Source organism: Piliocolobus tephrosceles, chromosome 2 (assembly GCF_002776525.5).
Source record: "Piliocolobus tephrosceles isolate RC106 chromosome 2, ASM277652v3, whole genome shotgun sequence".
Taxonomy (NCBI): domain Eukaryota; kingdom Metazoa; phylum Chordata; class Mammalia; order Primates; family Cercopithecidae; genus Piliocolobus; species Piliocolobus tephrosceles.
Genome location: NC_045435.1, coordinates 116189164 through 116261252, shown reverse-complemented (window position 1 = coordinate 116261252; position 72089 = coordinate 116189164). Strand labels below are relative to the sequence as shown.

Genomic DNA, 72089 nt, shown 5'->3' with positions numbered 1-72089 from the left:
TATTCCTTATCTGAAATGCTTGAGACCGGAGTGTTTCAGATTTCATATTATTTCATGTTTTGGATTATTTGCATTATACTTACTAGTTGAGTATGTCTAATCTGAAAATCCAAAATGCTGCAATGAGCATTTCTTTTGAGCATCATGTTGATGCTCAAAATGTTTTGGACTTTGGAGCATTTCAGATTTTGGATTTTCAGATTAGGGATACCCAACCTTACCATTTTTAGCTTTGCCAATTTGACAGGGAAAACAATGGCATCTCATTCTTTAGGCATTAAAAATGTCTGCCTTGGAGGTTGCAGTGAGCCAAGATTGTGCCAGCCTGGGCAACAGAGCAAGACTCTGTTCCCCACGCCACCTCTGCCAAAAAAAGAGTATCTTCCTTTTGTTATACATGGTGAATTTTTTTCACTTTGTTATTTATTTTTTATTTTTACAAAACTTACACAAATGTTTCATTCGTAGGTAGGAAAAACTCATTTTTTTTTCCCCTCTTACAGTTGTTTTCTTTTTTGCTTTTATTTAGAAAGATCATTTGCACCCCAAGGTCAGATAAATATTTATCAACATTTTCTTTTGGCTCTTAAAAAAATAAATTTGGCATTTTTCTCCATGTGCCACTAATTGTTTTGGTTAGCATAAGGTAGGCATTTAAGTTTATTTTCCTAACTAGCAAATACATATGCAGCAACATTAACTTATATATACTTTTTCCTTGTTTAAAATACCTACATTATCAAGTATTCATTGCTATTATTATTTATTTTAGAGCCAGGGTCTTATTATGCTGACCAGGCTGGACTCGAACTCTTGGACACAATTGATCCCTCCACCTCAGGCTCCTGAGTCCCTAGCTGGGACTGCAGGCTTGTGCTACCACACTTGGTTAAGTATTAATTACTTTTGTATAGTTGTGCCTGTTTCTGAGTTTTTAGTATTGTGCCTGTGTATTTATATTTTACCATGCCACAGTTTTATAATGAAAACTTTTTGGTGTTACCAGATTTAGCAAATGAAAAAACAGAACACCCAATTACATTTGAATTTCATATATATACCAATTTGTTTTTAGTGTATGTTCCAGATGTTACATGCGGTTCTGAAATTTGGCCAGGCACAGTGACTTACACTTGTAATCCCAACACTTTGGGAGGCTGAGGTGGGAGGATCACTTGAGCTCAGGAGTTCAACACCAACCTGGGCAACATGGTGAAACCCATGTCTACCAAAAATACAAAAAATTAGTCAGGTGTGGTAGTGGCAGGGATTTGTGGTCCCAGCTACTTGGGAGACTGAGGTGGAAGGATCACTTGAGCCCAGGAGGCAGAGGTTGCAGTGAATTGAGATTGTGCTACTGTACTACAGCCTGAATGACAGAGTGAGACCCTGTCTCAAAAGCAAAAAAAGATTCTGAAATTTTATTTATTTTTTATAAATTTTATTTTTAATTGACAAGTAATAATTGTATATATTTATGAAGTACAGTATGATGCTTTGATACATGTATAAATTATAGAATGATCAAATCAGGCTAATTAACATAATCACGTCAAATATCTGTAATTTCTCTGTAATTAGTACATTCAAAATTCACTGCTTTAGCTATTTTTAAATATTACAATACATTAAATACATTATTATTAATTATAGTTATTATGTGCAATAGGTCACCAAAACCGACTCCTCCTGTGTAACTGAAACTTTGTATTCTTTGATCAGTGATTTACTTGAACCCACCCACAGGCTCTGGTGACCACTGTTCTACTCTCTGCTTCTATGAGTTTGACGGTTTTAGGTTCCACATGTAAGTGAGATCATGCAGAATTTTGTCTTTTTGTGCCTGGCTTACTTCAGTTAGCATCATATCTTCTAGGTTCATCCATGTTGTCACAAATGATGGAATGTCATGCTTTCTAAAAACTGAATAGTATTCCATTTTGTATATACACTACATTTTAAACATTCATCTCTTGATGGGTGACATGGTTGTTTTCAAGCCTTGGCTATTGTGCATAATGCTGTGATGAACATGGGAATGCAAACATCTCTTTGACATACTGATTTCAACTCCCTTGGGTATATACACAAGAAGGGGGATTGCTGGATCGTATGGTGATTTTAGTTTTAGTTTTTAAAGGAACCTCCATGTCGTTTTCCAAAATGGTTATATTAATTTACTTTCCCACCAACAGTATACAAGCATTTCTTTTTCTCTACATCCTCACTAACTCTTCTTATCTGTCCTCTTTTTGATAACAACCAGTCTGACAGGTATGGGGTGATATCTTATTGTTATTTTAATTTGCAATTCTTTGACAATTAGGGATACTGAGCATTTTTCATATATCTTTTGGCCATTTATATGCCTTCTTTTGAGAAATTTCTATTTAGGTCCTTTGTCCACTTTTAAATTGAGTTATTTGTTTTCTTGTTATGGAGTAGATTGAGTTCCTTGTATATTTTGTATGTCAGCCTTTTATCCAATGTGTGATTTGCAAATATTTTCTCCCCATCTGTAGGTTGTCCCTTTACTCTGTTAATTTCCTTAGCTGTGTAGAAGCTTTTTAGTTTGATGAAATCCTATGATCAATTTTTGCTTTTGTTGCCTGTGCTTTTGGGGTCATATCCAAGAAATCACTGTCTAGACCAATGTGTTGCAACTTTTCCCCTATGTTTTCTTCCAGTAGTTTTATCGTTTCAGATCTAGTGTTTATATCTTTAATTCACTTTGAGTTGATTCTTGTATAAGGGATGGAATAAGGGTCCAATTTTATTCTTCTGCATGTGGATATCAAGTTTTTCCAACTTCATTCATTCATTCATTCATTCATTCATTGTGTTTTGGTTTCTTTTAGAGACAAGATCTCATTCTGTCACCCAGGCTGGGGTGCAGTGGCATGTTCATAGCTCACTGCAGCTTCAAACTGCAGGGCTGAAGTGATCTTTCTGTCTCAACCTCCCAAGTAGTTGGGACTACATGTGTGTGTCACCATGCCTGGCTAATTATTTTTTATTTTTTGTGGAGACAAGGTCTCACTGTGTTGTCTAGGCTGGTCTTGAACTCAAGCAATCCTTTCACTTTGACTTCTCAAAGTGCTAGAATTACTGACATGAGCCACTGTATATGGCCCCAGCATTTGTTTATTGACAAGACTATCCTTTCACCATTGTATGTTTTTGGTACCTCTGTTGAAAATCAATTGACTATAGATACGTGAGTTTATTTCTGGGTTCTGTATTCTATTTCATTGCCCAGTGTGTCTGGTTTTATGGCAGTACCATGCTGTTTTGATTACTATAGCTTTTTAATATATTTTGAAATCTATTAGTGAATTGATGTCAATTTTGTTCTTTTTGATCAAGATTGCTTTGGCTATTCAGAGTCTTTTATGGTTCCATACTGAGATTCTGAAATTTAAATATAATAGGGTGTCTTGTATTTTATCTGGCAAGCCTAAATTCCAGTATCTGCCATACAAGTTGTCTCCAGTCTTGTTTGTTTTCCAAAATATCTTTTTTTTTTTTTTTTTAAGAGTGCTTTGAAGGCTGAGGGGTATTTTTTTTTTTTTGGAAAGTATTTCAATGTTATTTAATGGCTACAACATCAAAAGAAAACAAAAATGGGTTACATTTTCATTCTTCAAAATAGATTAATATCAAAACATGCTAATTTCTTGAAAGCAGATTGACCCTCTACCCCCAGCCTCCCACAGTGTGTCTTTTCTTTTTCTCTCCTGGAGATAAAAGCTCTTAACCATTTGATATGAATTGAATATTATGTATCTCCCCAAAATTCATATGTTGAAGCTCTGACCTCCAATGTGACTGTATCTGGAGGTACAGCCTATAAGGAGGTTAAATGAGGTCATAAGAATCAGGCTTATCAGTAGGACTGATGCTTTTATAAGAAAAGGAAGGGACACCAGAGCTGTCTTCCTCTCTACATGTGAGTACACCGGGAGAAGCGGGCCACCTAAAAGCCCGAAGGAGAGCCCTTACCAGAAACCAAATAGGCTGGCACTTTCATGTTGGACTTTTCACTCTCTAGAATTGTGAGACATAAATTACTGTTGTTTAAGCCATCCAGCCTATGGTGTTTTGTTATGGCAGCCCAAGCAGACAGATGTACCATTTGAAGACTAAATGTTGCATAGCGCATCTCAATTTTTAAAATTTAACAATTATTTCTCTCTCACAAAATCCTACAAGTCAAGCATGCTACGTTTATTTTCATTTTTTGTGGTAGTAAATGATTGAAATTTTAGAAGATTATTTGATCCACCCAAGATGACTCAGCTGATAACTCCGTAATCAGGCCTCAAGTTTATAGTGCGGCTGGTTTATAGGAGTCCATAACTGCTCAGGGTATGAGCTTATGTAATACTTTGCTGAAAAGAGCTAGTCCACCTAATACAAGCAACCTCAGCTTTCCTACTCTGTCTAAAAATGTCTCTACATCTTTATTGATTCTCCTGTTACATTTCTGTCTCCTTACTAATATAGCTACCGTGATTTTTTTATATCAAAGTTTCTCATGGTCCACTTATTCTCCTCTCACTCACCCTAAAATTATTTCTCAATTTGTTTTATTCCCTCTGTCTACACACACTTTCTCACAGTTTCCCATTGGAAAGGACAGAAATAGATTTGGAGAGGCAAAGGAAAAATTACCAGCACATATACCAGTACATTTGCTGGTATTTCTTGCTTTATTGGTTTGGGTTGTTTTGTGTTGACAAGTTATTATGATAAACAATAATTGAGCTTTCTTTTCCATACCTTCTCATTCTTCTTCTCCTCGTATCTCATAATATAGTCCTACTATAAATTTTATTCCAAAACAAGGATTGTAACAATGTCTTTAATTATGTAAACAATTATGGATAAATATGTAAATAATCATAATTATGTAAATAATCATTCACTGCCAAGCCAAGTAGGGTATTATAATGTTTTCTCTCCTATGCCACTCTCTTCGCAGGACCTAATAATTATGTTATATTTTCATTTGTTTAGCTTTCTATGTATTTGTCACTATTTTTTTCTAAATGCTCCAAATTGTTCTTCATATAGCCACACACATCAGATAATCCTTAAGTTTTGTTTTTCCCTAGAACTTTATTTTCCTTGCTTCAATTTGAATTGGTTGCTTTCTAGGCCCTAATGCTGACTGTCTGTCTATGACTTCTCTCTTGGAACTTCGTACCTCTGCTTGTTCTGAATCCCGTGTCTTCCTTTCCCCCCCACTTTGTTTTGGTAGGATATACCTTCTACAAGTTTCATGAGAAAATGTCTGAAAGAGGTAAAATTTTGAGTCCATGCATGTCTACAGGTATCTTTATTCTACTTTTGCACTCAATTATCAGTATGTCCAGAGGTAGAATTCTAGATTGAAAATGGGTTTTCTTCAGAGTTTCTTCAGAAGGCATTTCTCTTCAGCTTTTTAGCTTCTGTAGTTGCTGATCAGCTATTATATGTTTTTATGATTTTGTTCCTTTGTATGTGATCTGGCTTTCCTTTCTAGATGTGTTTATGTGCTATTATGTTTTCTTAATCTCAGCTGTTTGGAAATTTCATGATGAAATTTTGGGGTTTGTTTGTTTATTGTGTTTGTCATACAATTAACTTTCAATCTCAAGTCTTGTTTCTTCAGTTCAGCAAAATGTCAATATAATGTATCTTTGATAATTTCCTTCCCTGCATTTTGTTTTTCCTCTTTAAAACCCCGTTGTTTGGATGGTGGTTCCTCTGGGCTGATCCTTTGTTATGTTTTTTCCCTACCTTCAATCCCACCTTCAATAGTGTTTAGTTGGTGAATAAGTTATGTAACTACTTTCAAAATTGAAAATGTTATCCCTTGTTGGTGGGCAAAAATGTTTGCTTTCATGCTCAATAATGTGGCAGCAGTTGGGTATTAGGCTAGTTCTTTCCAATACCCCTTTCATAATTATCCTCCCACTTTGCAAAACGAAGTCATAATCCTCATTGGATCCTGACTCTCACCATGGTGCACTCAGAGTATTAAACCTTTAGAGGGCCAAATAAAGAATAACTGGAAATCATTTTACCTATGCTGCCTACCTCAATTAAAGTGCCGTAAGAAATTGTATATTTTGGCCTGGGTTAGGATATTTTGAATTCAGGCATTGTAGAACTGGATAATGTCCACTTTTGTTTAGCAGGCCTTACCTAATTATTTTTATAGTACATTGCTCCTGAGGGAAAGATCAGTAAAGGTAAAGAAAACAAAATAACTGTAAGAAATGCAGGAGACAGGCTTATGGCAAGTATCCATGCCTCATCAATGTTTACCTATGTAAGCGTGGGGATTCAGATAGGAGATAGTTGTTATAGGTAAGTATTAAGGTACTTACTGGAATTGAAAAATGAAGTCAGATAGAAAGAAAGTCTGATGTGGAAAATTAGTTTGACGATGAGGACTGAATTTGCTCATTAGGTTATGACAGACATTTTCCATGAACTGAACAAGCTAACAAGTGAAATCCAAGTTCTAATAATTTAATGGAAATACAGCATGTGATAGAATAGAAGAGTTTTATTTTATATATGTGAAAATACATAAAATTAATAATATTTCAGTTCTCCCAACTCTTTCTGAGTATATCAGGTTAATCAGAGTGCCTCTAAGTAAATGATTCAACAATATAATTAATATTTTGTTAAGTCTTAGTAAAGCCCTTTTGCCCAGAAAATAAGTGAGGGAACGACTGTAACAACAGACTAACAGTTTCTTTGCAATGTATGTTCTTCCAAAAAAACTGAAGAAGAGCCCAACTGAGTTATTAGCTGATATATTATTAAAAGTTATTTTTATGATTAATTTTTATAAGCTTTTTGGCTATAACTTGGAAATGATTTATGCAATTGAATGACATTGGTCCTTCCAGTCCCATCTACTTATTAACAAAAACAAGATTTTCAAAACTTCTATATTAGCAAAAAGTAATAAGAGAATTTATGCTAAATACTGCTTTACCTTAGCAATAAGGTGTATCCATTTACTAATAAATACATTAATTGAAAATAACCCCACATTTCTCATTGAGATGTATTTCTAAAATAAGTACTTTTACAGTTTGGTAAAATAGATTTTATCAAGATTTGTAGAGAGATTAAAAGATGGCTGACTAGATGCAGCTGGATTGTGCCTTCTCTCATGGAGAAGAACCAAAATATTGAGTAATGCTTCACACTTTGAACAGATGTTTTAAGAGAAAAAAACAAAATTTAACAGAAAGGTGACAGAAGACACCATAGTTAAAGAGGAAGGAAGTGGGGCTGGCTGCTCAGCATCACTGGGCATCAGGACCCTGCTCCTGGACCTGGACCAGACCCAAAGAAGGAGTGAGTAAAGGAACCTCAGGGCACCATGTTCCTGCTGTGGACCTCTGAGATACTAGCTACAGGAGTTCCCATTGACACCAACAGACCTTTGGCCTGGTAGAGGGAACTGCCTGAAGAACATACAGAGGCACTGCTTGAATCTGCATGAAGCCCAAAAAGCGTCAGTGTGCTAGGCAACTGAAGCAAAATGTGACTCTGGTCACCTACCCACCCCAAAGTATCTGTGTCTTGATCTAAGTGGCTACAGTTCCTGCTCTTTGCTGACTGGGAGAGAGCAGGGCAAGGGCATGCTCACATGCCCAAGATAGGCCTCATCACCATTACCACAGGATGGGGTTACATTTGAATTATATACCCCTATGCCTGATGGTCCTTTTCAAGACTACTTGCCTGGCCTCCTGCAGGGGGTAGGAGTGGAGGGTCAGAGTATATCCTCCATTGCCCCCCCGAGTGGTTTGTTGGTGGCTTGGGAGCAGTTCATCCTCCTATCACAACCAGTACTTGACCTTCAGGGGCAAGAGGACAAATTCACTGCTCTTGTCCCAGGTCCTCAGGACTTGAACTCACTATGCAGAGGTTTGGAGATTAGATCTGTGTCCTGATTTTGAGCAGGAGCAGAGACCCCACTGTCAAAACACAGAGAAAAGTATGGTGTGGGTTCATGTGGAGGTGTGGGGAGCTGGGCATCGCTCCCTTCGTGAGACTGGATGGCGAAAGGTATGACCTGATAGCTACAGCTTCTACACAGGGAGTCTCATGGTCTGGAACACCTGGAGTACCTTGAAAATCTGGGCACAGAAGACTTGTGACTAGCCCAACCATTTGGACTTGTTGCTGGGTGTGCCCTAGCCTCCTGCTGGGTTGAAAAGCCAGGGCTGCCCCCTTTCCCCTGAGTGGGCTCTGTGGCACAGTAGAGGCACTTCCATTCCTCCCTGAAGGAGTGACCCCATGGCCTGAGAGCTTCCTCAGGCCCCCACCAAGGTTGGTGCTTGGACCAGCCCAGTTTTGCCTGCTGCAGCTACCTTAGCAGCAGAGCTTGGGAAGGGACCCCTGGGAACCCTATACCCTGCCCAGTGCCAGAGACACCCCAGTACTTTCCCCAGTCAACAAAGGTCAAGTAAAAATTTTACTGCCACCACTGCAACTGCCTCTCCCCTCCAAGTACCACCTACTGGCTGGGAGATCAAACTGTACAACTCATCACAATTTCTGCTGACATTATTGTACAGTGCTCAACCTGCTTTTACCCACAAGTGCTATCTGAAAGCAGGTAGGGTGAACTGCACAACTTTATATAATTCCTGCTGACTGGGGAATGAGATAAACCTCCTGAGATGTCCACCTCCCCCTGTCTGTAGTAGACAGTGTGTCTACGCCACCCCCCCCCACCACACACACACACACATCACACTGCTACTACAACTTACAACTAGCATTTGAGGAAACCACTACACTAAGGCTATCTATAACATGAAATTCAGACTGTTGGCCTACTGAAAAAATACAGAAGCAAAGCAAAGGACCCTACCCAATATATGTAATAGTCACACTCTCAAGGAGGGAAGAAAAAATCCACCCAAATGAAAGTAAATTCAGAAATAAGAAGTTACAGCTTCGACAGATGAGAAGGGGCCAGTACAAGAACTTCAGCACTACGAAGAAACAGAATATTATGACATCCCCCAAGGACCACACTAGCTCTCTAGCAATGGATTCTAACCCAAATGAAAACTTTGAAATGACAGATAGAGAATGTAATATTTGGATTGTAAGAAAGTTCAGTGAGATCCAAGAGAAAGATGAAAACCTACACAAAGAAATCAGGAAAACAATTCCTGAGAGAGAAGAAGAAAAAGTAAGACACTTGGAAAAAAATTGGAAAACAAAACAAAACAAACAAACAAACAAACCCCCCAAAGCTAGCAGAAGAAAACAAGTAACAAAGATCAGAGTGGAACTAAATGAGATTGAGAGAAAAGAACACAAAACAAAACTCAACAACAATGACATAAAGGATCAACAAAACAAAAAGTTGGTTTTTTAAAGGGATAAACAAAATTGATAGACTGCTAGCTACTTTAACCAGGAAAAAAGAATATTCAAATAAGCACAGGCTGGGCATGGTGGCTCACACCTGTGATCCAGCACTTTGGGAGGCTGAGGTGGGAAGATAGCTTGAGCCCAGAAGTTCAAGACCAGCCTGGCAATATAGTGGGATCCTGTCTTCCCAAAAGAACTTTTAAAAAATTACTTGGGTGCAGTGGTGCACACCTGTGGTCCTAACTACTTGGGAGAGTAAGGTGGGAGAATTGCTTGTGCCAAGAAGGCTGAGGCTGCAGTGAGCTGTGATCGTGCCATTGCACTCCAGCTGGGCAACAGAGCAAGACCCTGTCTCAAAAAACAAAACCAAATAAGCACACTCATAAATGGTAGAAGTAACACTATGACTGATACCAAAGAAATATAAAAGATCATCAAATGTTACTATAAGTACCTCTATGCACACAAACTAGAAAACCTAGAGGGAATGGATAAATTCCTGGAAACATACAACCTCCCAAGACTGAATGAGAAAGATACAGAAATCTGGATCAGACCAATAACAGTTAAAAAAATTGACACAATAATAAAAATCTTCCAACAATAAAAGCCCAGGATGAGACAGATTCACAGACAAATTTTACCAGGTATACAAAGAAGAGCTGATACTAATCTTACTGAAGCTATTCCAAAAAATTGAGAAAGAGGGATTTCTCCATAACTCATTTTACAAAATCAGTATCCCTGATACCAAAATCAGACAGGGACACAAGAACAACAAAAAACTGCAGACCGGTAGCCCTGATGAACATAAATGCAAAGATCCTTAACAGAATACTAGCAAACCAAATCCAAGAGTACATCAAAAAGATAATTCATCATGATCAAGTAGGTTTTATTTCATGGAATGCAAGGATGATTCAACATATGCAAATCAATAAATATGATTAACCACATAAGCAAAATTAAAAATAAAAATTAAAAAACCCCCAAAATTGAATATGAAGAATGGATGATAAAAACAAAATGAAAACAAAAACATAAACCATATGATCATAACAATAGATGCAGGAAAAGCATTCAGCAAAATCCAACATCCCTTTGTGATAAAAACCCTCAAGACTCTAGGCATTGAAGGAACATACTTCAAAATAATAAGAGCCATATATAACAAACTCACAGTCAACATCATACTGAATGGGAAGAGTTGAAAGCATTTCCCATAAGAACTGGAACAAGACAAGAATGTCCACTCTTACCACTTCTATTCAACATAGTACTGGAAGTCGTAGCCAGAAAAGTCAGGCAAGAGAAAAAATAAAAGGCACCCAAATTGGAAAAGAGGAAGTCAAATTATCTCTGTTTGCTGATGACATAATTTTATACCTAGAAAACCCTGAAGATTCCTTCAAAAGACTGCTAAACCTTATAAACAATTCAGTAAAGTTTCAGGACATAGTATTAATATACAAAAATCAGTTGCATATCTATACACCAACGATGCTCAAGCTGAGAGCCAAATGAAGAACTCCATCCCATTTACAATAATCATGTACACACAGAAAATAACTAGGATTATACATTTAACCAAGGAGGTGAAAGACCTCTACAAGGAGAAATATACAAAACACTGATGAAAAAAATAGTAGATGACACAAACAAATGGAAAAACATCTCTTGCTCATGGATTGGAAAAATCAATATCATTAAAATGATCAAGTTGCCAAAGCAATATATAGATTCAACACAATTCCTATAGAATTAATAACGTCATTCTTCACAGATATAGAAAAAACAATCCTGAAGTTTATATGGAACCAGAAAATAGCCTGAATAGTCAAAGCCATGCTAAGCAAGAAGAACAAAGTCAGAGGCATCACATTATCTGACTTCAAACTATACTGCAAGCTTATAGTAACTAAAGCAGCATGGTACTGGCACAAAAATAGATACATAGATCAGTGGAACAGAATAGAGAATGCAGAAATAAATCCACGTGCCTGCAACCAACTTATCTTCAACAAATATAAACAATGGGAAAAGGATATCCTATTCAATAAATGGTGCTGGGAAAATAGGCTAGCCATATGCAGGAGAATGAAATGGGACCCCTTACATTTACTGTTTATAAAAATTAACTCAAAATGGATTAAAGGCCTAAATGTAATACCTGAAACTATAAAAGCCCTAGAAGAAAACCTAGGAAAAACTCTTCTGGACACTGGGCTAGGCAATGTATTTATGACTAAGACCTCAAAAGCAAATGCAACAAAAACAAAAATAGATAAATGAGGCTTAATTAAACTAAAAAGCTTCTGCACAACAAAATAATAAGCAATAGAGTCAACAGACAACCTGCAGAATGGGAGAAAATGTTTGCAGACTATGGATCTGTCAAAGGACTGATATCCAGAGTCTACAAGGAACACAAACAGCAAGAAAAAACAATCCATTAAAAAGTGGGCAAAGGATATGAACAGACATGTCCTCAAAAGAAGACATACAAGCGGCCAACATACATATGAAAAATTCTCAACATCACTAATCATCAGAGAAATGCAAATTAAAACTACAATGAAATACCATCTTACTTCAGTCAGAATGGCTACTATGAAGTCAAAAAACAACAGATGTTGGCGTGGACACAGAGAAAAGGGAATGCTTATACATTGTTGGTGGGAATGTAAATTAGTACATCTATGTATTAATAAAACAGTATGGAGAGTCTTCAAAGAATTAAAAATAGAACTACCATTCAACCCAGCAATCCCACTACTAGGCATCTACCAAAAGGAAAAAAAATATTATGTCTAAAAGACACATGAGCTTGTATGTTTAATGCAGCCCTATTCACAACAGCAAAATCATGGAATCAAAGTGTCCATCAATAGCTGACTGGATAAAGGAAGTGTGATATATATATACACCATGGAATACTATGCAGCCAAAAAAAAATCATGTCCTTTGTAGCTGGAGGCATATGCGTGTGTGTGTGTGTGTGTGTGTGTGTGTGTGTGTGTGTGTGTGTGTATATGAAAAGCTTATACATAATATCTTTGTTTTTTGATGGCAGATAGTAACAAATTACTATAGTTTTTAAATTCAATTGAATAAATAAACAGCACAGTAATTTTTTTAAATGCCAATATATACTATATTCTGAAAAATTGCATCTTTTGCAGATTTTCAGATATTTGACAAAAAATTTAAGGTGTCAACTTAAAAATTTGAAAACCACTTACGTGTACTTTCTGTACTGTTACAACACTCCTTATAGTACTATAACTAGTTGTTTTCAAATCTTAGATCTTTTATGAGAATGCAAGTGACTGAGGGTAGGGACTATGTTTTCTAAGCTTTGTATGTGTCACAGAACTTTAACAAAGTATCTTGTTCATAAAAGGAACTCAACTAAATATTTGCGGAATTAAATTATTTTCATCAAATGGAGTCATTCATTTCTCTTCTACTGTTTTATTTAATCTTCAGGTTAGTTTTTCTACTACTTATAATTAAAACAACTGCCAGATGGGAATAAAATTTGGCCTTAAAAAGTCGTTCACATTTTATTTCTAAAATGAGAATGGGAAAGTACTGTCAGAAGGAAATGAGTATACATAATAAACCAATATCAGTTTTTGAAGTGTGTTTTTTTCTATATAAATGAAGCAACACTAAGCATTCAGAAATGTATTTATTGATATCAAACTATTGTATATATATACTTTTAACTCAAAGTAGTTTCTTTTCATGATCATGCACCAAATTAGCAGTAAAAATAGCAGCAGATGGATCAGAGTGGTTGTCGATAAACCTTTTCTCCCCAGGTCACTAATACATAATTGCCATGAAAAAAAAAAAAAACATACATATGTATTTACACTTGACTCATCACCTCTGCTTAGGACCCTACAGGGTCAGTTCAGCACAAGATATTGCTTAACTGCTGTATTTACTACATATGGAACAATTAAACTAGCAGTAAGAAGTAGTTTATGCATGTATGCTGGCTTACATGTATATACCTCTTGGGCAATTAATGAGGATTATCATCAAAGTTTGGTCTTGTCTTGTGATTATAATTCTATTACATTACATTTAAATGTGATATACAGAATTTTGTTTTATAGTTAGTATTATTCTAAGAAATAATAGTACATGCAGATCCTGTAAAAATAACATAACTTATGCAAAAGTAAATTCAAAAAATACAATAAAAACTCTTATAATCTAACTTAAGAAATATCAGGTTTGGATTTAGGAATTAGATAGCCTAGTATCTCTTCTGATTCTTTGTTGTTGTTGTTTTTCAGGGGAGAGCATGAACACAGTCCCCCACTACTACAAACTATGCAGTTGGGTTTCCCGTATTTGGGGAAATGGCAGGGGTCAGCACATCCGGAGTGTAATGGATGAGCCTTGCCCTGGGAAAACCACCTTTGTGATTGTGATAGCTCCCCTGCCAGGTAAGCAATCTCTCCTGATTCTTCCCATTCCCTCATTGTTGTGAGATTGTTTCTTTGAAGCAAGAAAATATTATCTTGAACTTATAAAACTCCTTTTAAACAAAAAAAATTTGGAACGATCTCACATGTGATAATTCTTTATCCTAACAGTATTGCTATGAATACTAGTTCTAGGTAGCATTTATTGAGTACTCTCTTTGTAGCAGGCACTGTGCTTAGCACTTCATGTTTAATCCTCACAACTCTCTGAGGTAGGTAATATTACTGTGCCCATTTTACAAGAGAGGGCTCGAAATCCAGGTTCATGGAAGGCAAAAGACACAAATGGAGATATTAATACTCTGGCCTTCCTGATTTCCCCGTTAGACTGTGAACTCGTTGAAGTGTAGGGGGATGGAACAATGCCTTACTACATCTTAGTTGCATTACAGTGCTGACCATGTAGAGGAAAGTAGGGAGGAGGAAGCTAAGATAGGACCTTTTCCTGGGAGTCATGACAGTGGGCAATCCTAGATGTAGCAGGTGAATGCCAGACCAAAAACTCTAATTCTCATACTTCAAACAAGCTAAGAGAAAAATCACATTTGTAAAGACATTAGAATATACAAACACTTCCACAAAAATGAGAGAGTACCTGGAAAGTTAGGTGTTCAAATTCACATCTAATTTCCCTGGGATTAAATCTAATTAAGTAGTGTCAATTTTATTTTTTATTATGATGTATACCATTGAAGACCTATAATTTTTTATTATAGTAAGCTAGTTATTTGGTCCTCCTATAAAGCTTTAGCAGCTTCTTGTTTCCCTTTAATGTTTCTTTTCAACTCATATGTATCTCTGCAAGGAAAAAGTTGTAGAAGGGGGAACAATATAAGATACTTAAATTTCTCTGAGGCAGAAAACTTCAGGGTCTGAATTTCTGATGTTTGTGGGCCAAAACAGTGACTAAGCACTTAAAAGTGGTCTTTGGAATTTTTAATTTAAATGTTTACCACTTTATTCTGTTAGTAAATGAGATCAGGAATAGTGATTTGATTAAATCACATATATCACCTATAAAAGTGTTAAGCTCCTTTATCATTGTTAACACTGGGCTTCCCAAAGGCCATTGGCATCCTGAGGAAGCATACAAGAGCCAACCAGGAGCCATTTTCCTGCTCCTGCCCTATTTAGAGACCCTATATTTTTGTCCAGAGTTCACAGTTTGGCACAAAGATGTCCCAAGTTATTTAAGCTCATTTTGACTGTATCCTGAAATCCCAAGTGAAAATAGTTTATCCCAAATTGGCCCAAAAGAAAAACAAATCACACTGAAAAGAAACAATTTCTTGTTGTTTGGACTGCTAAATTACATATATGTGAACAACTTTAGGAAACAAGGCAAATGTTCAGGGTTTTTAATTATTTCACTCTTAAAAGAGTACTTTTTAAAAAGTGCTTTTCTTCAGTACACATTAAAGCAAACATAAGAAGGATTGATCAGTGCTCCAGTTGGTGGAGAAAACAGCCTAGAGATACGTTAGCTCCCTGCTAAGCTTTTGGGACCCATCAGAACTGTATTTCCGTAATTGTAAAATTGACTGTAAGCTAAAGTCTCTTTAATCATCTGTGTATTTCCAATTTGCCTATGTAGATAAAGGCAGATTGATAGTGTACAATGCATGTTAGTAATGGCCGTAGAATAGTTTGACTAGAATCTATATACACCTAAGACAAAGAAGGAAATGTCAAAGGAGACGATTATTTTATGTTAGGATCATACCATAAAACAATTAGTCTTTCCAGGAAAATTAAACAGGGATTTTTATAAAGTCTGAAGCTGAACATTTATGAAGTTTCAGAAGCCCACACTGAGGAATCCTCCAACCCTACCTTTTCAACTTATTTTGAGACATAATAATTCAGAAAATATTTTTAACAAACCGATCCATCCTTTACTTCAAATTTTCTTACATTAGATTTGATCAAACTTATTAGGAGTTTGAGGTAATATACCAAATGTCTGACTCATGATTGTTTGAGTGCATGTGAAAACCAGGCTGTGCTCAATTAAAAAGCAAAACAAACTATAACTCAAAGGATTGTACCAGAAGGGAATCAACATGGTTTTATAATAGATGTTAATGTTAACTGATGGCCCAGGCTATATGATCAGGTGAAACCCTTTTAGCGTTACATCTTGCAAAAGATTTGTCCATTAAATAAAGGAACTAAAATGGTTTTCTTTTATGAGTGCTGAAATATTTTGATAAGCCTACCAGAAATGAAAGTTTTTTTCTGTAGACATATTTTAATATACTCTGTAATCCATTCTCCATGAAAATACAGAACAAAGGTAAAATTTTAAACAAAATACAAATTCTAGTACTCAAGAAAAAAGCTGAGTGAGATAAATGGAAGAGTTGTCTATTTTAACATGGAACTTATTGCCACTAGCCATATCTCCTTTAATATAAGATCTATGGGTAAGAAAATTCCAATTTAATGATATTCAAATATATAAATATTAGTTGCATCCTCAGGTTTCTAGTTATGTGTTAAAAAAATAACATGATATGTTGAAACCTCTTCAATTTTAGAAGAACCTTGTTATAAAGAACAGAGCTAAAAATGTTAGAACCACCTGCCCTTTAGTGTAACAAAATAAACTAGCCTTTTTGGTTTACTTAATTATAGTCTTACCATCAAAAATATATTCTCTAACTTAAAAAAATACTTTTTTGGTAATATTTGATGACATTTCTGATGACAGCACATAAAAATAAAACAATACTTAAAGACATGTACATAAAATGCTCAAGGAATCATCATTTAAAAACAGACGGTTCCCTTACTGTTTCTTTTCATGTCAAGAAGCAGGGTTTTTTTTTTTTTTTTTTCACACAGTCTCTGTAGCTCCTAGGAATTTCATTTCTACGGCAGCTTTTGGCCTATGGGCTGAGCCACTCTTCTTTTGGAATTCTGCAGCAATTTCCTCAAAAGACTTTCCTTTGGTTTCTGGAACTTTAAAAAATGTAAACAGGGTAAAGGCCAGGAGCACTCCAGCAAAGAGGAAAAACACGTAAGGTCCACAGAAGTCCTGGATAGAAAGCAAACACAGACTTCCAGTTAGTAGTTGTTTGACCCTCTCTTCTGTTCAGTAAATCTGTGAAATATTAGGCTGCTTACCGCAATGTACTGGAAACACAGAGCTACAATGAAATTGCAGGTCCAGTTGCTGAATGCAGCTATTGCTAAAGCAGCAGGACGTGGTCCTTGACTGAAAAACTCAGCCACCATGAACCAGGGGATCGGGCCTGGCCCAATTTCAAAGAAGCTGACAAAGAGGAAGATGGCTATCATGCTCACGTAACTCATCCAAGAGAACTTATTCTGAGGAAAAAAACGAAAACAATAGTGGGACTGAGATCATTAGCTGCTTTTTCCTTTAGCTAAGTAGCCTCTGAGTTCAGAGGCAGGCATACATCTTTTTCTAATGTATTTTGTTCAAGCAAGTCTAAGTTATTCTAGTCTGAGAGAAATTGTTCTAGTCTGAATCATGCTTAACCTTTTAGACTTAGATTTCTTATAAGGAAATCCTCTGGATTAGGATTTCCCTGTGAAAGAGGCAGGGCAAGGATCCAGTGACCTTTGCTCCTACTCATACAAGGTTTCCAGACAAGATGTATAGCTTCCTGTGAAGTAGTAGATGAGAATGCCAGGAGGGCAGAGGTTCAGGTACATGCCCAGAGTCACACAGGAAGCCATGTGCAGAGTCAGCATTAAAACCCAGTTGGTGGTGAATCCAGAGCCTATGCTCTAACCATGGGTACATGGCCTCCCTGGATGTCAACCAGAATTTACATGCTGATATTCAGCCTTAAACCCAAGAAACTAGTTCATCTTTTTTTTATGTATCTCCTTTGATTTTATGCTGTTGCTCTGGCTTTATTTCGTAAGTCAGTCTCAAATATTTTTGAATACAAAGCACTTTTACCTGGACCACAGAGGTGCCAGGTACCATCATATGTTAATGAAAAACCTCAGTGTAGGCACCAAACTTACCAGCAGCACAAGTCCCACTGACATGAAGATGGCACAAACAAACATCCCACTCATTCCAATTAGAAAGAGAGAACGTCGCCCTGCCTTCTCCACAAGGAATACCTAGGACAGTTTTAAGGAAGATTATCTCAGTTTTGTGAGTCACAAAATATTGACTGTTTACTTAAATCATTTTTACTGCCAAAGAGGTCATTTTAATTTATATACCAGATAGGAGGCAATTCCACCCTTCCATTTTACAGGAGTGAGATCAAAGTGGGAAGTGACTGCCCCAGGTGGCAGAGCTAGTCTCAGTGGACAGCGGGTAATGATCAAATATCTGCTTCATTTAGTCACATTGGTTTGAATAGGCCATTATAGAGATAGAAACATAGTGTTACCACTACTCCAGGATTATCACTTTGGGTACAATATTCAGAGACTGTACAGCTGGGGTCTTGCCCAGTAGATGTCCTGTACATTTAAAATGTGAAGGTTCCACATTTAAACATGACATTAACTTGTTGTCTGATAATTATCCTAGGTTATAATTACAAGGGTCTGTCCACTACTGACACCGGTAACAGTACAGCCGTTCAGGTGTCAACTAGTCTCGTCCAGTTTTCTCACTGTTTAATAAAGTCCTATTGTGACCACTCACCTGGAAACATATGGAATTTGATAATTGTACCAAAATAGGCTGCATTTTTCTGTGTATGCTTCATTGTATCTTTTGCCAGGAGTGAACTATTCATCTTAAAAGTTAGGACTTTAAAGCAAAGGGTTAAAATGCCTTCTTATCTTAACTGAGGAGATACGTCATTGATTCCTTTAGTTTTGTGGACCTTTGCATTAATGGTTAAGATTTACAATTAGCCAAGACCAGAGTTTGTTATACTCTTGCCTGATCCTTGGAATATTACCAAGGCTGGTGAGTCACTCTCCCTCTCACCCCCCCACAAAACTTCCTGTCATCATTTCTCACTTTGGCGCCTGGTGAGCAAATTGGCTGGCTCATCAGCCTATCAGTAAATCAATAACAATCCAATGTCTTTAGTATAGTGAGCTCTGGTTCTGAAGCTATCTTAGAAACATTTCACCTACAGTGAAAGCCTGTTTCTCAGAGGCATACTCATATCAGAGTTTTAAATCACTTCAGATAGGATGATAAGCAAAGAGCACATATTTAATTATTGAGACGGAAGTTGGAAAAAAACAGACTTTTCTCAAGTTCATAAAATATCTCTTTATGTTTTAACTCTTTTATTATGATGTTCAAAACTGACTTGGTGCCACCATGTCAAGCTACCAAGAAAATAGAAGCATTTCTTTGTGAATAAGCTCCTTTACTATAAACTCTAAAACTGCACATCTTGAAAATTGAGTTGGCCTCTGTCCCTGAGGCCTGGTGTGCACTCAGGATGAGTGTGACAAGGGGAGACATGGTCAGTGGCTGGAGATATCTGCCCAATCAGAACCCTCATCTTTGCCGCAGTGCCTCACACAAATCCTGGGTGCTTAGTTGCAATTTGGTAGTCACCGCTTCTCTCTCAGTGTCATCCTGCCTTCTAGATCCCTCCATTTTTCTTTCTGCTTTTTTTTCTGTCAGGATTACAGGCCCTCTTCTACCCTCCCGTTAGTGTGGAAGAAAATATAGGATGTGGAACACAATTAGTGTGGAGTTGGGAAAGTCTCTCTTCCCAAAAACAAATTGATGTTCTTCCAGTTTGGTGAAACATTAACATATTCGGTGCATATTTCTATTTGCATATTTTTATTTGAAAGTACACACACAATTTGGTAACATTGGTTAACTTTGGGGAGAGAAACTGGATGACTGAGGGACTATCCTTTTTATACTTTATGAACTTTGGAACATTTCAAAAATTAATATAGTTAAAAATTTTAAATGTGATCTATAGTGCTGGAGGCTTAATTAATGATTAGGAGTGATTTTTAAAGATTATGTCACTACTCTGTTCAAAACCTTTCACAGAATCAAAGGATGAACTCTAAAAAGGTATATTCAAAATAATTAGGACACTGCCTTAAACAACTCCTCCCACATGAGTGGGGTTGGGAGCAGGGTGTAAAAATGAAACTTTACAGAAGTTTCCCCTTTAGATTTTTTCAGAATTTTAGGCTACCCAATCTTGACAATTTGATGCTTTACATAGAAAATCCTATTATACACAAAATGTTTTAATAATAATCTATTATAAAAAATATGTTGAATAATTTGTAAAAAATATTCCAGGAGACAAAAGGGTGAATAGTCCCTTGGATTGCACTTCAGAAACAGGTCTTGATTGATTTACAGTGACCTTTTGGTTTGAACAGGCCTTATCTCTAACGGTATGTCTACAGAACCATTGGCATTTCATTATTATCTGTTTTTCCTGCTCTTTCCAAGGTCCAGCACTGTTTAATGTGGTCTGGACAAACCTGCCTTTTGATCTGGGTAGCCAGGCTGTAATTTATTGATCACCCTAAGGTAATAGTTAAGAGTTCATATGTGGAGAATGAAAAACAAGTGACTAAATTATATTGAGTATAGTATTGTGACCAAAATTGAAAAGAATAAACTTTTTGCTATTTTAATCTTGTTGAACAAAGATAAAAATAAGCTCAGTGACTCTCATTCTACAGTGAATTACATTAGTTGGGGAGTTTTTGTCTTTGTCGTTGCTTGTTTACTTCTTAGATTATTATGTTAGATATTCTTGTCAGGTTCTTACATATTAAGAATATATCTTATATATTCTTACATAAGAATATATATATTTATATTATATATAATATGTATATTATATATAATATAATATATATATTCCACATAATAATGAAATGCCAGGTTCTTATATATTAAGAATATATAAGATATATAATCATATATATCTTATATATAGACATATATATCTTATATATTAATATATAAGAACCATCACTTCCTATGTATTCTTAATATATAAGAACCATCACTTCCTATATATTCTTAATATATAGAAACCATCATTTGCTATATATTCTCAATATGTAAGAACCATCACTTCTTATAGAAAGTTATTTGGTTTTAAGAAGAGTGTATGACCTTTTGTTGTTGTTGGAAGAAAGCAATAACATTTCTAGTTACATTGTCACTTCCCTCATAATATCACACATACTCTCATGCATCACCAGAAGCCACAACTTTGTGAACTACTTGGAAGCTCTCTGCCCAATGACTTAATACCATTTGCTGAGTCTGCTTAACTTTGCTTAAAGGGTTAAATGTCTGTTAGAGAGGGCCTTGTTTGTTTATTTTTATGTGTTTCCCCCAAGACACATGGTAAAAAATGATTTGAACTATGTAAAAAGAGGAACCTAAGTAGACCATCTAATATCAATAGAAATGACAAACTGTCAGCTACTCCCAAGGGGTTTATGTACAGAGAAAAGAAGGAACCTAGGAATCTGCACAAGGAGGAAGTTCTCTGTGCCCCCAAGTGAGTTACAAATTCACAAATGAGTGACTAAATGGCATCCCAGCAGTGCAGAGAACCAGTGATTCACCCTCTCAGTTATGTCTAATCTCACTGCAGTGGTTGGCTTATTCAAACAGGACTCTTCTCATGACTCACTTGGGTTTACACACTTAGAGCATGTGTACAATGTCATTGATTGCTTTTAGAGCCCAAGCTCCCCCCGCCACACACACACAATTTCTGGACTAAGGAACAAGCGGAGTATTTATCTAGGGCATTGACTTACAGAGACAGCAGTGAAAACCATGTTTACAGCACCAACTCCAATGGTTGCATAAACAGGTTTGCTGATACCAGCCGTCTGAAAAATGCTGGTTGAGTAGTAAAAAATCTGCAAAGTAAAAACAGTTTAGCCTTAATCTTAAGAAGTCTGGCACTGATGTCTTTAAAGCAAGAAGTATTTTAGATTGTGTATTTTTAGTTGTTTCTATGGCGCCATGCTCCCTAGAACTTCCTACAGATTTTCTCCTTCCAAGGAAGAGAACCCTCAGTCTTCCTTTAGTGTTTAAAGCTTCTGATTGCTTAAATGTCCTCCTTATATTTAGCTGAGAATTCTGCTACTGCATTTTCTTTATTTTTGTAAATAAATGGAAACATTTTGTTAAAGTATAATATACATAGAAAAGTACACATAAATATGCAGCTTAATTAATTTTCACAAACTGAACACACCTATGTAACTAAAATCCAGATCAAGAGCTAGATAATTCCACTCCTCTGGAAGCATCTTAAATCTCCCTTTATCATTTATCTCAAGGAAACCACTCTTCCAACTCCTGACATTGTAGATAAATTTTGCCTACTTTTGTACTTGATGTAAATGGAACCACATAATATGTATCATTTTGTGCCTGGCTTCTTTTATTCAACATTACCTTTGTGAGAACCATCCTTATTGTACATTGTAGACAGTTCATGATCATTGCTATGTAGTATTTTATTGTATTAATATACCATGATTTACTACTATTCTATTGATGAGTGTTTAGGTAGCTGCCATTCCTAAATGAATAATTTACTATTCATTAGGCTATCAGAAATCCTAAATTCAATACTCAACTCTAGAAGCCACTTGCAATTTAGTTTTTTTTGGGGGGGCGGTGAGCAGGGGGTTCAGGTGTGATTATTCTTTTTCCCTCCTTGTATTTATTGTGATTTTTGCCTTTTGCCTTCACCTTAATATTAAATAGACATTTAGTACCATTGACTGTTGACATTTTAAAAAATTGTATTTTTAGAAAACTTTTGAAGCAAAACGAAAGTTAATGCTTACTCAATATATGCTTGTTGTAGCAAGACACATGATGTCAACATTTTTAAATGTCTTTTAGCTATTGATTATGAATAGTGATTATGAATAGTGCTGCTAGGAACATTCTAGTACAATCCTTGTGGTGGAATATGTATGCATTTATAACTAGGAATAGAATTGCTGGACCATGGTATAGGCATATACTCAACTTTGATAGATATTGCCAAATAGTTTTTGAAAGAAGTTATGACAATTTTACAGTCTCACCAGCATGTATAAGAGATCTAGTTGCTATTGCATTTAATCCAGAAAATTTCACTAGTCTCAGTAGACATGGAGAAATTTCGTTCACAACTTTTCTAATAGCCTTTTAAAATTTAGTTATGTTGATATATTTATGTCTTTTAGGTCATTCTGTTATCCGTTATCCTTTGTCATTCCTTCCCCACCTAACATGTCCTGTTGCTGGTACCTCTTCCCGCAGACAGGACTGAGGTAGAGGACTGTGCCAACTGTGTTCAGTGCATAGAGGCCTACAGCACACTTCACACTATCCCACCATTTTTAGGCTGCCCAACAGCCTCACGTTCAACATTTCCTGGATTCCTCTTTAAGTCAGGCACTGGGATGGAAGCTGAAACAGTAAGGTTCAGAGAAATTAAATTTTGTGCCATTGAATATACAGACAGAACTGAGATAGGAGATACGATTTTGGTCTCTGAGCCTCAAAGTTATACAGACTATTAATAAAAATAAACATCAAGGACCTCTTAAAGGAGGACGGAGACCACAGTTGAGTTTGTGGAGTGAGGTTCAGGTCTCATTTTGTTTCAATGGATGGGAATTACTTCCTTTGCCTCCCCCAAGTGTTTGCCCATATCTCAGTCACCCACAGAGTGTCCCATGTGGATTTGGCATTGGCTCACTACAGCAAATGTCCAATTTACATTTTTAACAGCAACAAAAGGGGAGAAGTGTTTTTTGTTTGTTTTGTTGCTTATCTAGTTTCTTGACAAATGCTTAATTTTTTCCTCCAGTAGTTAATTGCCAGTAGAACCATCTTAGTCTGCATGATGCAGGGGTTTCAATGTAAGACCTAAAAGCTAGCTAGTTTAATGCTCAGTATGTTTTTCAGTCATGTATTGTCTACTACCCTTAGTCACCAATAGCATGCCAGTTTACTGTATTACATATTTTGTGTGCTATCTCCTCAAATGGAGTGAAAGTTTCTTGGATGGCAGGAAACTGCTCTTTGCACCTGGCTATCTAGTATACTTCATTTAAATAGATGAAGGGAACCATGGATTCCGTTTGGCTTGGGCTATCAGAAATCCTAAATTCAATACTCAACTGTAGAAGCTCCTTGCAGTTTTTTTGGGGAGGGTTGTATAATTATTCTCCCTTTCTCTCTTTGGATGTATTAAGATTTTTGCTTTTTGCCGTCACCTTAATAGATATACAGTACCATTGACTGTTGACATTTAAAAAAATTGTTAAGTAATTTTAGAAAACTTTTGAAGCAAAATGAAAATTAATGCCCAATGTATGTTTGTTGTAGCAAGACCTATGATGCCAATACCTTAAAATATCTTTTAGCTATTTAAACTTGTACCCCTTGTCTTCCCTGTTTTAATTCACTGTGCTCTTAAGAGTTAGTGGGTGTTCTTAAACTTACCCCATTGATTCCAGAAAATTGCTGAGCCATGTGCAGCATCAGTGCCACTAGAATAGGCTGTCGGTAGCTGGAATTGGTGAAGAGCTGAATTATAGAGACTTTCTGCTCACTTGATGCTTCTTCTCTTTCTTTTCTCATTTCATTAATATCTTTGGTGACATCATCATATCCTCTGAGTCTTTTCAAGCCTATGCCGGGAAATGATCAGGTTGAAACAACTCAAGTCAAAACAAAAAGAAATTTATTTTTATGTTAATAAAAGAGCTACATTTCCGCATGCCCCGTTCTATTACTTAATACCATGGGTGTTGGAAATTCTTTTTTTGTTAAATCTTGCTCTTTGATTTAAAAGAAAAATGGAACATTTGGCTTCATCTTACGACAAATACAACTAGATCCTCATTATGTTAGAAGCATAATGCTGGAGGGATCTTTGAGAAACCTCTGGTTGAGTCTAATACCCTGTATATGGATTTCTGGTTTCGGTTAACTGAATGCCTATGGGTGCCAAATGACATGCGCCAGTCATACAAAAGCGATTTTGCACATTCTTCTTATATTTAATCACCAACTTCATGTGGAAGGCACTGTTTTACATTATATAATACACTGTTTTACATTAGCTGATAACGCTCAAACAGTAGGAAGAAAGAAAAACCATCCACAGACTTACTTTGCTTTGCTTTGACTTCCTCATCTAACTTGATGTAAAGGTACCTGGGACTTTCTGGACAGAAAAAGAGTAGCAGAGACTGAAGGATGGCTCGCACACCAGACAGGCCAAGCAGGATGTGCCACAGATCATAATTGCCCAAGATAAATTCAAGACCAACAATCTGAAAATGCAAGGAGGAAGCATATCAACTACATAATACTTTGGATCTACCGTTTACACCAATTTGTTGAAAAAGTATTTTGACTATTTAATAGTAGTCTCTAACCACTTTGGAAACTATTAACTATTAACTATCATGTCTCACTTTAACTAAATTAGGAACTATTTGTTATATAAGGAATTAACCTAGGTTCGTTTTCATCAACTCCACTTGGACAGTCAGGATGAGAATCAACCAAGCTTAGACAAAAATGCATACTTGATATCTAAAGCAACACGTAGCTGAATTCTCCAGGCAACCAGATAGAATCTGGTTGTGCTAAAATCAGCCATGACTTTGGACCTTTGCTTGGCATTTCCTTCTTATGTTACGCAGAACTTAAATAGAAAGGGATTCCATAGATAGAACAATTACTGTGATGAGAACTATCTTGGTGATTCCTATGGCAATAGTTTATAGACTACCCTCTGGATTGTCATAGGCGTGGGGTCCCAGACTCCCTCTGACACCATAGGGTAGAAGGGAAGGATAGACTCAACTGAACAGGAGCTCCTGTGGCAATGACTTACATATTAGATTCCCAAGTAAGATGTTTAAAACAAAGGCAACCCATGTAATCCAATCCTTGAAGTTTTCTATTTCTTGAAATCTAAATGGAATAGTTTAATTCTAGAATAGCTCTGAAGTTAAGACGTGGCTTGCCAGGTCACCTCCAGTACTATCCCACCAACAATTCCAAGGGGAAAAGTGAGGAGTGATAATAATTTACCTTTGAATGAAAAAGTCTATGTCTCTACACCACCTCCGCTACCACCAGTAGAATTGGCTTCTCTTTCTGTGCTGGTCTATAGTGAGATTGGACAGTCAGGGAGGGAGAAGATGGATGAAACGGAGGAAGTACAGTAGGGGATGCAATAGTAGTAGTGGTACCATAGAGGATGGAGTAGATGGGTGCAGTAGGGGGTAAGGATGGGGAGTTTTTACCTGACTAATAAGAATGCCCGTGACAATGGCCAGCTGATGAAAAGTGCCAAGTGCGCCCCTGAGAGTAGTTGGAGCAATTTCACCAACATACATAGGCACCAGGCCTGAAATTAGCCCTGCATGAAACATGAACATAAATGTTAAAGTGCAACCAGGACTGTCTCAATAACAACAATTTGGTTTAAGTACAGTATATATCTTGAATAAAAGCCCCTCTCTGAGTTCACTGGAAGGATGAACCCTTGTTCCTAAGTATAGCATAGTTTGTGCAAGAGATATTTGATATGACCCCAAATGCAGTTGTAGTTGGAAATATGAATAGAAAGAAATGCTTAGTCATGTATTTGGCAGTTCTTCATTACATGATTTTATTTAATTAAAATTCATGTTAATTTTTAGTTTACATCATAAATGCCTTAGGTTATCTTCAGAAAATAAATTGAAGAATGTTTTAATAATATTCTTAATCAGGGCTCATGAGATTGAAGGAAATCAGAACATATCTCCACCAGCCTCTTGATAGATGTGAGAAACAGCTTGCCAAAGATCACAAGCAATAGAGCATTAGTGTGAGAACAATATGCCCTATCTGAATTTCCACAATGTAGAGGGGTTGGTAATGAAGGGGAAGGGGAGGTACAGAGAGGTAGAAGAGGTTAAGGATCTTAAGGACTCTTCCCAATTGGAAACCAGAGAAACTCAGCTCCTTTATTCTATTCAAATATTAGGCTTCAGAAAAAATTTTATTTGAAGAAAGACTTTTGGTACTTAAATGAATACAAAGCATTTGAAAGCACTAGGTCATTCTGCCTTCTGAAGCTTTCTTAAATGCACATGTAATCAGTTGTGCTGGAAATGAAATGTCCAGCCATTTGCTGATTGCATAAAAAGTTCAGAGACTATCGATAGGCAAGGCTGAATTAAATGTTTGGCATTTTCTTAAATATTTAAAAATAGGATTTGCAGAGGCTTCTTCTTAGAAACTACCAGCTTATCAAATTGAAATGGATGATCTTTGTGTAAAGATGCTTTGACAATTGTTTTCAAAATACATTTTTTAATGCTTCAAGTTGTTCTTAATATCTCAAATGAACATTTATATGTGTGATATGGCATCTATATTTCAGCTGAATTTTACAGGTGACTTTTAATGTGTAGCCTGTTGATCTTAAATAAAAAAAATCATTTATTTGCCTCTATTCTAAGTTGTACTATCTTTCTGTAATACCTAATACTATACCTGAAAAACAGAATAATGTAGATAAGCTCACAGGTCTGAAGTCACATGAACTTGAAGTCAAATTATATTTCCTATAAATTTTAGGAACTTTAATGCTCAGAATAGGGCCAAACATAATATTAGAAGATGGTTGGGGAGTACAAGTTGGTTGACTATGCTAGTTATAGGTTGTTTTACAATGTATTTATAACATTGTTTTTCAATTTTACCAAAAATATTTTATAATTTTTTTCACACTATATTTTTTTTAAATGGAGAGAAAAGAAAGAAGAATCATAATTGGGACTTCATTCATAGTGTTATTATCTGCATTTTATGGGAGAAGAAACTGAGGCTCAGATTTAGTGTTTAAGGCCCAGCAGAGACAGTGCCAGAATTTATTTGCTCTGAATCAAAGCTCTTTCCACATTTGGGGTTGACTCTTTACCTTGATAAAGCTACACTGACCTTCAGTTATTTGTATTAACATTGAAAATAATAAAAGAGATTTAATTAGGCTGTTAACTTGGTATTTTAGACTTTTGCTTCAACTGATCATTGAAGATACATGGAATTCAAGTCTTTTCTGTAGGTAAAAGTGTTAAAAATACTTTTATATACAAATCTATGTCCTCACGACTCCTTCCCCATCCCCATGGATAGAAGTGCCTTGAAAGGCAACTATAATTTGTGAAAATGGGTTAAAATCTCAACCTAGCACCATCAAAATCAGAGCTTCATTGGCAGAAGTTAAAGATTTAGCCATTTGTTTTAGAGAGAGATTGAATGATTCTGCCTTTGTTCAGACGTCTGCTAATTAATTGCGTCTGAATGTTTGAAAAGCTGTCTCTAAGAACTAGTGATTCCCACTATTCAGAATAAAGTTCATGGGAGGAACCTCTTTCCTTTATTCTGAACTTTTAAGTATCAGCTGCTTCTGTCTGATTCCCTCTCCCTAGAGACACCACCACCATAATGCTTCACTCGGTCATGTCTAGAATCATACAGGGCTGGGGAATGTGGTCTAAGAGATGGGTTCAGAGTGTTAAGGTCTTGTCAGATAGAAGAGATGGAGACATGACAGCCAGGTATTCCATAAGGGCAGAATTAAGGGTCGTGGTATAGCAGTCTCTCTGCTATACTGCAGCAGTAATAACAACAAGTAGCATTTACTGGTAGCTTACTGTATGTCAGATTCTATGCGGAACATTTTACATGTGTTCTCACAATCACCCTATAAGGTAGATATTATTATCCACTTCATTTAATAGTGAAGCAACTGAGAATCAGAGTTAAATAATTTGTCTGTGATCATACAACTGGAAGTGATGTCATTGCCATGGACAAGGACCTTGATAGCATCGTAATTCCTACTTACTGGTCCCAAACCCCCCTGACTCTGGATTTCAACTTTATGCTATTGCCTTTCCCTCTGTGATGTCACCCTAGACTCAAAAATATCCCTGAATGCTACCACATCCGCCTTTAGAGTTACTTTCAGACAAAGGTAGGGGTGTGTGTGTGTGTGTGTGTGTGTGAGAGAGAGAGAGAGAGACTTACCACAATATAGTCCTGATATGCTTCTTCCAGCAATTATAAGTATATGAGATGGTCCCAATTTTGAAAACCCCATCAAGAGAGCTCCAACTAATGAAAGAATGTTTGCTATTAACATGGCTTTGATTCTGAAATTTTAAAAAGCAAGGAATATAAATTCAGCATCAAAACTTGCTAGAATTATTTGCTTTCAGAGCATGTTGAGTTGTTTTTTTTTTTTTTTAAATTAAGAGCAATTATTTTAATTTTGCTGTAAAAGCTAGTTGGGGAATCTTGAACCAAGATTGCTAATTTGATCATCTATGGACTAAAGTATTAGTAATAAGCAAGATTTATGATGAAAGAACCTAGGTTGCATCCACCTGATCTCTACATGTTTCTCTTTTATTTTGAGTCAGGGTCTCGCTTGCTCTGTTACTCAGGCTGGAGTGCAAAGGCACCATCATGGTTCTTTGCAGCCTTGACCTCCCAGGCTCAAGCGCAGTCTCTACATTTTGATAGAGATGATTCAATCATGGTGATGACTAGCTTAAGATAACACTTCTGACAGTTTTTCAAAGAGTTAACTAAGTTTTCTCTAAGTTGGTTGTTTTAAAGAATAATTGCCTGGTGATAGCTAAATTCAATTCTGTAGTTGTAACCTACAACTTTTTTTTTCTTTCAGTGGCACAGGTTTTTAATTGATCTAGATAGGAAAGGAACTTTCAAAGTTAAATTTCCTTTTGTATAAATTATTTGGAAGTAATTTAAAACTTACTTTAAGCCTTATCTAGAGAATTGTAATTATCCTTATTTTAATATTATATGCCAGCATATTTCCAAAATCTATAAATTAATAGTGACCAGTGTAAAATACATAATAGAGCTGACAGTAGCAACAAAAACACTTTCAAAATTAATCAGATGAAAATTGACAACATTTGCAGATATCCGTTCCTTTTATTTCTAATTAATGGGAAAGCAAGGTACACAGAAAACCTTTTTTTGCAGTCAAAAAGATAATAGTAAGGCCAATAAATGTCTGAGTAAACAGGTGTGAAAATGTTTGTGCCAAAAGAAATGTAAACGTCCTTGTTATATTCTATTTCACTGCTTCAAACTTTGATAGGTGGGCTTTTTCTATGCAAGTGTCTTTAACACCAACAGATTTTTTTTTTTTTTTTTTTTCTGGAGCATAAAGCTATAAAGTCACATACTGCAGTGATTGTTTAACATCCACGTGATAGTCTAAATCATGTCCCCCAGCAGCCTACAGCATAATCCCCAGACCCTGTAAATGTTACCTCACAGAGCAAATGAGATTTTGCAGAGAAGCCTGAGATGGGGATATTATCTTGAATTATTTGAATGAGTCCAATGATGTAATCACAAGTGTCCTTATAAGAGTAAAGTAGAAGAGGAGCAGGTGATGTGATGACAGAAGTAGAGATTAGAAAGTTGTGCTTCAAAGATGGAGGAAGGGGCCACAAGCCAGAGAATATAGTTGGTCACTGCAAGCTGGAAAAGGGCAAGGAATGCATTCTTCCTCAGAGCCTCCAGAAGGAACAGCCTTATTGACCTTTTGACTTTAGCTAACTAAAACTGAGTTTGGACTTTTGACTTCCAAGACTATGAGAAAACATATTTGTGTTGTTTTAAGCCACTAAATTGGGGATAATTCGTTACAGCAGGAATATGAAATGAGTATAGGGAAACAGAGTGATTTAGAGCTGGCTAGCCCAGAGCTACAGAGTAGAAAAACAGTTAAGGGGTGGTTAGTAGTTTAGACTATTGTGAAATGCTTTTTATCTACACAGGGACAGAGGGCAGGCAAATTCAATAATTGACCTTAACAAGTTGTTACCATCTAGTTAATAGTCTCTTTTATTAGGGGAAAAAAGATAAAAAGAAATAGCCTGGAAGAATCTTGGATGCCAGATTGCCCAAAAGTCCCCTTTCCCTATCACCAAAGGATGCAGGAGCACTTTATATAATTTAAATTCTTTTAGGTTCCGTTCAGATATGAGAAATGGCCACAAATAAATAATTTTAAAAATACATGAGATAGCTGAATCAGGGAAAAAGAAACTTAATTCTACCTAAGTATATTTCTTAAAATCTGACTCTAAATACTTCAGATAGTATAGGCTTCATTATTGTCGTGGTCATGGTCATTGTGGTCGTCATCATCATCATCATCATCATCATCAAAATGAGGCTACATTTGCTGCTTGCTTAATATACGTCAGGCATTGTTTTAAACTTTTTTATTTGTTCTCATTAAATCCTCACAATAATGCCATGAGGTAGGTATTATTTTTGTTTTCACATTGCAGATGGGAGGAAAACATCTTAGAGAACCTAATAACTTGCTCATTTTCATACAGCTATTAAGTGACAGATCTTGGACTTGATCTGTGTGAAACCAAAGGGTAATGCTTCATTTTAATGAGTTCCATTTTTGATGGAAAAAAATGCATGCATTCAAAGGCAAGCTATGCAGTGCTTCCTTTACTCATGGTAGTGTGGATTGCACAGACCATAGTCTTCTCTACCATACCCTGGTAATTAAAATGTAAATGCACAGGTTGAAAAAATTGGCCTTGCAAACCCAAAACTAGAAAATGGTGGCCACAGATATCTACTGACTATTACACAATTGCAAGGAAACACTTTTTTTTATAAGGCAATAATGGAAGTGTTACATTTTTATTTATTTACTTTTAACTGGTGGATAAATGACACTGGCAATAATGAGAATCATGTCACTTCTCAATCTAGAAAGATAATTTTATGGGGGATACTGATAACTTTTTTCTTAATTTTGATGTTGAAGTTATGAACTTTTGGGCTGCTTTTCAAGGAGGATCATTTTTCTACTAAAAGCTAGAAGAAACCTCACTTTTTGTTTATCATAGGTCATTTGATACATGGTCATTTGATATTGTTTTGGGGTATAACCATTGTTGATGCCAAATCCTAAGACTTCAGAAGGTTTATGTATTGGCTCCATTAAGTGTTAATTAAATGTTAACACTAATTAAATGTTTTAGGTTAAGTCACTGAACTAATCAGAATCTTACCTCTAAATGAGGGGCAACCAGGGTTTACATTTTTTCTTCAGGAATGAGAAGTAGTATAAAATATCAGTAAATGATTTGTTCATATTTAAACAATGATTTGTTCATATTTTAAAATGTAATTTAATTTTGCTTAATTTGATTTACTTTAAAAATTTTTTTTTAATTATTTTTCCTTTTTCCTTTTGTCTGAGTCTACTTGCTAGGGAATAATTTACTTTAGAAATAAATAATTAATCTAGAGAATTCTCCACTTACTACTTAAACCAACTTGATACACATTGAAATTATTTTTAAATTTTTTTAAATGATGAAATTCAGTTTATTAATCTGTGTTTTACAGATTATTTAAAGTTCAACTGAACATCAGCAAGTTGATTAAAAGGTAAGAAACTGACCACTGTCTTTTATGGTGGAGAAAACACCATTTCAAATAAAAATAATAATAAAATTGGGTTACCATGATATTGTAGTTAAGAAAACTTATAGTCATATTATATAAAAGCTCCAGTATAAGAGGAAGAGTTGTCAGTATTTTAATAGAGAGCTAAAAATTATAATTTATAATAGAAATTTAAAAATCTAAGTGAATTGTAATTCAGAATTATTAAACTAGTTGCCTAAATTGTTATTTACATCTTTAAAGCCATTTTCATTTTCTAAATTTTTCATATATTATTTTTATGAGAAAAAAGGTAATGTGCAAAAGTGGGCTCAAATGGGAGAAAAAATAAATCTAAAATATAATCATTTGATACTCTAGTTTTATTTCCTCCCTATATAGGGTGGGAAATTCCAACAGCTGTAGTACATTGCATGTATAAGTAAAATTTGAGGGTAAAGGAGTTCCACTGATATTTTTAATCCAAAAAACCTAACAGACACCGAAGTGATAAATGGAGGTATCTCTTGCCTCATCTCTGGTTGGGGCTTTGAGATAGCAAGCAGGACCAGCAGCCAGAAACTGCATACCAAGTACATTGGGCAACTGGGAGTTGGGGATATTGACTGAACCTTTGTACTTGACTGATCCAAATGCCAAATTCTAATTTAAAAAGGAAAAACTGGATGTTTGAGAAACAGTGTGATTTGGTGAAACAAACAGTAGACTCCCAGGTTAAAAACTCTAGTCTCTTCTGCTGAGTTCCTGAGTTAACCGTTTGTGTAGTGGTCTCCTAGTATATTTTATAAATTACAAAGCTAGAGGATCAAAGCAATTATCTAGAAAGACACACAAAAACCACATTTGGTATAAATGTCTGAACAATTAATCAAACTTTCATTGATTTGATCTAACATTGATATGTCTCATAGGGTCATGAGTTGCAAAACAACTCTAATGCTGTTCTGCAAGAAGATAATATTTTTCTAAACAAATGTTAAGAAAATGAAAATACGCAAGTTTCTGTTTATGCTTATTTATGAAATTTGCCTACCTTCCAAGTGTGTCCCCAAGCCACCCACCAAAGAATGATGCAATCATTCCACCAACTGCAAAGCTGGATACAGACAGGGACCAGAGCATAGTGATTAGTTGAGCAGCTGCCACAGTCTCTTCGTCAGCCCAAGGGGTTGGTTTTGGGTTCATTGAGTATGCAACTGTGGGCAGTTCATCTGTACTGTTGGTAACATAGTTGTTGATAGTTTTTCGGTCATCCACTGGAACACCCAAAACATGTCTATAGTGAGATATTATTATCTAGGAGATAAAGAAAAATAGCTTTACTATTTCAAACATTCTATGTATTTTTGTTTGTTTTGTCTTTAAAGTGTTTGTTATGTGTTTAAGTAGTACCATCTCAATTATGTGTTTTATATACATATAAACATGGATAGATTTGTTTACAGTTGGCCATATCCTATAAAACAGAGGTTATAAATTCCATTGCCAACAAGAACCAGGCAGGAACAAATAAATGAAGGGAACATGTAATACTTTGATGACTGGGAGACTAAAATACATTTTCTACTATTTGGGACTAATACGGAACGGTCAGGATTGTAGAACTGGAGAGCAGGAGAAAGCTACAAATGTGAAACTGGTGCTGGATGACCTTTAATTTTTTAACAGAAAGTCAGAAATCTGAGTTTTTATGTAAAATTTTTCAAGTTTTTTATATTGGCAACTATTGAAATTGAAACTATTCTGCAGGCTAGGCTGGGCATGGTGGCTCACACCTATAATCCCAGCACTTTGGGAGGCCGAGGTGGGTGGATTGCTTGAGCTCAGGAGTTTGAGACCAGGCTGGGCAACATGGTGAAACCCTGTCTCTACGAAAAATACTAAAAATTACCCAGGCATGGTGGCACACGCCTGTAGTCCCAGCTACTTGGGGGGCTGAAGCGGGAAGATTGCTTGAGCCTGGGAGGTTGAGGCCGCAGTGAGTCAAGATGGAGCCACTGCACTCCAGCCTGGGTGACAAAGTAAGACCTGGGTCTCAAAAAATATATATATTCTGCAGGCTAAAAAGATACATTTTCATGCTAGTATTACTTCTGCACAGCAGGATTTAAATTAACATATACATATTTTAACAATCATAAAAGTGGATATAAGAAAAAAGACTGGAAAAGTTAAGATGAGGGTCAGAAATAAAGTTAGCGTACAGAATTCAAACACTAGGTGGTATATCTTTGTTGGAAGTGAGCTATAAATTTACCAGTAAACTTCCTAGCCACCAGGGCAAAGAGAGGAAAACAACCAGGTATATTATTGATGAATTCCTAAGATAATAATAACAGTGGCCCTTGAGAAGGCATTGAGACCTGAAGGAAGTTTCTCCTGTGGGTCCTCATAAAGTTAAATTTGTAACAGAATGAACAACATTGAAAACTAAATTTCATGGAGCCATATTTTGTAATGTGCTTCCTATAATTCAGATGAATTATAGGACATGGGAGGAAGACGAGGCCATCTTCCTCCCATGTCATTCTTCTCAATGATGATTTGGTCACTGTTTAGCATCAGTGAGCTGGGAGGGTACTCTCTGAAAAGGACCTGGAATGCAGCTGCTCTGGGTTACTAGTTATGGGCAAAGGCCTATTTGGTAATGCCAGTTGAGTGAGGGGAATAATTGAGCATCCTCTTATAAAAGAATTCTGATCAAGACATTTGCCTCAGGCCGGGTACCGTAGCTCACGCCTGTAATCTAGCACTTTGGGAGGCTGAGGTGTGCGGATCATTTGAGGTCAGGAGTTCAAGACCAACCTGGCCAATGTAGTGAAACCCTGTCTCTACTAAAAATACAATAAATTAGCCAAGCATTGTGGCTGGAGCCTGTAATCTCAGCTGCTCAGGAGGCTGAGGCAGGAGAATCACTTGAACTCAGGAGGCAGAGGTTGAAGTGAAAATCTCCAGCCTGGACGATAGAGTGAGACTTTGTCTCAAAAAACTAAAACAAAAACATTTGCCTCACTAGAAGGCTGCCTTATATGAATAATATGCATAGAAAAAAAAAAGCTGGAAGGAAATATCCAAAATGTTCTCAGCAGTTTGCTCATTCTGGTAGAATAATTATGGGTATTTTTTTTCTAATACTGTCTTCAGTAGGCATGTGTAATTTTCATAACCATACGAAAGTGTGATTTTTAAAATCCTTTCAAATAATCCTAAACCCTTTTTTATCAGTCACTCAGCTGATAAAAAAGGGCTTAAAAATCTCTTATTTAATGGTGTTTCAGCAGCAATTTAAACACAAAAGGAAGGGCCCGTATATAGAGAGAGCACTAACTTGGACGCCAGCATGGGGATCGCTGTTTTCAGCTCTGGGACTTCAATCGAAGGATGTGAAACCTTAGCCTAAGCTTCCCTTTAAGACTGGAGGGAGTGGTTTAATTTTTAAAAATTTTTTAAATTTTTATTTATCATTATTATTATTATTATTATTTTGAGATGGAGTTTTGCTCTTGTTCCCCAGGCTGGAGTGCAGTGGTACAATCTCGGCTCATTGCAACCTCTGCCTCCCAGGTTCAAGTGATTCTCCTGCCTCAGCCTCCCGAATAGCTGGGATTACAGGCATGTGCCACCACGCCCAGCTAATTTTGTATTTTTAGTAGAGCCGAGGTTTCTCCATGTTGGTCAGGCTGGTCTTGAACTCCCGACCTCCGGTGATCCGCCCACCTCAGCCTCCCAAAGTGCTGGGATTTCAGGTGTAAGCCATTGATCCCAGCCAGGGATGATTTAATTAATGATGTGATAAGGTCTTCCACAAAAAGAGTAGGGGCTCTATTAATCAAGTCATGGTGATGTTGAATGTTAAATTGTTAAATGATGTTAAATTCCAGGAAACCTGCTAAATTGGCATGTGTTGTCATCACCCACACAAAAGAGATATGACCCTTGTCTCTTGATCCCCAGCACTATCCCCTGGATCTCTTAGCCTGCCACACTCCTGATGATTGTGGCACCTAATTGGAGCACATCTTTCAGTAGGAAGCAGCCCTTTTCAGGTGATGGATTATGGTCAGTGCGTATTTCACATATCCACACCCTGCAGTATCTTTCATTTTCCTTGGGACCCGATGTTCTAAAAGAAGCAGAGGAAATATAATGGACTTATAGAAGGCATCCAAAAAATGTTTGTACCTTCACTTTATGCCCCCTCTTCCCCAAGTTCCTCTTCTCTCTTTCATTAATTCACTCCTCTTTATTGAGTACCTTCTTTGTGCCAACTACTGTGCTTGGCACCAGTGATAGGAAGAGGAACAATTCATCAGTCCTGCCCTCAATGACCTCACAGTCTAGTTAGAGCAGAGGGGAATGAAGTCCTGGTTCCCCAACTTATGGGCTTTGGGAACTGAGAATAACATACCTCTCCCGTGTATTCATTAAATACCAGAATAAAGATGTACAAAATATATGGGAAAAATGGTTGAAGTAACTTGATTAAAAATTCACCCAAAGAGTGATCATGGAGAAAATCCTAACTTTGTTGAACTTCTTGAATATTATTCTAAAGTTTTATATTACTTTACTTTGGATCACTTATGGAAGACAGGAATGGTGGGGGAAGGACCATAATCTCTTTTAGTTTAGGGCTTCTTAAGGTTTTAATATAGACTGGAAATGGGCATAATAAGGTTGTTGGGAGGATCCAGTTGGGGAGATCATATGTTAAAGTACCTGATGCAAATAAGCACGTGCTCAAAAAATGTGCCCTGAGTGAAACATCCTTATTCCCTGGCACTTTTCATTCATATATGGCTGAGAGCTCTGAATGAATGTTGCAATGAGTTCTTTTTTTTTTGAAGTTTCCTTCAGCACATGATATTCTGCCTGGAGTTTTCTGTGAGCTCAGCAAACAGCAGAGTCAGAGATTAAGAATCATTTATTGCCTCCTCCCCCTCCCCCCCGTGATTGTTAATTGAGGAGTCAAGGCCAAGTTATCAGCTTTGGAACAGTGCACATCGTACCTGACAGGCCAGGATGACCTTGTGTCTCCCACGTGGACACCCTTTATCTCTGTGTATGAGGAACATATGATATCTATCACTGACAGAACTTGCCAACAAGAGAACTTGTACATATTTCACTTGCCTGTTGAGGTGCATTGATCACACCAATGTCATATCCAAACTGGAAGGAACCCAGCACAGCGGTGATAACAGTGAAAACCAGGGTCCCAGTGACCTGCAGGGGGAGAGACACAGGGCAGGGAAACACCAGGCAATTTTAGTTTCCCATCTTTCTGCAAGGCTGCAGCTTGAACTTCTTACAGGCTCCATAGGCTGGTCCTTTCCCCTCAGTATCGATTTGCAGTATGCCCTGTGCTCCAGGCTGGCAGGTGGTGTTCATACAAGAATGTGAGAGCCATTCATCATTTCCCCTATGCTGCTAAAACTCAAAGAAGTTTGGGACAGCTTCTTCCAGGGGAGGAAACAAACATTCTTTTCCATATATGTGTATGAGAATAACATAGCTCTCCTGTCTATTCACTGGATACCAGAATAGGGATGTATAAAATATATGAGAAAAATCATTGAAATTACTTGATTTAAAACATCCACCCAAATAGTCATCATGCAGAAAATCCAAACTTTGTTGTTATATATATATATTTGTTGATATATGTTGAGATACATATATATATATTCAGAATCAGGACTGAGAACTAGAATAGCTGCTGACGGAAAGGAGCCACCAAGATAGAGCCATTATATCATTGGGAGCAGTAAAATAAGACACCAGTAATAAAGAGATGGGGAGCTCTTTTGGACGTTGACATGGTGACAAAAACACCTCAATACTCTTATAAGAGGCATTAGCCTTTATCATGTTCTGCATCAACATCCAGAGAAGGATACTTTTCAGGATTTGTATCTAGTTCAGCCTAGAGTTGTAGGATAAGGGCCATTATTTTCTCCCCAACTCCATGTAGCTACAATGAAACTGTGTAGAAAAGGGGCAGAACATTCATCCCCATGAACATATATACACACAGTATATGATATTATGATATATGGTCTATGTGATTATGAAAGGGGCAGAACATTCATCCCCATGAACTTATGTGATAGCAAAATTGTAGAAAGAATCCAAATATTGTTCAATGGGGAATAGTCAAATAGATTCAGATACATCATAACACATACATCAGATACATATCATATGCTCTGCAGCAGTTCAAAGGAATAATATGATCATGTGTACTGACTTATTTTTAAGTGGCAAAGGAAGTTATGTAATCTAACTTTTTTTAAAGGCTTAAACATGAGTTTAATTGTTTGATTTAAAAAATCAAACAGTTATTTGATTTGTGTATGGTGTATATAATTCATAGAATGTTTTCTTGAAGAACAAATGAGTTGATGGTCCTTGAGGAGAAATGTGAGGTTGGAGAAGGAGAGTGAAGGAAATTTTTTCTTGTATTCATATGATTAGACATTTCGTAAGGAAAATATTTCATGTACATTTATATAATTGAAATTCTTTTAAAAGCTTGGGATATAGTAGGAACTTTGTTGTGTAAATGAATGAGTTACATCAACATGGATTCCAGTTCTCACTCTCTTAGTGGGTATATGACCCAAGCCACTTCCCTTATAGGAGCTTCAGTTTTTCTCTAAATTTTAAGGTGATACTAAATCCCCCTATCCTGGTATAAACCCCAGTATAAAGAATAGCAAATTAGCCAGGACCCCTCATTACCCTGAAAAGCTGGAGATCACAGACTTTACAAAGTATTATCACAGAACCACCCTGGGAGCCCATGAAATTATTTAGTCCAGTAGTTCTAAAACCAGACCCTACTTGGAGAGCCTGTTACACATGTAGCTTCTTGGAGACAGCCCCAGACCTTCTACTGGATTAGAATCTCTGGGGCAGGGATAAGGAATCTGTAGGTTTACAAAGCTTCCACCCCTTTCACTAATATAGCGGGTATCGATACAGACGTTCCCTCCTAACACTTCCTTCTCTGAAAGAAAGGACTTCAAAGTTGGCCCCAAAGATATGGTTATATGATACATATATATTGCCCAAAAGAATAGTATATATGTGATATATAATGTTGTATAATATGTTTATTCGATATAAATTGGCCAGGCATAGTGGCTCACACCTGTAATCCCAGCACTTTGAGGGACTGAGGTGGGCAGATGGCTTGAGCCCAAGAGTTTGAGACCAGCCTGGGTAGCATAGCAAGACCTCGTCTCTACAAAAAAAATACAAAGATTAGCAGGGCATGGTGGTGTATGCCTGTAGTCCCAGCTACTCGGGAGGCTGAGGTGGGAGTATTGCTTGAGCCCAGGAGGTCGACGCCGCAGTGAGCTATGGTTGCACCACTGCACTCCAGCCTGGGTGACAAAGCAAGACCCTGTCTCAAAATATATATGTATATTTATTTTACATATTTATATATCATTTACATCTGATGTTTATCACTTATATCTTATATATATTTATATATCATTTATATTATATATAGATATAGCTTAACATTTTATGTTTATTACATATGAATTGTATATATTACACATAAAATGCATACACACAGTATATGATATATGGTCTATGTGATTATGAAAAACTATGAATTATCCTCTAAAATAATCCTCAAAGTAACTTGACATCTAAAACTCAGTGAGTGACTTAGATAGCCAAAGCTAAGATGGAGTTTTATTTACTTAGTTGGTGGTTTCTCCTTAAATCCTTTTTCCCCTCAAACTGTTTCCAAGGATAGGGATTTTCATCCTTTTTACAGGTAGTAACCATTGTCAGAAGTGACGGGATAAGGAGTACCCTGGGAGGGCTTTAACCCACCTCCTTCATACTCTCCACCACTAAAATCAGGACAATCTGATGTGAGATGCAATGCAAACAGATTCAAAGCCTAATACTACTTATGCTTACTGCATGCCTGTTCACTATGTGGATTATCTCATTTACTTCTTATATTAGTTTTCTATTGCTGCCATAACAATTACCACCAGTGCAGCAGCTTAAACAACACAAATTTATTTATCTTAAGGTTTAGCCAGGCATGGCAGCTCATGCCGATAATCCCAGCATTTGGGAGGTTGAGGCTGGAGGATTGCTTGAGGCCAGGAGTTCAAGACGAGCCTGGGCAGCATAGCGAGATGCCCATCTCTACAACAACAAAAACATCTATAGATGGAAATCTGGTACAAGTATCACTGGACTAAAATCAGGTTGTTGATAGGCTGTGTTCCTTTCTGGAGGCTGTTGGAGAAAATTTGGGTTGATGGTGGAATTCAGTTCCTTATGGTTATAGGTCTAAAGTCTGTTGTTTTGCCCTGGTTATAAACTAGGGGCCATTCCCAGCTCTAGATGCCACCAAATGTCCTTAGCTACTGGTATCCTTCTTTCATCTTTATAGCCAGTAATGAGAACATCAAGTCCTTCTCATATTACATCTCTCTGTCACTGACAATATTACCTTAATCTCATCTGTAAAGTCTTTTGCCACATAAAGCAAGATATTCCCAGGTTCTGGCAATGAAGCTGTGGACATCTGTGGAGGATGATTATCCTGCCTACCACATTCTTCATGGCAGCACCATTAAAGTCCCCATTTTATAGATAACTAGATTAGTTTAACATCTCACAGCTAGTAAATAAAAGAACAATGACTTGATTCCAGATCTTATGCTTTTAACTTCTTGGTTATTTTGCATCCCTCATTAGTCAGATACAGACATTCAAAAGTCAAGCACATCTGAAAAATCTAGGACCATAATCTTTATAAATTAAAAAAGCTAAGAGCATACATATCCACAGAATTTACCACTTGTGGGTGTTTAGCTGTTTGGCTTCAAACACCCAGAAATCTCAACCACATTTTCCCACCACCTACCACACAAATCCCTTTCCCCCTACCTACCAGTAGAAACTTTTGGTGAGGTCTCCAGACAAAAGTCCAAAAAGGCAAAGCGTACTCAGTTGCTTATCTGTAGCTGAGCTGAAGAGGAACCTTAGGTTTTCCCACCACCAAGCCCAAGACCACAATATACTTCCCCAATGTCATCCCTGCATTTTCTTTTCTTCTGTGGCACTTGGTTTCTTAGTGACTGCCGCTTGCTACTTCATCCCTGGGTTTCTGCTCTCTGGGGCTTCTCTCCCTATCCCTCTACCATACAAACATGTAATTTATTGCTCCTTATTTTAAGAGTCCAATCAGCAGCCATGCTAATGGTGAGCAGAGGCGACACAAATTGAAGTTGGGGTGATAGCGATAGCCGCAGCAGATTTACTCCCCTATTGTCTCCATTAGTTCTCCCCTGTCACTTTACAGGGAGCCTAAGTCACAAAGTCCCACATTACTTTGACAAAAATGAAAGCTAATTTTTAAAGATGCTGGATCTCCCATCCTATTCCTTTCCAATCAAATTGTTCTAAGTCCTTGCTATAGAAATTCTGGAGCTGCCTCTAAGATCAGTTTCTCATTTTGTTAGAATAACAAAAATAGCAACTATGAAAGATATAGGAGAGTTTTTAAACGTTTAGAAATCTTAGCATGTTATTAAAGTTCTTGTCCTCTGGCCTTCCTGGTTTCTTTTTGAGGGTTGGCTGTGGTCCTGCCACCCCAGGGCCTGCAGTTCCTTACTTTAACTCCCCAAGATAATTTCACCAGGTTGGTCAGATAAGGAGCAATCTCATCCATTTTAAGCAGGTCACTTGAATTTCTGAGAATTTCCAACAAAAGTGATTATCCCAAATATCAAAATCTCTGAAACTGTTTGATGGCATTTCCTTTTGCTTTCTTTTTCTTTATCTTTTATTTTCAGGTTTAATTCCCCTCTCTGAACTTCATGTTAAAATGGCTCCCTCCCCCTCTTCTTTCTCCAATGTTGTGAAATGAAAAGAAGTAATGTTTATAGTCAGCCTTGTGTGTGGCTTGGCTCTAGACTTGGTCAGAGGAGGTTTTGTTTCTAAGAGGGGAAATTTCCGAAAACGACCAAGTCTTATTAATAAGTCCTGTCAACCTTCATTCATCCACTCGAATGTCCAAGAAGTTGACATAAGAAAAAGTACATAAGTGCCACTGAAAATAACAAGAAATTGGAGAGGATCTTAACCTGTCCAAGTTCTGAGGTTCTAAATGGTTTGCCTGTTTTCTCAGCAACCCTGTAGGTAGGAATTATTATTATCGTTTCATGTATGGGGGAGCTTACATGGAAAGAGTAAATGATTTGTCCAAAGGCCACATACCCAGGAAATACGGAAGATCTTCAAGCTTTTAACTTCTTCATAGGCTACAAGGTGTTCAGCTTGCACTTTAAAAAATGCTGCCTTCATTAGGAGCTTCATAACTTTAAGTTAGAGAAACTAGATTCCATATCCATTTTAAAATATGCTGCTGGATAAATGTGGAAGGGCAGAATAAGCAAATGGCTGAACTTCAACATAAAACAGAATGTAGTGTTTATATTGTGGCTTATAAGTCATATAGGGTCTATTAGAAAAAACAAATAGATGTGGGAGTCAGAAAAGCTCCAAAAGAGTCCCAGCTAGGCTCCTAACATCACTGAGTCTAAGTTTCTTTGCCTAGAAATGGGTATAAAAATAGTTAATGTGATTACTGTAAAAACTAAGATAAATAATGTGGCTTTCCTATAAACAGTAAAAGGGCTACAGGACAAATGCATCTTTAATCATGTCTTTATCATCACATTCATTTCTTTTGTCAAACAACCATGTGTCAACTTTTCATACTTTACCAGTACTCTTTGCAATACCACAAAGTACATGAAATCACTCCTGTTTTAGAGATGAGGAAACCAGGGATCAGAGAGGATTAAGGAGCATACCTGACACCACACAGCTAGTGACAGACACTCTAGGGTGGGAACCCAGAGCTGATGATCTTAAACCCCACTGCTAACCTACAGAGCAGGTTTTTCCAGCAACTACTGATTGACTAGATAGGGAGGAGAAGCTTATACCCTTTTCTTTAAACTACATGTCTCCAAAAGCTAAACCAAAGGTGATCTTGCATGCAACTTTGGAAAATGCCAGGGGCTCATCGAGTCACAGAATTTTTAAGTTGAAAGAGACCTTAGAGAGCAATGGATTCTTGTCTGATTCCTCCATTCTTCAGTTGTAGAAACTGAGGTTTCACAGGCCAAGTTGTTTATGTTATTTGTCTGATTTCTATGAACATTTTGGGCATATTCAGAGTGACAACTCAGGTCTCTTAACCCCAGTTCCTTGCTTATCCTACTTCTTTCAAAGTCTGGATAGATTCACAAAGCTGAAAAACATTGCACTTTACCTCAGTTCTCATTCTTTCTGGGTTCCATTGTTAGGCAGTTCCTTAGTTATCAAGAAAAGATCTACAACATAATTTCAAAAGCCCCTGAAAAAATTAATGATAGTTTTGAATGAAGCTTGAACATCTGCTATGTGCCAGACACTGTGTTAAGCACATTACCTTCCTTTTCGCAGTATCTTTCAAACTTTAGTTATTTGATTGCTACCTTCATGAATTTTGCCAAATCTACATGCCAGCTCTGTAGCTGTTAACTTAATATTTGTCTTTATAGTGACCTTAACGTTGTAACTACTTTAGCTTTATCCTGAGCTATAATACTCATGAAATCATGATGTGCTAATTATTCTTTAAATACACATTATATAAACACTATATAAATAGTTTTTATAGTGTTTATTTAACTTTATATATAAACTTAAAACATATAAATAGTGTTTATATAATATGTATTTATATAATATGTATTTAACGTGTTTATATATTTATAATATAATTTATATTTTATAATCAATTTATAATATACCTACTATTCAAATAATATATATTTAACACTATTAATAATTATATAACTATTAACATTAAAATATTTGTTGTCTAAGCCTCTCTAATATCATCTTATTTAATTACTCCCAAACTCTAAAGTACTAGTATAATCCCTGAATATCCCATATTATGTCACTGAGCCCAAGTTTCTTTGCCTATAAAAAGGGTATATTGTATCCCAATATGTTTTTGTTTTCTCATAATAAAGAAAACCCAAAGCTAAGTTAAATAACATAGCCCAGGCCTCACAGCAGGTTACTGGCATTGCTAGAACCCAGATCCAAGTCTGGCTGACTCCAAAGCCAGTGCTGCTAACCATGCCATCTAATGACATAAAGGAATGTTCAACAGAGTAAGTTGCACCAGATCAGAACTTAAAGGTGAGACTCTACAGGGCACAGATTGATTAACTTATATTATTGTGTGTACAGGGGTGGGTGAGTTTATTTAGGAACCATGTATAAGGGAGCAAGGACACTATATCCTTTATATTTTTAAGTTTTTTTTTTAAGTATCATATCTAGAGAGAAGTTGAAACAGTAGTGCAGTGATCATTCCATAACCTTCGCCTTTATTCACCAATGGTTAACATTCACCACATTTGTTTAACTCTCACTCTGTGTGTGTGTTGTTTTGGCTGAACCATTTACAAATAAGCTGTAGACATTTGTGTCCTTTCACCCCTAAATACTTTAGCATGTACAAAGAGCAAAGACATCCTCCTACATAATTAGATACCATTATTATAACCAAGAGTGTGTCATTGATACAGTAATATCATTTAAGATACAGCCCATATTTAAAATTTCCCAACTGTCTCCAAAGTTCCCTTATTGCTGTTTTTTTCTTCCTTCCAGAATCTAAATCATTTGTTGCGTTTCATTGTCAGTTTTTCTTAGTCCCTTTTAATCTAGAACAACCCTTCTACCTCTTTTATCTCTCCTGCACTGACATTTTTAAAGATTCCTGATGAGTTTTCATGATTAGATTTTGGTTAATCTGCCTTTTTTTTTTTTGGTTAGGAGGGGACATATTTCTTTAGTAATATGGTTATGCACAATTACTTGAAAAAACTTATGCAGACTAGTCAGTTAACAGAACAAAAATCCTTAAAACCCCAATTACTGAATAAGAAACAGTTTTTCAGTTGGCAAAGTAAAGAGAATTAATTTTGATCTGTATACCTATACCTACCTCCCCCAAATCCTCTATATGACTTGAATGTATTCCCCTATCTCCTGAAAACCAGAATTGAAATGAATATAATGCTGCTTTACCTTATCTTCTGTCATTGTACTAGTTGGGAGTCTTCCTGTCAATTCCAGGTCTTGTGTGAGTGTGGCACATGCACCTGACTAACTCCTGCCTGTTTATTCGCAGCTCTGCCTAGGCCTAGTTATGCATTGCAGGAGGAGGAGCAAGGAGAGGGAGGAGTTGGGCTACCCAGATCTAAGAGTCCAAGTCTAATCTTCTCAGCAGCAGCTGAATATTGATGGAAATCTAATCAATAAGTGCTTTGCTTTAGCAACCTGTGGCTTCAATGCCTTTGTTCCACTAGGAAAGAAAATGGGAGCAGGTCCCTTAGGCATGAGTTACAAACCAGAGGCAATCACATTTCAAGGCATGTGTTATGTGGCAGTAATTGGGAGCAGGTGAAAAGAGAAATCTTTGGAGGCTTTTGTAGAAGATGAGATATGTGGAGCTGCCATGCTGTGTTGTGTAGCATGGGAGGCACACTGCACTCTGCTCCACAGAGAATTAGTGCTGTGGTATTTCTGTTTAGAGCTGGGCTGTGTGGCCTGAGACCATTGTTGACTTGAATGGTTACCTGGATGAGCTTTGGATAGTTACGGACTTGGGTTTGAATCTCAACATTTTACTGGGGAGTGTAACCTTAAGCAAGTGGCTTGCTGTGACTTTTCTCTGATTAGTTTTTAATTTTTGCCTGACAGAAGAGAAATAACACACGTTTTGTTTTGTTGAGTGGATTAAATGAGATAATATGTGAAAGTGTTTGGCATAGTCTTAACTTACAATAAGTACTTAGCAAATGGCGGTTGTTATTGTTATTACTGTTATTATTGCTTCATGTATGTCAAGAAGCACTTGCTGGAGGCTTTAATGCAGAGTTCTCAAATAAATCTGCTCATATGGCTTGATCTTGGGCCTTTCTAAGTATCCCTTATGATATCCAAACCGCGTGGGGGTTCAGGAGATATCAAATTTATTGAGCTTTAAGTGTGCATGGCAACTGGGGCCACAGATTCCACTGAGGCTCAAATGGAGCCAGTCACCAGCAGAACAAAAATAAAACAAGCAGCAACAAAATGAGGGGTGTTATGAAGAAACAGGGTGAGAAAATGAAGGATTAGAGGAGATTCAGATTTCACCTTTTTATTTTGCCACCCTGTTTTCATTTCTGTCACCTCTGCAAGGTGACACACCTGAAATGTTTGGTTTGAGAAGAGAATTCAATTCAAACCACACACTTTTACTGAGCCCTGCACAGTTCCATGCTCTGAGATGACTGAGTTAAATAAGTCACAGCCTCCTCTTGCTAGGTGTTTATAACATATAAGATGAGACGTATGTAATGCAGACACAATACAGTAATTTCTTAGTGGAAAAGCATGAGCAAATACTAATAGTAACGATGGTTAATCTTTACTGAGGTCTTGCTGGGTGCCAGGTGCTGCTCTCAGCACTTGACATGGATTAACTCGTTTAGTCATAACATGAGGTGCTGTGTGTCATAGTGCCAAGCTTTGGGGAGCAGCTTTGAAGTCAGACTTTAAAGCACCCAGGTAGCCACACTGACTTTCCGCATCAGTTTTGGCTGGTGATGGGCACGCCCAGTTGCCAGAGCGGTCCACAGTCAGGAGCGGTTCCATGGCATTTGCCGGTGACATGACATTCTGCAGGAAAGGGTCTCTGTGCCGCGTCGTAAATGATACCTGCTGCGGTTTACCAACCTTTGTCTTTTGGACCTGGCTTTTCAGAAACGAAATTTGCCTTGAGTGCGCGGGCGGCCAGTGAGCCTTTAATCTTGTGCTCAGCCTGAGCCGGCGCGGAGCGCGGCGGCAGGAAACCATTCTCTTCTCCCATTAGGAGCGCGACCCGCCATTCACCAGCGAGCCTTCGGGGGCACCCTGATCAGTTTCCTCAGGTTCAGCCAAGGCCTCTATGATTCTGCTCTGTCTCAGAAATGAATGAGTAATCTCTGCACCATCTGGGATGTGCTAAAACTTTATCTCCGTGCGGGGAAGGGGTACGATTCAGTTACATTGATTGCACTGATTGCTTTTGCCTGCGGAGAAGTGATACCCGATTGCAGACTTTCAGGAGAGCGTGTCTTGGCGCCCACCGAGGAGCTGCAGGTCCCCTCACTGGCGTCGTTGCGCTCCTGGCTGTGGTGAAGTCAGGCTTTTTGCACTTTGCCATTGGAGTAGGCACTATTCAATAACGCACGAGTGCCCGCAATCACCCGGAGATTTCCACTGGGCGGGGCAAAACCAGCTGTAGGCTTCATGCTTTTAAACCCCCTAGTTCCCATTCGGATTACTTCGCAGATTAATGTAATCTTAGTGGATGCCAAAAGTTCTAGGTGGTGACAGGACTGAACAGAGACCCCCTACCCCTCCCCTTTTTTTCATTGTTATCCTTCAGTACAATGAGAATAGTTCTGTTTTCTTCTTCTTCTATAAATGAGGAGGGGAGAGTGGGGAGGAAAACTAGCTATTCCAGCATGCTGCATTCCTCTCTAGCTGGGTCAGGTGTGGTTAAGTGCAAAGGCACCTCCTGGGAACAAATTAAATGAGATCAAACTTGGCCAAGCCAGGAGTACAAGAGAATATCGGAAGGTCCCAGTCCCTGAAGGACAGTGTATTTTAAGATTTTTGAGCCAAATTTGTCCCCATTGTAGCTTGCCAAAAAAGAGAGCAAACCCTTTACATCTCTTTACATCCTCTTCTCGCCCTCTCCACACCCTCTCCATAGATATCTCTGTGGTCTGCATCTCTTCCACGTATGTTTGCACAGCCTCCTACCCAGCTTCCCTGCTCCCATCTTACCCTGCAGTACCTTCTTGACACAGTACCTAAGATATATTTTAAAAGTTAGATCATAATACACTCCTGCTTAAAAGTCTCCATAAGTCTTCCCAGTCACCCTCAGCAAGAAATCCATGTTTCTCACCACAGCCCAAGAGGTTGACTTGACATAGGCCCTGCGTGGCTCTGTGACCTTCTCCCCTTCCATGGGCCCAGCCACACTGGCCTCAGACTTGTCTAATATGTTCCATGGCTCAGCACCTTTGTACTCAATGAGCCTCTGCCTATAGTGCTTCTCCCTAGATTTGTATGTAGCTGGCTCCTTCTCTTCATTCAAGTGACGGCTTAGTGAGGATTCCCTAACCAGGCTTCTTAAGATAGATACCACTTACCTTCTCCACCTCATCCTTGGGCCTGTTACTCTGCTTTATTTGCTTCTTAATGCTTATGCTTGAAATTTTATTATTTGCTTGTCTATTTGCCACTTTCCTGCGAAAGCTAAATTCCACGAATGTGGAGACCTTGTTGTTACCCCAGTGCCTAAAATAGTGCCTGGTACACAGTAGACACTCAACAAGTACTTATTTAATAAATTAAGTCCAAAAGGGTTGTCACGTGCTTTCTTGTGTTGGGGGAAGGGGTATCTCAGGCTGGGATTTGGACATTTATTGATTTAACATTCAGTGAATGTGGTATTTGCTGAACATTTTGCTAAGCACCAGTTATAACAGTGAATAAAACAGAGTAGAGTCTCTGCGCTTGTGGGGCTTACATTGTATGAAAGAAACTAAAGGAGTTCTGGGGAAGGGAACAGGGGGCACCCATTTTAGAAAAGATGTTCAGAAAAATGTTCTCTGTAGAGGTGCCTTTTTGGTTGAGACCTCAAGGCCTTGTAGGCTATAGGAATAAGTTGGGCTTCAGGTGAAGGGCAATGGGAAGTCACCAGAGATAACTAAGAATGGGAGTGATCCCATATGATCCAATATATGTCTTAAGATTACTCATGCCATTGAGTGAGAGGTGGATTGGATGGGAGCATTTGTGGAAGAGGAGAGGTACAATTGGAACAATTCATGCTTGCTATTGACCACCAAGGCTAATAGTGGTAGCAGAGAAAGTGAAGTCCACATTCAAAATATATTTCGGTGTGCAAAGCAGATCGGACTTGCTGATAATTGCTTTTGGGAGAGGATGGAAAGAGAGAACTTGGGGTGATAGGTAGTTTGTTTTCTTCCTTCCTTCCTTCCTTCCTTCCTTCTTTCTTGATTCAGTCTCGCTTTGTCACCCAGGTTGGAGTGCAGTGGCACGATCTGGGCTCACTGCAACCTCCGCCTCCCAGGTTCTAGCAATTCTCCTGCTTCAGCCTCCCAAGTAGCTGGGATTACAGGTGCATGCTGCCATGCCCAGCTAATTTTTTTGTATTTTAGTAGAGACGGAGTTTCACTGTGTTGCCCAGGCTGGTCTTGAACTCCTGAGCTCAGGCAATCCATCTGCCTCGGCCTCCCAAAGTGCTAGGATTACAGACGTGAGCCACCGCTCCCGGCCAATAGTTTTCTTACTTGATAAACTGGGATGACTGTGATGATGCTATTTAATAGTATGGGTACAGAATTGTTTAATCACCTGAGTAGCAATCCAAGTTTATCTTCCAGACTTCAGAGAAGGCCACTATAAAATAGTCAAAACAGATATATTTTGTTTTACTTTAAAAACTTCAACTTTTTGCCAGGCATATTGGCTCATGCCTGTAATCCCAGTGCCTATAATCCCAGCAGTTTGGGAGGCCAAGGTGAGAGGATTGCTTGAGGCCAGGAGTTCAAGACCAACCTGGGGAAACACAGTGAGACCCTGTCTCTTTAAAAAAAATAATTAAAACAAATTATCCAGGCATGGTGGTGCATGCCTGTAGTCCCAGCTACTTGGGAGGCTGAGGTGAGAGGATCACTTAGGCCCAGGATTTTGAGGTTACAGTGAGCTGTGATTGTGCCACTGCACTCCAGCCTAGGCAATAGAGTAAGACCCTGTCTTAAAAAAAAACAAAAACAAAAACAAAAACAAAAAGAAACAGCAGTTCTAAGAAATAACACAGAGAGCCCATGTATCCTTTACCCAATTTTCTCCAATGGTAGCATCTTATAAGACTATAGTACAATAGTGAAGTTACAGAACATTCCTATCACCACGAGGATACCTCATGTTGTCCATTTATAGCCCCACCTAATTCCCTCTTACCCTTACGCATTCCTAAATCTTGGCAATCACCAATCTATTACATATCTATAATTCTGTCATTTCAAGAATATTATAGAAATAGAATCATATAGTATATGTATTCGAGTTCTCCAGAGAAATAGAAGCATTATAATGTGTGTATTTAAGGAGAGACTTATTTTAAGGAATTGCTTACATAGTTATGGAGGCTTGGTGAGTTCAAAATCTGATGGGAGAGGCTGGTAGGCTGGCGACTCAAGAAAGACTTGCATTTGAGTCTGAAGGCAGTCTGCTGGAAAACCAGGAAGAGCAGATGTTGCACACAAAGTCCAGAGGCAGTTTGCTAGAAAATTCCTTCTTGCTCAGGGGTGTCATCCTTTTATTATATTAGGCTTTCAATGAATTGGATGAGGCCCACTTACATTATAGAGGATAATCTGATTTACTCAAAATTCACTGACTTAAATGTAAATATCATCTAAAAACATCTTTACAGAAACATCCAGAATAATGTTTGACCAAATATCTGGACACTATGGTTCAGTCAAGTTGACACATAAAATTAACGATCACAGTATGTAACCTTTGAGATTGGCTGTTTTCACTTAGTGAAATTCCTTCAAGATGCATCCAACTTGTTGTGCATACCATTAGCTTGTTCTTTTTTATTGCTAAGTAATATTCAATGGTATGGATATATCACAGTTTATCCATTTACCTTTGAAGGATATCTGGGTTGTTTCCTTTTTTTTTTTTTTTCCTTTTCTTTGCTATTAGGAATAAAGCTGCTGTACGTATTTGCATAAAAAACTCTTTGAACATAAATCTTACTTTTCTTTGGGATAAATGCAATTGTTGGGTTATATGGTAGTTGCATGTTTAATTTTTTAAGAAACTGCCATACTGTTTTTCTAGAATGGCTATCCCGTTTTCCCAACGGCAATAAATGAATGATTCAGTTTTTCTACATCCTTGCCAACATATGATTGCCATTATTTTTTATTTTAGTCATTCTGAAATATATGTATTGATATCTCATTGTGGTTTTAATTTGTATTTCTTTAATCGCCAGTGATGTCGGCCATATTTTTATTTGCTTATTTGACATCTGTATGTTCTCTTTGGTGAAATGTCTTTTGATTATTTGCTAATTGAATTTTTTGTTGTTGGGGTTTGTGCGTGTGTGTGTGTGATTATTTTTTAGTTTTAACAGTTCTTTATATATTTTAGATACTAGTTTTTTGTTGGATATGTTGTTGACAAGTATTTTCTTTCATTCCATAGCTTTTCTTTTCCTCCTTTTAGCAGGATCTTTCACCATGTAAACAATTTTAATTTTGATGAAGTCCAGTTTATAAATTTTTCTTTTTATGGATTTTGCTTTTGGTATCAGATTTAAGAACTTTTTGCCTGGCTCTAGTTCATGAAGATTTTATCCTATGATATGTTTCTCTTCTCTTCTCTTTTTTTTAAAGACTGAGTCTTTCTCTTTTGCCCAGGCTGGAGTGCAGTGGCGCAATCTCGGCCCACTGCAACCCAGCCTCCACCTTCCAGGTTCAAGTGATTCTTCTTGCCTCAGCCTCCCAAGTGGCTGAGATTACAGGCACTCACCATCATGCCTGGCAAATTTTTTATTTTTATTTTTATTTTTTATTTTTTTATTTTTTTTGAGACGGAGTCTCGCTCTGTCGCCCAGGCTGGAGTGCAGTGGCCGGATCTCAGCTCACTGCAAGCTCCGCCTCCCGGGTTTATGCCATTCTCCTGCCTCAGCCTCCCGAGTAGCTGGGACTACAGGCGCCCGCCACCACGCCCCGCTAGTTTTTTTGTATTTTTTTTTTTTTTAGTAGAGACAGGGTTTCACTGTGTTAGCCAGGATGCTCTCGATCTCCTGACCTCGTGATCCACCCGTCTCGGCCTCCCAAAGTGCTGGGATTACAGGCTTGAGCCACTGCGCCCAGCCTATTTTTATTTTTAATAGAGATGGGGTTTCACTATGTTGACCAGGCTGGTCTCAAACTCCTGACCTCGTGATCCTCCCACTTTGGCCTCCCAAAATGCTGGGATTACAGTTGTGAGCCACCGCACCCAGCCGATTATAGTTATATTTTATATTTAAGTCTATGATTCATTTTGAGTTCTTTAAAATATGAGGTATGAGAACTGGCTTGAGGTTCACTTTTTTGCCTGTGGATGTCCAGTTGCTGCAGCACTATTTGTTGAACACATTCTCTTTCTTCCATGAATTGCTTTTGTGCTTCTGCTGAAATCAGCTGGGCATATTTATATGAGTCTATTTCTGGCTTCTCTTTTCTGTTCCATTGATCTGTGTGTCTTATCACTCTGCCAATACCAAGAGTCTTAATTATTGTAGCTATATATAATAAGTCTTGAAATCTGGTAGGCTGATTTCTCTCACTTTATTCCTTTTTTCTGAAAAAGTTTTTTTTTTTTTTTTACCTTTCTATATAAATTTTAGAATAAACTTGAATATATCTACAAAACATCTTGCTGGGATTTTGACAGGAATTGCATTAAACCTGTATATCAATTTGACATCTTTACTGTGTTGAATCATCCAAGCCATGAACATACTCTTCATTTATTTAGATTTTTGATTTCTTTTCCCTTTCCTTTCCTTTTTCCTTTCTGTTTTCTTTTCACTTTTGTGACAGAGTCTGTTCTGTCTCCAGGCTGGAGTGCAGTAGCATGATCTGGACTCACTGCAGCCTCTGTCTCCCAGGTTCAAGCCATCCTCCCACCTCAGCCTTTGAGTAGCTGGGACCACAGGTGCACATTACCACACCTGGATAATTTTTGTATTATTTTGTCGAAACACGTGGTTTTGCCATGTTGCCCAGGCTAGTTTTGAACTCCTGAGCTCAAGTGATCAGACTGCCTTGGCCTCCCAAAGTACTGGGACTACAGGTGAACCACTGCACCCTGCTCCTTTGATTTTTTTGATCGGTTTTTCAATTTTCAACATACCAAGTCTTGTACATGCTTTGTTAGGTTTACACTTAACTCTTATTTTTCTCAGTGATTTTAAATAATATTGTGTTTTTAATTTTGGTGTCCACATAGTCAGTGCTAGAATATAGAGGTATAAATCATTTTTGTGTGTTCATTGTGTACCATGAAACCTTGCTGAACTCATTTATTAGTTCTGGAAGTTTTTGGTAGATTCCTTGGGATTTTTTATGTAGACAATCATGTCATTCAAAAATAGGGAGAGTTTTATTTGTTCCTTTCTGATCTATATGATTTTTATGTCCTTTTCTCACCTTGTAATGTTGGCTACAACATTTAGCACTTAGGTTGAGTATGAATGATGACAGTGGACATTCTTCTTGCCTTGTTCCCAGTCTTAGGGGAAAGCGTTTAGTCTTTCACAATTACGTATAATGTTAGTTGTAGGTTTTTTGTTTATGTTCTTTATCAAGTTTAGGGTTTTTCTCTATTTTTTTTCTAAGAGTTTTTTACAAATCATGAATGAGACTTGAACTTTGTTAAATGCTTTTTCCACATCAACTGATATGATCATATGATTTTTCTTCTTTAACCTGATGATACGGTGAATTACATTGATTGATTTTAAAATATTGAATTGGGCTGGGCACAGTGGCTCAGCCTGTAATCCCAGCACTTTGGGAGGCGGATCATGAGGTCAGGAGATAGAGACCATCCTGGCTAACACGGTGAAACCCCATCTCTGCTAAAAATACAAAAAATTAGCCGGGCGTGGTGATGGGTGCCTGTAGTCTCAGCTAGTTGGGAGGTTGAGGCAGGAGAATGGGGTGAACCTGGGAGGCGGAGCCTACAGTGAGCCAAGATCATGCCACTGCACTCCAGCCTAGGTGACAGAGCGAGACTCCATCTTAAAAATAAAATAAAATAAAATAAAAAATTTGAATCAGACTTGTTTCTCTGAAATAAGATCCACTTGCTTATGATGTATACTTTTAATGTATTGCTGACTTCTATTTCCTAATATTTTGTTAAGGATGTTTACAACCATATTCATGAGGTATATCATATAGTTTTCTTTTTTAGAACTGTCTGGTTTGGCATTAGGGTAATACTAGCTTCAAAAAATGAATTTGGGAGTCATTCTTTCTCTTTAATTTTTTGAGGCTATATAAAATTGCTGTTTGGTAGGATTCTCTAGTGGAACAATCTGAGTCTGGAGATTTCTTTTTGGTGGATTTTAAATTACAGATTCCCCTTTTTTTAATAGTTAGAAGACTAATAGAGTATCTATTTTGTATTGGATGAGTTGCAGTATTTTGTTTTTAAAGGCGAAGTGGTGCATTTTGGGTATGTTGTCAAACTTATATATAGGGTTGTTCCTTGTATTCTGTTATTCTTTTGATGTCTGCAGCATCTGTAGTGATGTACTTTGTTATATTCCTGGTATTGGCAATTTGTGTTTTCTCTCTTTTTTTCTCTTTCTAGGAGTTTGTAAATTTTATTAATTTTTTTTCAAAGAACTACCTCTTTGTTTCACTGATTTCTCTCTATTGTTTTTCTATTTTCAATGTCATTGATTTTTGCTTTTATCTTTATTAGGTCCTTCTGCTTGCTTAGGCTTATTTTGTACCTCTTTTTCTAGATTCTTGAGATACGAGCTTAAGTAATTGATAGACACTTTTCCTCTTTTCTAGTGCATGCATTTGGTGCTATAATTTTCCCACTCAGCACTGCTTTTACAGTGTCCCACACATTTTGACATGTTATATTTCAATTTTAATTCAGTTTAATGTATTTTGAAATTTCCCTTGAGATTTCCTCTGGCCCATGGATTATTTTAGAAGTGTTTTGTTTCATTTTCAAGTGTTTGGAGATTTTCTAGTTGTTGATTTCTAGTTTGATTCCATGGTAGTCAGAGAGAGCACTCTGTATGACTTCAGTTCTTTTAAATTTGTGGATGTTTGTTTTATGTCCCAGGATATGATTTATCTTTGTATATAGATCATATATGCAATATATAGAGCAATGGCTCTTGTTGAAGCTTGTCAGGAGACCCTTGCCACCCTTTGCTCTCAAGGCCCACCTGGAGTGAGTGTTTCATTTCTACCTCTGTGTTCTTCATGCTCTCTGAGTACCTGAAAAGAATATGTATTCTGCTTTTGTTGGGTAGAATGTTCTATCAGTGATGATTAGAGCCGGTTAATTGATAATATCTTTTATTTCTTCTAGTTCTTTGTTCTAATTGTTCCATCACTTGTTGAGATAAGGGTGTTTCTATTATCTAATATGATTGTGGGCTTGTCTGTTATTGCCAGGTGAAGGTAGAAGTCCAGGTTGTCCATTCAGCTTCCATTGACACCCAGGGTAGGGGAAAGTTCCTCATTAGTGCTGGGCAAGGGTGGGACTTCCAGCTCCCCATGTGGCCTCCACTGATACTGTGATGGGGATAGCTTGAGTACTGATGGACAATGGTGAAATTCCTGACTCTCCACCAGGCCTCCTCTGATAGCATTCTTGGGGGAGACATAGGGGTGCTTTGTTACTTCTGGTAGGAGTGGAAGTCCAGGCTTCCCATAATGTTTCCACTGATATCATCAGAGGGGAGCCTCATCAGAGTGAGGAAAAAAGTTCTAGCTCCCTTCTTGGACTCCTCTGACACCACCGTTGCAGAGATATTGGGGTTCCTTGCTACAGCCTCAGTGGGGTAGAAGTTTAGGCTCCTTACTTGGTCTTTCATAGGTGGGGGAAGAACCATCATACTTTCTTTGGTGATTGGATGGAATAAAGCAGTTATGGCTAAAAGTTTTCAGCCTTGCTAAATTTTCCCTTTCCCTGTCCTTTGGCTACAGAGAGCAGGTTTTGGGGAGACTTTTTTTGTCTATGCCCAATTAGTATTTCTGGGTTGCTGGATTCTTCAATTCAAAGCCTAGGATATACAAGGCAAAAAGGAAACCCAGGGAATTCGCTACTGTTCCTCAGGTCTTGAGAGTCTAGTCAGACTTCTACTCTCTATCTTTCGTAGTCTTCTTGTATTTATTTTATATTAATGTCCAGGGTTTTTAGTTGTAGTTAGAAGAAAAAATAGGGAAAATATATCTACTCCATCTTCCTAGGAGTGGAAGCCTTGATCCACTTTTAAAAGCCGTTTAGGGAAAGAAACCTAATTAATTACAAATCAAACATGAACAAACAAAAGACCAAATCAAACCAAACTAAGATAAAACAAACAAAAAACCTTTATGGCATTGAATATAACTTTTCTTGGTGCAACTTCTTCATTCAAGAATTGAGATGTTGTTGTTTTTCATTCTGTTTTTCGGTACAACATATGTAGCAATAATATGTAGGAGAAAGACAATGGGCTAAGGAAGTAGATAAACGTGGGCTCAATACTAATCTCCCTGCCAGTGCTAGACGATTAGATACCAACTGCCTACTCAACATTTTTACTTGAATGTCTAGTAGGTACAATCTCAATTTTATCATAAATAAACAGAACTCTTGCTCCCTCCATTTTCTGTCCTGAAACTTCTTCCTCACAAGCTTTTTCTAGTTTGTTAAATGGCACCAACAATTATTCCACATCAGGTACTACAGCCACTCCACTATATCTTCAGAAAAGCTCTGTCCACTGTACCTTCCAGATATACCCTGAATCTGACCACATCTTACCATCACCCTAGTTCAAAAACCTTTAGTACCACAATAATCTTTTTTTTTTTTTTTTTTTTTTTTTTTTTTTTTGAGACGGAGTCTTGCTATGTCTCCTGGGCTGGAGTGCAGTGGCCGGATCTCAGTTCACTGCAAGCTCCGCCTCCCAGGTTTTAGGCCATTCTCCTGCCTCAGCCTCCCGAGTAGCTGGGACTACAGGCGCCCGCCACCTCGCCCAGCTAGTTTTTTGTATTTTTAGTAGAGACGGGGTTTCACCATGTTAGCCAGGATGGTCTCGATCTCCTGACCTCATGATCCGCCGGTCTTGGCCTCCCAAAGTGCTGGGATTACAGGCTTGAGCCACCGCGCCCGGCCAGTATCGCAATAATCTTCTAACTCCTCTCCTGTCTCAACTCTTGCTTCCCTTCAGTTTATTTTCCTCATGATTGCAAGAGAATGTTTAAAAAAATAAATTAGGAAACACTTCCCTGCTTACAATTCTTCAATTGCTTTTTATATAAATGAGAATAAATCAAAATGCCTAACTTTACAAGGCCTGAGTGATTTGATTCCTTGCTTACTTTTCTAATATCTCCTTCTACCTTCACCTTTGTTCATCTTGCTGCAGACTCCCCATTGCTTGTGCATACCAAGTTAGCTCCCCTTTGTCTGGAACACTCTTCCAGGATGGATGCCTCATTGTTGTAGTTTAGGTCTTAATTCAGATATTTGTCCTTGTAAAGAGGCCTCTGTGACCACCCTAGCTTAATACAGCACCCTTTCTCCAGTCCCTTCTATCATAATTACCCTACTGTGACTTTTTCATTGCATTTACTAATATCTGAGATAATCTTATTTGTTTACATGTTTATTTTCGTTCTCCCCCCACAGCACAATGTTAAGCTCTTTGAAGAATAGACGCTATCTATTTATGCTCACTGTTGTATTCTTAGCCCCTGTGATCTTACTGGTACACACAGTAGGTGCTCATAGAATACTGACTTACTAATTTCAGGGACTTCTGGGAGTATTACATTTGTTAGTTAATTCATAGTTAGGCAATATACAAAATTTGCCAGAATCCCTTTCTACTTTATAATGGAGTAGTTTGTCTAGGTTTCAATCCCAGTTCCATCATGTTTAGCTGGTTAAAAATCTCTTTGATGAGCTTCCTTATCTGTAAAATATGGCACCTAACAGTGCCTCCTTCATAGGATAGGTAAGGGTTAAATGAGTTAGTACATGTCAAGTGTCTTGAATGCTTGGAACAGTGCCAGGCCTGTAATAAGTATTTGCTGCTTTATTAATAGTACTAAATGTAGGCTATGTTTCATTAAAGGGCACCTTCATTTTAAAAGTTTTCAATGAGAACACTGGAAAAGCAAATGGATCTGAAGAAAAGATGCTTCAGGAATTCCCTGACCCTGGTCAAAACATTGGAAACTACTGTATTTATTTCCTTTTTAATCGATGACAGACTTTGCTCAGGAAGCAGTTAAAACACATAATCTCTTGCCTACTGAGAGAGAAAGGAAAGAAGATTCAATTAATTAGTCCAGACTTCCCACTGAGGGGTTACTGATGAGCAACTTAAAACCTTGGAAGAGCCTATAGGACATCAGCATCCTCCCTTTACAGCGTTTGTCCAACGGTGAAAGATTCTGATATTATTTACAACAGTTAGACAAACAGCCAGCAAGGCCAGTGGCAGCCTCACCAATGAGCCAGGAGTTGGAAAGTAAGCAACACCCAAATTCCTACCACCTCTTTCTAAACTATTGAGCACCTACCATACTTCATAACTTCACACACATTGTCATTTTATTCCTATACCACTGTATGAGTAAGATGGTACTCTCATTTCCCAGAGAAAACCATGGTACAACATTTAAGGATCTGTCCTAAAGTTCTAGGGCTAATCAGTGGCAAAGCTGCGATTATCCAGCCCTTCAACAAATATTTATAGATTATCTTTTATGTGCCAGGACTAGAGATAGCAGTGAACCAATCATGTAAGATTCCTGCCTTTCAGGAATTTACATTTAATGGGAATGGGATCCATGTTTTAGAGCCTATGCTGAAAACACCTCAAATTTTCCCAAATGACAACCTATGGGAGATGAAATGGGAAACTGACAGAAATATATTGGAGCAGTTAACGGCAACCACAGCAGCCACAAATATTTATTGAACACTTCCTAGGTACGCATTTTGTAGGCTCTAGTGACAACTGGGAAGGAAATAGACACAACCCCTGTGCTCATAGAACTTTCCAAAAATGTTGGCAAACTTAATTGCTTTACAAGGCCAGGCAGGTAATGTAAAGGATTAAAATGGCTACACGCTATATATTCTTTCAACACAGATATGCTTTGTTTATTAAACAACTACACATACTGTCTGCTTTGTCAAAGAAATATGCTTTTGTTCTTAAAATGCAAGGCTTTTCTTGGTCTATCTTTTGTTTTCCTAATTTTGTTGGACACATTCCATCTCATTTTCCTCTTTACTACGGGTAAAACAGCGCACACATATGGTGATGAAAGGCAGCTGACACTTGGCCTCAGCCTCATAGAGTAAGAGAAAGATAATGGCTTTGTGACAAACTGGAGAGGCTGCTGCTCCTTCTGAGGTGGTGCAGTTGGTACCCAATCCAGATGGTTTTACCATCCAGGCCCGGGATATTTGTGTTGCCAGAGCAAATGTAAGCCATAAGTGAATGGTGAGTTGGTTAATTTGAGTTCTCTCAGAACCGGTAAACCTAAGACAAAAAGAAGGAGAAAATCTGAGCAGGTGGGTGTTTACAGGCAGGAATTATCTGAGCATGTTCTCTTTCCCTGGAATCCTCCAAAGATGGCTCTGGGGCTATAGATTCTGGAAAATATTCATACCTTATAATCTAGATTTTCTAGTCCATGTTATTCACTAGGTGTGTTTTCCTTCTGTTATCCCTGTTCCTCTAGAAAAGCTTCCGGGGGGAACTAAGATAACTCAATGCCCACACCAAAGGACTAAAGGGAGAAGCTGAGGGTCCAATGTCAGGATGGTGAATTTTGGGAGACTTGAGTTAGTGCTGTAGTTCTAGCCACCTTACCTCATGTGGGGACTCTTACTTTATTGCTAATTTGGGGGATGTGGGTTTATTTATTTATTATTGATTGATTGACAGCCAGGCTGGAGTGCAGTGGCACAGTCATGGCTCACTGCAGCCTTGAAATCTTAGGCTCAAGTAATCCTCCCACCTCAGCCTCCCGAGTAGCTGGGACTCAAGGCTTACACCACCACACCTGGGCAATGACCACACCTGGGCAATGAATCACTTTTTTTTTTTGTTTTGTGGAGAAGGGATCTTGCCAGGTTGCCAAGGCTGGTCATGAACTCCTGGGTTTAAGTGATCGTTCTGTTTCAGCCTCCCAAAGTGCTGAGATTACAGGCATGAGCCACTGGACCTGGAAGATGTGGATTTATTTTCAAGGGAGCCTGTAGGCTTATTTCAAACAAAAGTAGGAAGTTTTAAAGCAGGCAATTAAGAAAAAGTGGTGTGAAATAGAAAAATCTTGATTCTCCCATCCACATTCACTTGGGTACGCCCACATGCAGTAAAAGATTCCTGAAGGTACAAGTCTTTCAGATTCAATGTAGTTGCACTGAAACAAATTACTAGAACTATGGTTTTTTGTGTGTTGTGTTAATGATGATTCTCATGACACTAATAATTTTATATACTTTCACATGTATAATAAATGCTGTCTCATGGGATTCTCACAATATACTCTGAAATAGGTATTATTATTCTCATTTTGTAGGTGAAGAAGCTGGTATTCAAAATAGTTTAGTGATTTGTTCAATGTCACATGATTAGATGGTGTCAAAGTTCCATATGAGCCCAGATTTATGACTTTAGATCTTTCTGCTATATACCACTATTTTTGCTAGTGTCTGGAAGCCAATTATAAAGATTATCCTTCATGTGATCCACACCACAGTGAATGTTTGGTTCTCTGTGCATTTATATGCTGTTGTGATCTGAATTACCAAACGATTAATAACTGGATTCTTGACCATTACAGGTAGAAACAGACAGTTGTTTAAAGTACAAAATCATGAACGTGTTTTCCACCAGATCTTCCTCTCTTCCCAGCCTCACCCACAATCCAAACAGAAATTTACCTGTTGTATGTAGATACTCATACAATAAGAATTCCTATGATATCTTTCCATGAGGAAAGATAAAATGAGGACTTTATTGAATGCATTAAAGTGGTGCACTTGAGATGATATATTTTTAGAAGACACTGCTTTGAATAAATTAGATAAATTAGTGGCCACAAAATGTTTCAAATGCAAGCCTTAATTAACTTTGTAAGTCTAAGCAATGTAAGCCAATTGGGCCAATAATAATTAGATCCTTATTTCCTTCCTTCCTTCCTTCCTCCCTTCCCTCCCTCCCTCCCTTCCTCCTTCTCTTCCCTTCCCTTCCCTTCCCCTCCCTCCCTTCCTCCCATCCCTCCTTCCCTCCCTCCTTCCCTCCCTTCTTCCTTCCTTCCTTCCTTCCTTCCTTCCGTCCATCCGTCCTTGATGGGGTCTTGGTCTGTCACCCAGGCTGGGGTACAATGGGCTCACTACAATCTCCGCTTCCCAGGTTCCAGTGATTCTCCTGCCTCGGCCTCCTGAGTAGCTAGGACTACAGGCATGTGCCACGATGCCTGGCTAAGTTTTTATATTTTTAGTAGAGATGAGTTTCACTGATGGTCTCAATCTCCTGACCTTGTGATGTGCCCACCTCGGCCTCCCAAAGTGCTGGGATTACAGGCATGAGCCACTGCGTCTGGCCAATTAGATCATTTCTTAGAGTAGATCTTAGGGATAAATAAGCCAGTAACAACTGAAGCCTGAGCTTTAATGTGTAGACTTGAGGGATAGGATTTGGTAAAGAGAAGATAACTTGTCTGACAATAGTGCGAATGTGAGTTGGGTGGGGCACTGGGTAGAAGAGGAGAGAGAAAGGACACCAAAAAGAATGGAGGTTGGGTCTCTGGGAGAGCCTGCTGCTGCTGGCATATTGTTTAGTTGACACTCTGGGAGTCAAACTGACCTCTTGGAGTTCCCCCAGCCGTGAACCTTGGTAGGGGTCTAGGGAGGTCAAATTGTGGTCCGAGAGAGTCATGATCTGTATCTCTAGCCACATCCATGCAGTGGGGAGCCTGCTAGAAGCTTAGAAAGAGTGTCCTGTGCTGGAACTAAGAGGGGAGAACGTGGGGCTGGTTGTTGGTACCAGTTCTGTCTGTGGCAGCCAGTAAATAGGCCTCTTTCCTTTATTTCTTCCCCTCTGCCCCACTTTATTTTAAACTTACCTAGAATTGCGTCAATTCAATGGAACTATGTAGGTGGATTAGTAAGGAATTCATGGATTCTTGTGGCTATCTTAGTGGTCACCTGGACAGACTCAGACAATAGAAAGTGACTAACCCTAATGTACACAAGAGGCCACTGGGATCTCTCTTTCTCTCTTTTTAAAGCAATCTGGTGATTTTAATGTATGTAAATCTACTTTAATAAAAACTAATAATGTTTTGAAGGCTTCAATGGGAGGTTATATCTTATAACATAGACAAAATAAAAAGAAACAAGTGAAAACATTTGAAAAATGAGAAACCCAGGAGCTGTAATACGTGAATAATACAATAGTAGATGCAGAATGCAAAGACAGAATATAAAGAGAAGTGATGATTACAGCAAGAGAAAAATAAAGAAAAAGGCTTCATTCTCCGTTAAGGAACAATGTACATCTCCAGATATAAAGTATTTTCTGAGTCTTGTGCTGGCTGGCTGGCTTGCTGAATGAATGCATATATACTTATATGCATACATACACAGAAGACACAAACCTAAGCATGATCTGGTAAATGATGCAAATCCAAATTAAGAAATGAAATCTTATAATGTTCTATGTAAAAAGAGTATATTACATGGGAAGAGAAGGAAGAAAATTTTTTCTCCCCTGTGGTCTCAATGTAGCTTTATTGAAAATTAAGTCACAAATTACAACACTCATTGGGGAAGATTTGCTTTCCTCTCAATTACAGTTAATAGAAGAAAATTAATGTAGCAATTAATGTGGCTGCTCTTACAGCCAAATGTAATATGTGGCCTTTATTAAGGGCCACAGCTTAATAAAGGTTTGCTATTCCTGTGTTTAAACTCTTGGGCCATAACTTACATAAGAAACACACAAAAAATAGATTACTTAACATTTTAAAGGTTCTAGTTATTTTTACATATTTTCACACATGCCATATTTATTGAAAAGGACAGAAATCCATCGAATTTTACAGTATATTAAACTTCATCTAATTTGAACATAAGAAAACACTGGCAAAATAAATGACCAACTTCTGAAACAGATAGTACTATTTGATTAGTGCCATTACAGAGCTGCTGGCGTTTTGTCATGTTCTTTAAAAAAATTGTAATAAGAACACTTAATATGAGATCAATCCTCTTAACAAATTTTTCAGTGTACACTACATTATTGTTGACTCTAGATTCTGTGGGCCCTCTGGAGCACATCCCAAAGGCAGACCTCTGGCCACAAGGTGCAGGGCAAAGGAAGCAGCCCTGGTCTCTGCGACTGTTATGGAAAGGGGTGGTGACTCCAGCTTTCCACTGACCCACTGTGGGGCTACAGGTACCAGATGGAAAACTACCTAATAGCTTATATATGGGTAGGTGCTGTTCCCACCTTTTATTTACTTCTTCTCCTTTCTAAAATATTTACTTCATTTTAATAGCAAATTAAAGACGAATACATGAGGCCATTCTCACTGGGAAAATGTTATAAAGTACAGATAAAACTAAAATGAACCTCTCTTGCCCCCTTACCCGGACGCATCCTCAGAGGTCATCTCTGTTTTTGGTTTGGTGAGTATCTTTCCAATTCACCATCCTCTTTGAACTTTCTGCTCTTACTTGTATCTCTAGTTTCTGTTATGATGAGATTTTTATTTCATTACTTCACAAGAAGCTTCCTGTTAGTTGGCTCTTCTCAGTATGCCATGGAATCTGTATGCAAGTGATGTCCAATTCCTCAGTCCAAGCTCAGGTGTCCGAATACCCTTTCCCAGCACCCTTGCTTGTTTAAGAGACAGCATGAGAAAAAGACCAGCTGTGTTGCCCCTTCTTCCTGGCCAAATGATGCTCGTTGGCTCCCTTACCTTGTGGACTATGACTTTGGAAAGGAAGAAGTGTACCCTTCATGGAATGGTTTTATATCTCTTCTGAACCCAAAGCATCTTGTAAAATGGAGTTCATGTTCACAAGGGTTTGGAGCACTGGACCAGGGTCAAGAGACCTGGTTTGGTCCTCCCTCTGCAAGGGTTGGGCTATTTGATTATGGGAAAGTCTTGCTTAACCACTGTGGTCTCTATCTGTAAAGCAAACTAAATAATCTCTAAGTGTCCTCACTTGCAAAATGGGTATAGCATCTGATTCATGGGATTGCTATGAGGATTAAATATGATAGTGGGGATATACTGCTTAGGACAAAGCCCGGCACATAGTAATTACCTGAAAATATCAGCTGTTATTATTTTTCTGCTCTGTTTCCATGTTTCTTTGTTCTTAATTTAACATCCTCTCCAAAAATTAATATGGGGTCCTGTGACCCTCTGGGGTGACTAGCCAGGCGACCTCTACTATTTTTTGGAGGGCTGGAGCTTATGATATTTGGCAATAAAGGCAGTTTTCATTAAAGGAGCTAGGGGCCACTTACTGAGTGGTCAGTCATCTGGATTTGTACCATTACGTTATGGAGGTTTGACAATCTGTGGCAAATTCCTTTGACACGTGTATCTATGGCAGTGTTTCAGCAAACACTGCCCTAATTAAGTAATCATAGGGCGGTTCAATCTAAATTGAGTGGTGCTGCTGCATGCAGAAAATTTTTGTTTGCAATACTTGAGTCATCTCAGTTTAAATTAAATCTGTTAAGATTATCTGTCTCTAGCCATTTTTCGAACTCCTGACCTTGTGATCCACCTGCCTTGGCCTCCCAAATTGCTGGGATTACAGGTGTGAACCACCGCGCCTGGCCTCTAACCATTTTTCAATCAAATGTGCCGAAATGATCATAGTGCTCTGCAGGACATCTTTCTGTTATGAGTTTGCATGTCTTTAATGTCTGTGGGTTAATCATTTTCAGATAGTGTTTGTGCTGTTTTCCACCACTGCCTTCTATAGTAGTTACTGCTGATTTGCAGGGTGCTGAGGCAGGCTTATGAGGTTGACATAAAAAGTGGGGTCGAAGATCATGAGGTTATTTTTGAGGTTTAACAAACAATGTTGGTCCATGTTGTTGACCAATAGGTCACCAATAAAAGAAGCAGTGGCAGGGAGAAGCGATTCTTGTGTTAGTTGTTTGTCAGACACAGAGGGGTTCCAGGAATGTACTGTAACAAGCAGATGGTGCAACTCGGTGGTGGACAAGTTGTTGACTCAGGTATTCTGGCTCTTTTCAGAGACATTGAGAGTCAGTGGCAAGACTAATAAAAGTAAGACCTGATAGAATTTCCCTCTCCCTTACACCTTAAAGTCATCTCCTCTCTTGGAGCAGAGCAAGTGGATTTGGTCAAGTACTTTGTGGTGGATGGTGGGGAGAGGAAGCAGTCCTTTCTTTTTTTTCAGTGATTCAAGTTAGAATAACAAAGTGGCCAGGCGTGGTGGCTCACACCTGTAATCCCAGCACTTTGGGATGCCCAGGCAGGCGGAGCATGATGTCAGGAGATGGAGACAATCCTGGCTAACATGGTGAAACCCCATCTCTACTAAAAATCCAAAAAAAAAAAAAGAAAAACTTAGCCAGGTGTGGTGGTGGACGCCTGTAGTCCCAGCTACTCGGGAGGCTGAGGCAGGAGAATGGCGTGAACCCGGGAGGCGGAGCTTGCAGTGAGCCCAGATGGCGCCACTGCACTCCAGCCTGGGCCACAGAGCGAGGCCCCATCCCAAATAAAAAAAAAAAAAAAAAAAAAAAAAGAAAATTGAAGGCCACTTGGGGCTGTGGTCTCTGAGGGCTCTAAGTTCCTTATCGATATGCAATGTTGTACTTTCATGACAGTAAAAGAACACAGCAGGGATAAGGGGGTAGGTCTGTGACTTTATGCTAAAGTGCAAAGAAAAAGAAATATTCCGAGTGTTCCCATAGGTAAGTATCTGGAGTGACATTCTATTCTAGTTCATTTGCGGTGATTATAGCCCCAGCCAGGACACAGCCCTAACATTAGAGCATCCCTGATCTTTTGTTCTCTTGACAGAGCACCCAACCCAACTCATCCACAGTCCTTACAGATTTCTTGCTAAGCGAAAATTCACGTAGCATTATAATCCATTAATTTGCTACTGCAGAGCCAGCTCTGACAAGGAGGTAACTGCTCCAGATGCCAAAGACTGAAAGATTGTTGTTTGAAAAGTTTATTGGGTAATGAAATAGAAAAGCATCTCAAATACCAGATGCACAAGGTAATGTTTTGTCTGATTGTCATTGTTAACTCCCGCTAGGGCTATAGCTGGAATGTTAGTGGGAATGTAGGAGGAAGAAACAGATTAGGGAAGAAACCATGGCTTTGCCATAGAAACTTGATTGGTAAGGCTAAATTTGAGTCTAAAGATGGGTATTCTTTCATTGACATACAGTTATATTGGTTTATAGATTATATATATGATTTATACATTGCTTTTTTTAACCATTAAAGCTTAATGAATGAAGCAGTTCAGTACAGGTCAACATGTATATAGTAGGAATATAAACACAAAAGTACCAGATGGAAATATGCATCAAACAGCAGACAGTCAATAATAAGTAATTTGGTTTTTTAAAAAGGGGAAGAAGGGACAATATGATTATGAGTGTTGAGAGTGGCATAGGCAACAAGTGTGTGTATATAATCTATTTTTCCCTCTTTAGATATATACTACACATTTTATTTAAACAGCGGTGTCCAATCTTTTGGCTTCCCTGGGCCACATTGGAAGAATAATTGTCTTGGGCCACACATAATATACCTAATGATAGCTGATGAGCTAAAAAAAAAAAAAAAAAAAATCGCAAAACAAATAATAATGTTTTAAGAAAGTTTATGAATTCGTGTCGGGCTGCATTCAAAGCCGTTCAGGGCTGCAGGTGGGACAAGATTGTTTTAAAACTAGCAATGGTATTCTTTTTACGTAAGTATTTTCTAAACGTTCTCTTGGATTTTATGGGCATATTATAAGAACAACTGTGTACAAAGTTTACAAAGATCTGATTTGGAAACACAGCACAACTGTGAGGCAGGCAGGAATGATCTCATTATCCCTACATTAGAAAGAAGAAAACAGATGCTTGGGGAGCGATTTGTTTAGGGTCATCAAGCTCTGACTTAAGATTTTACTCTTCTATATATTTCAGGGATAATGTCCCACTTCTTAACTTTCTCTTTTTCACTTTGTTTTCACCTTTTCTTTTAGTTAAAGGCCAAGGAACAGCTTTCCCGGGCTGCTGTCACTGACATTTACACCCTTGATTTTAATGTCTTAGGGACTAAATGCTCTTTGGCGAGATGCTCTTGAGATTTTCTTTATTTCAAAGAAGAGTCATTTTTCTTCATCCAGTCATTGTTATTGGAGTAGTTTGATAGAAAAAAACACTAGACTGGTAATCAAAAGAGCTGGCTTCTTATTTAGATTCCACAACTCCCTCACCCCAAGTTCCTGAGCAAGTTATTTCTCTCTTAGTCTCCGTGTCTCCATTCATAAAAGGAGGCAGTTAAATAGGATGAGCTCTAAATTAAAATTAGGGAGAAAAAAATTAAAAATATGATGAAAAATAATTAGCATACCTTATTAAAACATAATTAGAATATGCAAGGAATAGATGAAACCAATGAAACAAACCAAAAACTTAAGAGTAAAAAAGACCATAAGTATAGATTAAAAACTTATAGATAGGGTAGGTGTGGTGGCTCACACCTGTAATCCTGCCACTTTGGGAGGCAGAGGCAGGTGGATCGCCTGAGGTCAGGAGTTTGAGACCAGCCTGGCCAACATGGCAAAGCCCCATCTCTACAAAAATTAGCTGGGCATGGTGGCAAGTGCCTGTAATCCCAGCTACTCGGGAGGCTGAGGCAGGAGAATTGCTTGAACCCAGATGACAGAGGTTGCAGTGAGCCAAGATCACGCTGCTTCATTCCAGCCTGGGTCTAAGAGTGAAACTCCATCTCAAAAACAACAGCAATAACAGCAAAAACTTAGAGATAAAATGCAAATAAAAAGAGAAAGAGGATTAAAAACAAGTAACATACAAAGTTAAGTTCAGAAATTTAAGCATAAAATGTTCGAAGAATAAGGAAAGTGAAGTATGAAGAATTCAAAGTCACAAAGAAGTAGGAATTGACGGCTATCAAGAGACAAAGCAAAAGCAAGTGCAAAACAGTAAATAGCTAAGCCAAAAGAAATCAGAAGACATGTATAAAAAATAAATGTTAGTAAATAAGTAGTAATAAATTTTTTAATCTCAACCTAAGACTAAGAGACAATAAAAAGGATGATAAAAATAAATGTTTGAAAATGACAAATCAAAAGGGGGTAAACATGAAAAAAGAAAAACAGTTAAAAGCAATATAAGTAGAGCAAAGTATATGAAAATAAGGCAGAAATAATAGCAATAAAATGTGCTTTTCAGGGAGTTAAAAAAAAAAGATATTATTAATTTCAAGAAAATAGAAGAAAATGATCTGCCTATAAGAGCAGGTAGGTGTCTTGTGTCCTTAGCAGTCTTCTGAGCAGAGGTAACATGTTACAGTGTAGAATCCCTGAGGAAACTCAGGCCTGGTGATGGACAGCAGAGCTCCCAGCTGCCGGGAGGGGTGTGCCCCCCAGTGATGAAGCCCATCCAGGAGGTTTAAATGTAGATGAGGAGCAAGGTCAATGGGCCAGATGGCCCCAGTGGCTGGTCCAGCAGACTCTAGCCTTTCTTCTAAAAGCCCTATTTGGGACAAATGATGGCCACTAAGATGCCTGTACAACATGAGAAAGAGGTGGTTGTTTGGATATAACTTTTGATGTCTATATAGGCTGGAAAAATGCAGAATTGTTCAGAGCAGAAGAAGGAAAAACTCTAGAAGTGTAGAGTTTCTTCAAGTTTGTGATTGGAGGTTGTCTAGGACTATGGGCATCAAAATGACAGATTCCTGCTCACGGCAGGATGAGGATGGTCAAGAAGTTTGCCTTAGTAACAAGCACTTAGGTGATTCGTATGATCAGTAAAGTTTGGGTTAGTAGGACCATACAACAGCTTCACGCATCAAAGCTGAGGTTCAGCAAGGAAATTTGAAGGATTAGTTTTATAGGAAGCAACTAAAAAGATGCCTAGAATTATATGCATGAAATGATTCACTCATGGGGAAAGAAATTGGGAGTGGGGGTGGGATGGGGAGCTACTACTACCAACACGTGGTAATCTTGGCCATTCCTAATAAATGGTGTTATTCATTCATCAAACATTGCCCACCAGAGGTCAGGCCACTGGCTGAATCAGGAAAGCCCTGTGACATATGTCAGGAGGTTGGGCATAGGAGTCAAGAGAGAATGCTCTACATTGTTGAATTAAGTTTAAGCCTGAGGATACCTCTGTGCTTGAGGCTTTACATGGCAGACTGAAATCTGGCTTGGTACACAGGTTAACTGAAGTTCTATCTTAGAAGTATGCTCTTGCAACACGTGGCTGAGTCTTAGGCAATCACAGCAGTTTAATTTCAACTGATTGGCCGCCAGCTGGTTCAAGTGAGGAAAAACACTGAGTAAGCTGTCACTGTTGTTTTCTGTCCATAATGTCATCTGAGCACTTTGCAGGCCCAGAGTTCTTTAAACCTGTTCTGGTCTTGAGTGAGGGCTGCCCAATTCTAAAACTGAGAATGAAAGTCAATTAAGATCTTTAAACTAAATTTGCTGTAATGTTGTCTTTTGACAACATTATTGTAGTCAAATTTCCTGCTCCATTAGCACTTTCTCTAGTCATATTGAATGATTTCCCCTTTCTCTACCCACATGCTATTCTACTCCTCTGTGCCTTTGTTCAAGCTGCTCCCTCTGGCTGAAAAGCCTTTCTCTTTTTTTTTTCTCTCCCAATGTCTTCTGAAGGTCATATTCCTTCATTTTTGTTCCATGCAATCCTTGAAATCCTCTGTCAAATGACTGACTCTGCTTTTTGTCATTGTCTCTGTGCATGTCTTCTGCCTTCCTCATCTCCCTTGCAACCTAGGGAGATCATTTCTCCATCAGCTCTTTCTGCCTCAGCATCCAGTGTGAGGCCTGTTATAGAATAGACAGCTGATAGATAAATGGCTACTTTGCTTTCCTTCACGTAGATAGTATATACTGCTTTAGTGGCTCCTCAGAAGCCAGATTATAGCTGCCTCAAATGTTTTAAAAAATAAGATGGCATATAAACGGTAAAAAAAATACGATGATGATACTGAATTCTCTGACATCTAAAGGTGATAAGGGCAGCCTGATTAAAATGAGCTGAAACAACGACCATTAACATGTTATCCACATTAAAACACTGCCATAAAACACAACCAAAACAAAAAGAGGATTCTCAGGGAAAATATTTACAGTTAAACATTTTCCAAACCATGGGATAGGGTCTTCAGCAAGACTGGGGGTTGGGTGTTATATGAAGGGGTCCAACACCCCATCTGTATACCAGGCATTGTTTTTAGACTAAATAAAGGATTCATATGTATAAGTAATTATTTTAAAAATGAATGTGGCTTATAAAATGCAGCTTTATTTAAACGTGTTACTAAACTTTTTGTTGCTTTTCTGTTTCTGGGTAGATAGGAGGTGAACTCATACTTTTAAAAATTGGGAATGAATTCTTTTGGCAAATGAGGTAACTAGGATCCAGTTAGCTTATGACTTCTGAGTTTTACTGTGTCTTCTGTTTCACAGCATATCCACTGTAGTGGCACTAAAGCCTGTAGAGCTTTTTAAAATTCCACTTACTTGATGAAGTACAGCTAAATAACTGTAAATCGTGGACACCAGGCAGGGTGTCTGCTTCGTTTCCAGTGCTGCGTGATGCTCTTGGGTTTTTTCCTATCAATTTTTGAGATGGGCAGTATATTTCTATGCTGAAATAAGGTCTGGACTTTTATAAAAGTTCTCTACAGCAGTTGTTACCATATATTTTTAGATTTTACTAGCTAGGAAAAATTTCAACAAGAAAACTGAAGTTTCCCCCACTGATATGGTTTGGCTGGGTCCCCACGCAAATCTCATCTTGAATTCCCATGTGTTGTGGGAGGGACTCGATGGGAGGTGATTGAATCATGGGGGCAGGTCTTTCTTGTGCTGTTCTTTTGATAGTGAATAAGTCTCACAAAATCTGATGGTTTTAAAAAAAAAGTTTCCCTGCACAAGCTCTCTTCTCTTGTCTGCTGCCATGTGAGATGTGCCTTTTGCCTTCTGCCATGATTGTGAGGCCTCCCCAGCCATGTGGAACTGTAAGTCCAATAAACTTCTTTCTTTTGTAAATTGCCCATTTTGTAAATTGCCCAGTTTTGGGTATGTCTTTATCAGCAGCGTAAAAATGGACTAATACAGTAAATTGGTACCAGTAGAGTGGGGCATTGCTGAAAAGATTCCAAAATGTGGAAGTGACTTTGGAATTGGGTAAACAGGCAGAGGTTGGAACAGTTTGGAGGGCTCAGAAGACAGGAGCATGTGGGAAAGTTTGGAACTTCCTAGATACTTGTTGAATGACTTTGACCAAAATGCTGATAATGATATGGACAATGAAATCCAGGCTGAGGTGGTCTCAGATGGAGATGAGGAACTTGTTGGGAACTGGAGCAAAGGTGACTTGTTATGTTTTATCAAAGAGACTGGCAGCATTT

The 72089-nt window shown here is 38.0% G+C and overlaps 1 protein-coding gene and 1 non-coding gene across 4 annotated transcripts; both read right to left on the bottom strand.

Moving 5' to 3' along the window:
- Window positions 1-13718: 13718 nt before the first annotated feature.
- LOC111543538 lies at window positions 13719-13882 on the bottom strand. Its single transcript, XR_002731903.1, has one exon. It is a non-coding gene; the product is annotated as a U1 spliceosomal RNA (small nuclear RNA).
- A 1303-nt stretch (window positions 13883-15185) lies between these two features.
- On the bottom strand, window positions 15186-45646 carry SLC2A2 (solute carrier family 2 member 2). 3 transcript variants are annotated; one of them, XM_023213521.3, is made up of 11 exons: window positions 45556-45619; window positions 37540-37632; window positions 33440-33702; window positions 28948-29072; window positions 26169-26284; window positions 25022-25184; window positions 24349-24536; window positions 21648-21752; window positions 17919-18020; window positions 17043-17246; window positions 15186-16953 (listed from the first exon to the last, which is right to left on the bottom strand). In XM_023213521.3, exons 1-11 carry the CDS (start codon window positions 45568-45570, stop codon window positions 16753-16755), a joined length of 1575 nt encoding a protein of 524 aa, XP_023069289.1. In that variant the 5' UTR covers window positions 45571-45619; the 3' UTR covers window positions 15186-16752. The 3 variants fall into 3 exon arrangements, with proteins under 3 accessions (XP_023069289.1, XP_023069290.1, XP_023069291.1); XM_023213522.3 differs by lacking the exon at window positions 33440-33702 and having other exon boundaries at window positions 45556-45646; XM_023213523.2 differs by lacking the exon at window positions 28948-29072 and having other exon boundaries at window positions 15659-16953; window positions 45556-45623.
- Window positions 45647-72089: the final 26443 nt, after the last annotated feature.

What these genes read in the sequence shown, in the direction of transcription:
- SLC2A2 (XM_023213521.3), bottom strand. An exon ending in CATATCAGGACTATATTGTG is followed by an intron (nt 26,285 to 28,947) that starts GTAAGTCTCTCT and finishes TGTTTCATGCAG; the next exon opens with GGCTAATTTCAGGCCTGGTG. An exon ending in GGAAGTCAAAGCAAAGCAAA is followed by an intron (nt 24,537 to 25,021) that starts GTAAGTCTGTGG and finishes TTCCCGGCATAG; the next exon opens with GCTTGAAAAGACTCAGAGGA.